The sequence below is a fragment of the Fistularia commersonii genome, chromosome 30 (assembly GCF_037954325.1).
Source record: "Fistularia commersonii isolate RoL2024-O1a breed Wild chromosome 30, RoL_Fcom_v1.0, whole genome shotgun sequence".
In the NCBI taxonomy this organism is placed as follows: Eukaryota; Metazoa; Chordata; class Actinopteri; order Syngnathiformes; family Fistulariidae; genus Fistularia; species Fistularia commersonii.
The window spans coordinates 170,439-230,414 of record NC_141313.1 but is presented as its reverse complement, the minus strand read 5'-3'; the positions used below and the strand labels follow the sequence as shown (position 1 = coordinate 230,414).

The 59,976-nt window shown below is 52.8% G+C and overlaps 4 protein-coding genes across 5 annotated transcripts; all 4 read left to right on the top strand.

Annotated features, from left to right (window-relative positions):
* Nucleotides 1-1,181: 1,181 nt before the first annotated feature.
* abrab (actin binding Rho activating protein b) lies at nt 1,182-2,508 on the top strand. Its single transcript, XM_086177579.1, is given in 7 exon segments — nt 1,182-1,295; nt 1,353-1,872; nt 2,016-2,261; nt 2,264-2,353; nt 2,356-2,403; nt 2,406-2,441; nt 2,444-2,508. Coding segments are annotated over 7 exon segments (1,119 nt in total).
* Nucleotides 2,509-6,437: 3,929 nt separating this feature from the next.
* Nucleotides 6,438-7,508, top strand: LOC147215937 (zymogen granule membrane protein 16-like). Its single transcript, XM_086178225.1, has 3 exons — nt 6,438-6,696; nt 6,821-6,944; nt 7,030-7,508. The coding sequence occupies exons 1-3, from the start codon at nt 6,543-6,545 to the stop codon at nt 7,340-7,342; spliced, it is 591 nt and encodes a 196-aa protein (XP_086034351.1). The 5' UTR covers nt 6,438-6,542; the 3' UTR covers nt 7,343-7,508.
* A 2,876-nt stretch (nt 7,509-10,384) lies between these two features.
* On the top strand, nt 10,385-12,363 carry LOC147215936 (zymogen granule membrane protein 16-like). The gene is made up of 4 exons (XM_086178288.1): nt 10,385-10,619; nt 10,706-10,758; nt 10,860-10,986; nt 11,884-12,363. The coding sequence occupies exons 2-4, from the start codon at nt 10,707-10,709 to the stop codon at nt 12,188-12,190; spliced, it is 486 nt and encodes a 161-aa protein (XP_086034414.1). The 5' UTR covers nt 10,385-10,619; nt 10,706; the 3' UTR covers nt 12,191-12,363.
* A 3,798-nt stretch (nt 12,364-16,161) lies between these two features.
* Nucleotides 16,162-58,141, top strand: samd12 (sterile alpha motif domain containing 12). Of its 2 annotated transcripts, none has more exons than XM_086178287.1 (5): nt 16,162-16,448; nt 23,031-23,239; nt 26,869-26,998; nt 30,321-30,461; nt 57,926-58,141. In XM_086178287.1, the coding sequence occupies exons 1-5, from the start codon at nt 16,436-16,438 to the stop codon at nt 57,955-57,957; spliced, it is 525 nt and encodes a 174-aa protein (XP_086034413.1). In that variant the 5' UTR covers nt 16,162-16,435; the 3' UTR covers nt 57,958-58,141. The 2 variants fall into 2 exon arrangements, with proteins under 2 accessions (XP_086034413.1, XP_086034412.1); XM_086178286.1 differs by lacking the exon at nt 57,926-58,141 and adding an exon at nt 30,657-30,990.
* The last annotated feature ends 1,835 nt before the right edge of the window (nt 58,142-59,976 follow it).

The following is a 59,976-nucleotide window of genomic DNA, read 5'->3' as shown; positions in this document are numbered from 1 at the left end:
TTCTCATTGGTACAGAACTTGTAATAATAATAAGTAATAAAACTAGTAATAATATTTGTTGTTTTGTTTAATATTACAGAACAGTAGTGGTTTCCATTCATTCAGTTGGTCACCTTCTCACCCACAGGTGTGGACATGCAGGGTCTCCTCTGAACCTCCTGCATGTGTTTGGACGGCGTGAGGAACCCGCAGAACCCTGAGGAACCCGGTGGAAGAACCTGGAGACTTCAGAACCAAAGGCCTCCTGTGGAATCCAACCAGGGAGCTTCTTGCTAGGACACCAAAGAGCTAACGGTGGCCATCATTTTCAAGACGATGATTATAATGATTTGGCAGAATAATAATATCGACAATATTTCAATAGATTATTATAGATCGTCGAGGTTACGGTTGATCTGTAAGAGCAGGTTTGTCCATCTGGAGCTGCACTGACATGTTTGGAGAGACATCCTCTGCTCACCTCGTGCACGGCGAGTCACATCCGCGAGCCGTGACTGACGGCGACCAGCTGCAGCTCCACGTCCGTCTGCCAGATTCTAGGCGGAGGTCTATTTATAAAGACCCCCCCCCCCCCCACCACCACCACCACCACCTCTGCAGACATTCATACGCAAAATGGTGTGTCTTTGCACAAACTGTCCAGCTGGCTAATCGCAGCGCCGCTGCCGCTGCCGCTGCCGCCGCCGCCACACAGGCCTTTCACATGCTTGCAGGAAGTCTTTATCATGCATGCGCGGCATGGATTCCCTGCAACAGTCGGACCGAGAGCTTCCTTGTATGTCAGAGACGCCCTACAGCTTTCCGGCTCACAACAATGTTCACCCGGTGATCGGACTGAATCTCCACCCGAGGTTTACCGGCAAACATTTCAGGCGGCTTTTCCAGTTGATGAAGAGGTTCCGGCTCAAAGTAGATTCCGCATGCACTTCATGCCTCTTGCTTTGCCCTCGAGTGCCCCAGGTTTGCCCCAGGAAGGTTTGCCCCACTGCCCCGTCGGGGGAAGATGATCGGCACGTTGCCCTCGTGGTGGGTTGAATATTTTCCATCGGAGTGTTCACTTTGCCCTCCTCGTTTTAGAGCTGCAGCTGCAACAGTCAGGGACAGTGTTTGGGAGGGCGGGGGGGGGAAGGGCAGCGGGCGCACATGTTAGCACCTTTGTTAGCACATTAACACACCAGACAATGTTGGACCGGCGGGCCCATCGCAACAGGAACATCAGGGAACCCGTCGGCGTCGGCCGGTTGTGCAGCCTGGCCGGCAGCTGGCAGCGGTGGGTCAAGGAGAACGAGAGGCCAGTGAGGCCGGCGGATGGGCGCCATCCCGGACGGGAGGTCCCGCGGTAGAGCCGATGAACGCCCGGATCCCCGGGAAGTCACGGCAAAGCTCCCGGGAAGCCAGAGGAAGATGCCCGACACCGACGAGGCGCCTCTGAAAAGGCTGTCTGTTACCAGCTCACAAGGAGGAGCTCCGGCTGCTTCCGGGTCCCAGGAGGCCCGGGGTTCGGCCGGCTCATCCCGTCTCCTATCAGGACAGAGCGGGCGGTGAAAACAGTCACCGGCAGAACGCACGAGAAAAGTGCCGGCATCGGGATCCACACAGAGGGGCCAAAGAATCGCAGCCTTCCGCCGGCCGAGGCGATCGACGAGCCGCAGAGGAGGAAGTGCTTGCCGGCGCGCCGCAGGAAGTGCGCCGTTATGGTGTCGTCCCTGAGCAAGACCTTGAGGCCAGTGGAGAACACGGAGAGGCTTGGAGAAGAAGGAGGTCCTGCGGAGGAACGTACGAGTGCAGAGGAAGAAGGCGGAGGCCCTGGAGTGGAGGAGAGGAAGGACGCTCACATGTCACAGACAGACCCTCAGTGGACCCGGAGTCAGCGTAGAAAATCAGAGGACCTCCGGCCGTAGCTTGAGTGCAGTCCACTCTTTCCCTGTGTCCTATATCGGGGGTTAAATCACCGCCAATTTCAACCCTATGTTGAAGGGAAATTGAGATACGTATGAATCTGTACATGGACACAGTGGATTCACTGCCGGCACAATCTGTGCGATCCACTCTGGTTTTCGCTGATGACTCCGAGGTTGAGCGAGGAGGCCGAGAACGAGCAGAAGATGGAAGCTCTCCAAGAGTCACAGCGCCTACGGAGCCGGGCCTCGGACCACAGAACCAGAGGCTGAACCCTTTCGGCGAGTATTTCGACCACGACTGCTCCGTGTCCCTGCGCCTCCGGAGGGGCCGGGACGGCCACAGACGCCCCAAGGAGGGCACCGGACCGCAGGGCACGCCAAACGGGCGGAGCGCCTCATCCACCGGGAGTTAGCCGACATGTGCTACGTCATCAGGACCGCGGCCGACCCGGACCCGACGGAAAGACCCGCGTGACATTCGGGGAATCGTTCGACCGATGAGTCCGGACGAGGTGGTGGGGATCCTGATGAGGGCCGGGAAGCGTTCGAAGGGGAGATGCTGTGGCAGGGCCAGGATGACGGAGTGACCATCACCCTGCTGGTGTGACACAGGCGCCCCGAAAAACCCGGAAGTCCCTTTCCGACGGAATGATCCCAGTCCTTATCGAGCGGATGAAAGAGAAGGATCTGCCTTATGAAGGGATCTAAGTTAATTCTGTGAAGTCCTTCAGGACAACGTATGTGTGTTTAAGAAGATCCAATGTTGGAAACTTGAGGTGGCTGAGGTCAGTTGGGAGGAGAGGCTCAAGAACAGGGAAAATGAGGGCTAGGATGCTAACATGGAGCTAACACTATAACATAGACACACGCGAGTCGTATGTGTGTGCGTCCGTGTTAGCGTGGCTCCGTGCTAGCCACGAGCCGAACTTATCAAATGTTATTGAACCTTTTATATATTTGATTGGATGTTAAACGAGCACCACAAACACTTCATGTGACTTTCAGCCAATCGCTAACTGTGTCGTGCTCGATGTCATATGCGGGGGCGGCAGCCGGACCCTGAGCCGAGCTGGTACCGGCGGAAACAACGTTCTCTCTGCGTCGTCTAAACGCCGAAACTGAAAGTTCACCACGACAGTGACGCCTGGTGGAATTATAGATATATTATACAGCAACAAACAGGTCTTTCTCAAAGCCTGCAGTGAAGGGGCAGCTTGGTGATGAGCACAGAGCACAGGGAATTCCAGGAAAAGTGGGAAATCCAATATTTCTATGAGGAGCGCTGGGGAACCCCGACGTGTCTTATTGGTGCAGAGAAAGTTGGGGTGCACAAGGAATACAATTTGAAACGTGGTTACACAAGGAGACACGCCGAGGACGATGCAAAATACCAGGGAGACGAGAGACGACCGAAGTCGCCGATACATTTGAATTTGAATTATAATAGATTTCTCTGCTCACCAACTATATGTGGCTTCTTAAGTCTTTCTTATTTGCTGTTAGTATTATTTTACTTATTTATTACCGATTGATTGATTGATTGTTTTTCTTAATGCTTGATTTGTTTATTTTCTCATCTTATTCTGTGTAGAAAAATAAAAATGAAGATATTTGAGAGCAGTGGAATGTTATATCAGAGCTCTCCTTGCGTGGGCCGGCCTCCCCCGGACCTTCGCTCCAGCGGTCCACGGGCAAAGGGAGGTTGAGACCCCGTCCTGGAGAAACTGACAAAAGCCAAACGGTTCGTGGATGAGGAAGAGCAGAAGGAGCAGACGGGATCTGAAGGAGGCCCTTCAGATTCCTGGGGTTCCTCGCGGCCGGGGCTGCGACGGCTCCCCAGAGGTCTGAGCCCCAAGCCTGACGTCACAACCAGAGCAAACTTTGCTCTCGTTCTCACGGCCTTGGAAACCACGACCAAAGTTTCCTCATCTCGGGAAGGACGCCCGGGCCTCATGAATCACGTCAAGGCAAGGAAAGCTGACTCTCCGGGCCAGGAAACATCTACAACATGTATCCTAAAAGCGGGTTACTGGCACCAGGCCGGCTTACTGTTAGCCTCAGGCTCAATCTCAGATTCCACGAACGTGATGGATCTGGAGTCACCGACTCAGAAGAATGTCACGCATTAATATAATTCTCAGCATACAAGTGAGTGCCACTTCCTGTTTTGGAGCGCTGCAAAAGGTGTGTGTGTGTGTGTGTGTGTGTGTGTGTGTGTGTGTGTGTGTGTGTGTGTGTGTGTGTCAGGCGAGGGCAGTACAGTGCCCTTGCACACTACCGTCGCATATTCTGGATGATTTCTGGGACTTGTGTGCAGAGGCTTCCCCCCCTCCCCTCTAAATTTCAGCCTCTTGCCATCGTCGCCCCCCCAGGAGGTACACCTGGTCCACAGGTGGTGGACCGGGTCGCATGAGAACATTTACCCCGTCATCACACCTGCCAGCTCTTCAGAGTCTGAGGTCCTGTTTGGGTTGACTTTTCTTGATGGTCTCCAAAGGACACCTTCATCATCAGCACCTGCAGCTTCAAAGTGCCTCCAACCTTTCTTCCAACCTTTCCCTCACACCAGTTCCATGCCAGGAGCTAAGAAGGCTACCGGGACCACCTCAGTGCCAGCGTCCTGCTCCACGACACAAGGAGGAACGCGCAATCCAACCGCAAGGCTTCTCATTGTGAGGAAGTCTGCGGAGGTTGTCGGTCGTCCACGTCACGGGAAACTAGACTTGGACTTTCCAGTCCAGCGGCCACAACAAGAAGACCTCAACCAGAGTTGTGAGGGAACCCGTTCTACCGAGCACCCCAGGCTCGGGAACACGGACTCCGGGGACAGAACCCGGTCCGGGCATCTCTGACATTTTACATTTGAGAACTGAAACCTGATGGATGAGAATCATCGAAAGGAACGTTTCGGACTGCTTTGTTTTGTTTTCTGCCGACAACCTCTCTGAGCTCCGAAGCCCGAGACCATCAGACGTCCTTCTGGACCGGAACACTCAGTCTGCACTTCATCCACAACATCCCCTCCTCTTTTTTGACTTCATTTATGTCTGTATTTTGTTTTTTTTCTGCTGCTCTCATCTGTTTTATGCTATTATCATCTATCTTTATTATCTTTTTTCATTCAACTGTGTACATTATCTACTTGAAATGTTTGTGCTTCGCGTCTCTGGCCGGGAATCCCTGCAAAATCTCGTCACGCTCGGCTTGGATCAGGTTACTCCCTCGAGTGGCCGGCGTCGACCGCCAGCCGGGGCCGAAGCCTGCGTGCCGAAGCCTGCGTGACGAAGCCTGCGTGCCGAAGCCTGCGTGCCGGCTCCCCGCGGGGAAATTCCTTCGAACGTGGATCCCGCTCACGAGGAGAGCGAGCTGCAAATGATGGGCGGCAGGATCGACGGCCCCGGCCAATTGAAGCCCGGGCGCCGGCGGCACGCCGAAGCAGAAAGTCTGGTCGGGCTACAACCACGCCAGCGCCGCGACAACCGCTGGCAAGCCTGACCTCATTTAAAGTATGCGTGCTCATCCACGCCGATGTAGCCGCAGCGAGCAGGGCGAAGTTCTCTCTGCTTCTTTTGTTTCTTTTCTTTACGCCATCCAACAATGACAGAAAAGGTTTTGATCAATATTCATGCTATGAGCATCAAAAACAAGGTTTTGTACCGCACTCCTGCCTTAGGCTTCCTCTCTGCCCGTTAGACAAGAACCCTGCTTGAGGCAGGGAGAATGGAGAGGGTCAGGAGGGAGTCCATCAGAGGGACAACACTTTTTGAGATGCTTGGGAGATGTTCATGAATACACTGAACAAGACGTGAGCGTCCCTCGTGCCGAGATCCAAGGCTAAACACATCCGGAAGCCCGATTCCGGTCATAAACGCACCGACGGGCGCGACATCAAACGACTATCGAGATGATAACCTGACGAGGAATATGCAGTCACTGATTGCAAAGCCAAACTGAAATGGTTTGGACATGGACGCAGGAGGGACGGAGACCATCTGAGTCCAAGGACGCCGTGTCTGGAGCGGCCGGGCGGGGGGTCCGGAGAGGAGGTTTAGGAACATATAGAGACACCACATTAAGCGTCGGGGGAAATCGGACCGCCCTTGCAAATGTGCCAGGCCAACATGTGGAGGCAGCAAAGGAGGATCTGGAGGTGGATGGTACCTCAGGAGACGGATGGACGGAGGCACCTGAGTGCTGATGAAGCCTAGAGCAGCCCAGAGGAGAAGAGGATCAGCCTTTCTACCGAAGCAGAACGAGCTGGCATCCAGCTGGGGAGGAGTGTGTGTGCAAGGAGCAACCCTGGATGGAAGTTATCATCATTCTAAAGGCGTGTTTTTGGTTTGATCGTTCATATTTTGTCACAAGTCTGAATCAGATAAAGTCGCAGACAGGCAGAGTCTCAGAGCGGACGTCTGTTTACATGACACACCCGACAGCCGGCCTCTGTCAGGTGCGCCAAGAGGAGGTGCAACTTTCAATCTGGTTCTGGGTGTGCGGGTGGTAAGTGACAACCAGAAACTAGAGCGTCGCCGACGAACGCTCACGCCTCGCAGAGCACCGAAGGACGCCCTGACCTCCGGGCCCGTTTGAAACCCATCCTCCTCCTCGAGGAGCAGACCTGGAGGATCTTCATCGGACTTGATGCTGCACCCGCTGAGCGGGGAGGGAACACCGGACGAGACCCCAGCTCTGGAAGGACGCGTCGGCACCGACCACGCAGAGGCCTCCCTTTCGGCCAGGATGCACATTTTGGCCGTGTCTTTCGCCGCCCTGGTGATGGTGGCTTCGGCCGAAGGTGAGCGGCTCCTCCGACGCTTCCGTCTCATCGGCCCGACGAGCTGCAACGACGAGCCGCAAATTCAGGTCAGTTAGAAAAAGCGACACAAAAAAACAACTCGCCCGATCTTTGTTTATTCCAGGGATAGAATACGAGAACCGGTCATCGTCCCGACTCATCGGGAGGGCAAGAGGGAAGCGCTACACCCTCTCCGGGGAGGGCAAGATCACGGCCGTGCGGGTGTGGGGGAGCCGCTACATCCACGGGTGAATATCTTATGGCTTTACTTCAACCTTCTGCCAAGTTCACATCCGTCTAGCGTCCCCTCAACTCCCTTCTGATCTTCAACAGGTTGCAGTTTCGATACGGCGACGCCTGGTCGGCGGTGGCGGGCCGACGAAGATTCGAGATGCAGGAGATGGTGATGCGCGACGGCGAGTGCATCGTTCAGATTTCGGGGAAGACCATGCGCTACCTGGAGTCCCTGGTGGTCGTCACCAACCGCGGGCGAGTCCTGCAGGTCGGGCGTCCGCGGGGGAAGTCCTTCAACATTTACTCCGCTCACAAAGACGGCGAGCTGCGGATGGCCAGGTTCAGAGCATCGGGACCCATCACCTCCTTGAAAGCTTGGTGGGCCACCGAGAAACCCGAGCCCAGCCGCTGAGGACCTTCAAGGACCTCTTTGTAACCAAATGAACTCAATCTAAACATGGAGCCATGCGGAAGGTGCGCCTCGCAGCTCGGCCTATAATTTACGATGTGGGACAATAACCTCGTGTGACCTTCGTCTTCTCTCCACCTGCATACCTCAGCCTCTCGTGCAGAGTTCTGCCCATCCCGTGAGGAGCTGCCTCATGCTAATGGCATTCAGTGTTGTCAAAGCGCTTTGACAATAAAATGTGTAATTAAACAAGTGTGTCTTGAGTGTCTGCTGCAAACGGGTCGGGCGAGTCATTCGCACCCAACTCATAACATTCGCTTGTTTGAACGACTTGGCCACGGTTTGCATCGCATACTTTTAATCCTCAATCTCAGCGCCGCCCATTGGGACATTTCTCTGTACCGGATTGACAATTTTAGATTTGAATATCAGCGACGACAACAACGTACGGCATCGCAGAGGACGGCATCCCGCAATGTGGAGACTTCTCAGATGTATATCGGGGCGGGGCTCGGTCATGGGGTTTGGTTCCGCATCGAGATGCGGAACCAAACGAGATGTTCTTCTACGTTCTCCAGACACCGATCGTATCATACGTACAGAAGCCCGCCTTGGCTATAGCTTTTAAACCTGCTGCTGGATTTCGGTGATCTTGAGATACGTTGTGTAGAATCACATCCTAGTCAACATATTTCAGCAGCAAACACTGGTCTTAAACCAATTCCAATATTATTTACGATTTGTGCTAAAACGTTTCAACTTGATCAGATAAACACAAGTGGTCCCCCACGGTTATATCTTTTGATCTCCTGGCTGGACTTTTGTGATTTTGATATATATTTGGTAGAATCACATCCTATTCAACATATTTCAGCACCAGACACCAACTTCAAAAAATTACAAAGTTATTTACAAGTTGGGCCAAAATGCTTTAACTTGGCACCATCGATGGCATGATAGATGGCCCACTTGAACATCAATTGCGGACTGTAAGTACTTTCTTATGTATAAACAATAAAATAAAATAAAATAAAATAAAATAAAATAAAATAAAATAAAATAAAATAAAATAAAATAAAATAAAATAAAGGGGGCCGCAGTGGTTGGCGCTTTTGCCTCCCGTGCTCTGGTTGGATTCCCACCAGGGGACTTCCTGTGTGGAGTCCCCAGTGTCGGGCCATCAGGGCCTGCAAGGCCTTCTCTGCTGGCCTAAAAAAATATCTGAATCACAGATGTTAATTATATTTTGTCCATAAATACTTATTAAATAATCCTTAATAGTCTGTTCACTTCCTTTCATAGCTTTTCTCCTGGTTGTGCCGCCTCCAGACATGCATTTTCATTTTAAAGCATTTAATCAATCACATTTCAGCCATCATATGTTCCCGAGCAGGGTCAAAGTCAAAGAAATCTACCTGGGCGGGCCTGCACAATCAGTTCTGCAAGCCCATTACGCAAAAAAACAAGGGTTGATGACGCTGTTGCTTCGACCAATCGGATTTTGAGTCGCCGACATCCAAAGCCTTCTAGCAGGCTACAGCGACGTCAGCGTATTCACACCCTCTGATTGGATGGTCAGAGAGTGGACTAGTATACTAGCGAGTGTAAATATAGTTGTGTTTGTTTATCGGTTTTGTCAACCCACAACGGCTGCAGGAGGAGAAGAAACGGATTTAGGAGCTAATATATTGTCATATATATTGTAAAGCCATTTTCTAGATGGAGTTTTGAAGAAAAGCTGGACACAGTAAAGAAAAGGTTGGGCAACTCCTAAGCTAGCGAACCTGTCACGACCAGGAAAAGGATTTGTCTGACACTCTCAAGCCACGAACTCCGACCGGTAGCCCTGGCTCACAGGCTCCGAGGTGCACTGCAAATTTTATTGCTGGGAGCGCTTGGAGACGAAGTGCACGGATAATCTGTGCCACTGAATAATTCAACTCTTTTTGAGGAAAGAAAGGAGGATGGATTTCTGTTGAGTAAAAGGCTACTATTTTCCTAAATAATACTGCAAGTTTATAAGGTTATTATTGGTGCTTTTTATGCGTCGCAGCTGTTTGCCAGACGGGCATTTATTGTGGCCACACGACTTATCTGTCCCCGATGCAACTCTCTTTATACTGCATTTCTGCATAACAAGATGTTTTTTTTGTAGCCATAAAGTAATCATTGGGGGGTGGATTGATTCGGAGCACCACTGAAGGCCTTGGTGTGAAATGCAAGGCCGGCCACTCGGAGCCTCCAAGTTCTCCAATATCTGCGTGGGGTTCCTCAGGGTTCCTCGGAGTTCTCTGGATTCCTCCCACAGTCCAAACACGTACAGCAGGTTCACTGGAAAATTTGGAAATGAGAGAGTGAAAGGTCTTTTTTGTGTCTGTATGTAACCCTGGGATGGACCGGCGATTGAGAGAAGCCAGCATCTAGTGCAGCGTAAACCATAGATAATGAATGGATGAATGGAGATTAATAAAATAAAAAAAAATAAATGAAGAAATAAGAAAATAAACAAACAGGTAAATAAAATAAAATAAAATAAAATAAGATAAAATAAAATAAAATAAAATAAAATAAAATAAAATAAAGGTTATTTTGCGTATTTTCCTTTTGTTTTTCCTTTTTATTTTTCCAAGTCGGTGGAGGGGTCGCCCCGGTCAGAAGGTTGGTGGTTCGAGGCCCTGCTGTCTGTGTGCCAGGGGCCCTTTAGCAAAGCATCCGGGTGTTCTGGACAGTACCTGGCGTTGCAGCTCAGCGGCGGGCGAACGTCACACTGTTCGTGGAAATCTCTCTGTTTTTATGGTCTGTCGCCAAATCTGGGCCACCGTTTTGTTTTTCCTCACGTGTAATGAATAAATGAATTAATGAATCACCCGTTCGCCTCTTCAGCTTCCGTGGGCATTCCTTAAATACCAAGCATCATTTCCCCCAAAGAATATCAACTTCTTAGAATTTGCAGTCTGTCTGTTTTTTTTTTTTTGCTTTTGTTTGTTTCCTATAACAGAAGGACAAAATTCCGCACGCAATTTCCTTGTTGTTGCCTCTTACGATCAGGTTCTGCCTCCCTTTGCTGGAAATCAAGAGGTAACAATGGCAAGGAATGCGCCGCTCGGTATAAATAAAGGCCAGGGTGCTCTCGCTCCTGCACCAGCAGCATCCTACTCGTCTTCTGAGAGTGCGACCGGCCGCCCTTCTAGATCCTCCGTCAGACATCTTCTGTCATCCTCAGGCTCCGTCCTTCACAGGAGGCGTCAAGCGGTCGTCGATCCAGAAAGCAGTCGGTCAGGTGAGAGATCGGACTTTGGCTTCTTCTCTCAGGACCAACGGCAGCTGAACCTTCACCCTGGTCACCCTCTGCCGTCTCTCCCGCAGGATGCATTCCTTCTTCATCTTTGCTCTGCTCACAATCCAAGCGGCGGCTTATGGTGAGATTTAAGCTTCTTTTGGATATAATAACGATTTATACGCTGACGACTCCTCGGAATGAAAGACGTCGGAGCTCATTTTGCCTTCCCCGCCCTTCCAGCCGCCGGCCAGCAGTTCTCCTACTCCTCGCCGGTGGGGTCAGGGAGCGGCGTGGCCTACCTTCTGAGTGGAGAAGGTCCCATCACGGCCATCCGCATCTGGGAGCGCCAGAGCAACTACATCTACGGGTGAGTATCCAGCCAACGCCGTTTAGGTGGTTCTTCTCGTAGGTAAGATAAGAATAAGAATAAGAACAACTTTATTTATCCCGAAGGAAATCGTTGTGCCAGAGGTACAAACGAAAACATAACAATAATAAATAATAGTAGAAAATTGTATAAACTGTAAAAGAAAAAAAATAAATAGATAAGGGGAGACTAAGAAACACAAATAAACTATAAAGTGTCTTAAGTAACAAGAGAAGGCTACAAAATGTCTTAAGGTCTTAAGTACCAGGTGAAAGATAAGGAGGGCGTTCACAAGAGTATGAAAAAATATTGTACATGAAGCTGTTATGGAATGAAATATTGAGATTAGATTTTGAGATTCCCTGCTGCTGAAGGGAGAGGAATTAAAAAGTCTGATAGCCTCAGGTAGGAAGGACCTCCCGTGGAGCTCCTTGGAGGAATCAGTCTACGGCTGAAAGAGCTCTGACTGGACGTCAGCGTGGCCTGCAGGGGGTGATGGACCTTGTCCATGACGCTGAGGAGCTTCCTCAGCATCCTCCTCCCTGACACCTGCACTACAGACTCCAGCTCCAGCTCTCCTGCTGAGCTTGTTGAGTCTGTCAGGTCTGGCTCCTGACCAGTGCCATCGCAGAAACTGGTCCGCGTTGAACTCGGGATGACGCTTCCCCGTCATCCAAAAGTCCTCCTCGGCCCCTGAGCCCCGGAGCATCACGAACAGCTGACAGAGCGGGTCAGGTCACCTGACTCCGGAGTCCTGCGCCCGTCCGTCCTCGACGCCTTCGCCACGATACGAAGTATCCCGAAGCCCTTTTGCACGAGTTTGTTTCCACGCGACGCAAAGCACGGTGACATCCGTACGCCTTCCGTCCTCATCCGTGGTTTTCTCCCCTTCTTCAGATTCCAGTTCCGCTACGGTTCCGTCTGGTCCCCCGTGGCCGGTTACATGTCCGGTCAGTCCTTGGAGATGGAGCTGTTCGAAGGCGAGACCATCAACCAGATCAGCGGGAAGTACGCCCACTACCTCCAGACGGTGGTGTTCAGCACCAACATGGGCCGCACGCTGGCGGCGGGGCAGCCCAGCGGATACTCCTACGCCATGTACCCCAGCAACAAGAATGCTGAGCTGCGCTCCATCAGCGGCCGCGTCCACGGCGCCATCACCTCCATCGCGGCCCACTGGGCCGTGGTGGACTCGACAGATTGAGTTTAGTTGCGTTCTCGCCCATTTTACACCTCACCTCCTTTGCACCCCGGCGAACGCAAAGACCTTTGTACATTTTGCTTTTCATACGGATGAAATGTTGACCGCTGCTCCTCCAGTCCCGACTTTTTGAGGCTGTACTTTTTTGTACCAGAAATGTATATGAAATAAATGCTTTGTATGTCAAGCCTTTTGACTCTCGGTGCTGCCGCACGGAATCCTGCTGCGACGGGTCAGGCAGCCGCAGGCGACCGACAGACGGATGAAAAAACACGATCATTCATTCATTCATTCATTCAGGACATTCCGCCTGTCCTGTGCTTATGGTCGCAGGGATGCTGACCTCTGCGGCACTTTAACACCCTTCAAAAACATTATCATACATGTTCACATGGGTCTGGGCGGGTCTCAAAATACCACGGGTGGGAAACAATTATCACTGCAAACAGTAGTTGGCGGTGTGCATCTGTCAGCTGCAGTCAGCCCGAAACACACCTTCAAGAAGAAGAAGAAGAAGAAGAAGAAGAAGAAGAAGAAGAAGAAGAAGAAGAAGAAGAACCACAACAGGCCGTCCCTCCGAGCCGCATGCTCGCGTCAGTCATCTGGGGCCAAATTGAACGTCCGGTAGAGGTGCGTTTTACTTGCAGGCCAAGATCCATGCAGGATTGCAAAACAGATTTAGCGTTTGATACCCGCAAGCGCTGCCGACACCTGCGGAAGCACTTTTGAAAGAACACCCCACAGGCCAGACAAGGACGCCGGCCGGCGGTGACATTGCTGTCTCATATCACGATTATTTTATTCAAAATTATTAATCCAACGTTTTTTGTTTTGCATGTGACACCGCTGACGCAGAAACTTACCTGCATGGCCGGCTTGAGTGAAAGCAGCGATGCATCTGAAACTGAACCGGTTCTCCGGTAGGTCACGGCTGTTTGATGTCGAGCCACACGGCATTTCATAGATGCCGACCGTCATATCAAAAGAAAATACCTTTACAAATAGTTCAATTCAAAAATCCAAATAGATGTATGAGAGAAAAATCTCCCGCTGCCGTTTCACAAGAAAAGATAGTGATCAGATGCAGTGAATCAAACGGGACGTGGCAGAACTAAAGTGATCGCGCCGAGTTCTGTCCTGACGGGTTTGATGGATCACACATGGATGATAAAAGCTCCCTCCAGGCTTCCAAGTCTTTGTACCTTAAACATGTTTGCATTACAGGTCATGAAACGGCACAGGTTCCAGCGCCGGGGCGTCCAAACCTGCCGTGCAGCTCCCGCTGCCAAAATGTGACATCATCGGCTGAGCGACCGTGCGACGCCGCAGCATCCCGGGGCATCCGTCCGACCATCTTCTTCCACGTCACCCTGGACTGGTCGCCAGCCGCCGGCAGGCCCGCGTGAACGGACAAACAATCGTTCACTCACTCACTCACTCATTCGCGGCAATTTTACCGTTTTTTTTCCAATGAACCTGCATGTTTGTGGGGTGCGGGAGGAAACCCATGCAGACAAGGGGAGAACATGGAGACTCCACATGGGAAGGTCCTTCGCGCTGTCAGGCCGAAGCGCTAACCACTGCGCTAGCGAGCCGCCCCGCTCCGGATTGACAGATAGGTTGAGCCCCCCTTCATGGCCGACGGGCCCCCCTGAGCCCCCCCCCCCGAGCAGCCTGGGACCATTATTAGAGTAACACATTTTATTTTGGGTGTCTTAACAACACAGAGGTGGAGGAGCCGCTGCTTTGCAGCAGGAGCTGTGAATCCTCATCCCGTACCTGAAACCGGGAGACAGGAGGATCCCCGGGAGCGCCGGGCCCTTCCAAAGAAAAGCCGGATGCCTTCCGTCCACAAATCACACCTCGGTGATAAACAGAAGACTTTCCAACAAGACAGGAATCCAAGAAGGCCTTCAACCTGGTTGAGAGAAAAGTCATCAGACTGCAGAACTTAAAGAGTGCAGTTGGAGCTCGGAGGGCAGCAAACACCACTGAGCTGCAGTCAGGAAGATGTTTGTTAGACATTATGGATGCTATGATACTGCACGTCCTTCTGAACAGGGTCCAATCTTCATCTGAAGTTCAAGTTAAGTCAACTTCTGCTGCTGAAATGACTTACATATGCATGAAATAATCTATTCACATCAGCATACAGTCTGTAGAGGCGAGGGGGCGGAATATGTCTGACATACATATATATATATATATTTTTTTTTTTTTTTTTTTTTCAAAAGCAGAAATTAGACAAAGGTCAGACGAATCTGATATGTACTGTTAACAAATGTGTTTTTTATATATATACATATATATATATATATATATATATATATATATATATATATATATATATATATATATATATATATATATATATCGTATCTTGTGCTGACCCGGCCCGTCTGCCAAATTTTAGTCCGTGTAGTCGAGTCAGTGCAGCCCAAAAAGTTTGACCTGCCTGTTTTTCACTGTTGAGGGAGCAAGAGATTCAAGTTAAAGGAGGTGGAAACAGAGGGCGCTCCAGGATTGGACATCTTCTGGAACTCGGTGGACGCCTCCGTGAGGTGCAGGAACTCGCCCGACATCTCCCGTCCCAAGCTGGTCGGCAGCCGAAGGGCCGGACCCACGACTTCTGCTGGACTTTGAGCCAGGAGGCCAGGTTGCTTCTGGTGAGGAGCAGGACCAGCAGGATTCCTCCAAACCACCGGCGGGCGGCTCCAGGTCGCAGCCTCGCCTCCCCACCAACATCTTGACTTCATTGTCAACCAAAAGTTACAGAGGACAGTTAATGGAACCAGGTGGGGCCCTGAAGACAATTCTCCTGGACCGTTAGGGGGAAGGAGGTTAAAGGTTAAAGGTTATTAACCAGCGACTTGTCTGGAAGAAAAGGAGCGTTGGATCCAGTTGCGCTGTGATGTCATCTATCTATTAATCTGTCCGTCAATCAATCAATCAGTTAATCAAAGTGTGTTTGGACTTTGAAATAATAATAGTATTAATAATAAAAAAATATTAGAAATATTAGAATTATTAATAATAATAAATTATTGATAATAATTGTTAAAAATGTTAAATTATTAATTATTATTAATAATATTGTTTCAAAGTCCAAGTCAGCTTTACATGATGACATGAAAATAACAAAATAATACAACCTAGCAGTAAATGCACTGTTCCAATAAACAGAACAATGAATGGAAGATAAAGTGCACGCAGACACAGAATGATGTTTAAGGGCCAGAGAGCAGCTGGTCTGCATCATCACCATTATATTATAGTGTGTGTCGAACCCGGGGTCCTTGGCGAGCGACGATGGCCGGCGGGAGCTTCTCGCAGGTCTGTTTTAGAAACTCCATTGTTGAATAAGATGAACTTTATTGATCCCCATATAAGGTGAACTTTATTTATCCCCAAAGGGGGAAATTCCTTTGTCACAGCAGCAGAAACGTTGTGTCACAAAGAAGAAAAAGGATATGAATATAAGTAAGTATTATAGAAAGGCAGATGGCAGGAGATGGTGAGACGAAAAACCGAAAAACACACAACTAGACCTCGTCAGGGAAACACCAGGGTGACGGGAAAAGGCCTGTTTGATGACCAATGGCCATCGTTGGCCACGGCCCGGCGACAGGGGGGCCACAGGGGGGCCACAGGGGGGCCACAGCGGGGCCACAGCGGGGCCACAGCGGGGCCACAGGGGGGCCACAGGGGCCACAGCAGGGCCACAGGGGCCACAGCAGGGCCACAGCAGGGCCACACGGCCGGTGATACGACTCGCTGGTTCTGCTCGATTCCAGGTTAAAACAAACAAAAAACAACTTGCAGAAAACACGAAGGACATCAACTCGCTCCGATATGAACACAGTGACAGAGCTGGAGGAGGTGCTGAGGAACAAGCCAATGTTGTGTTGGATGCACCGTGAGACACACACACACACACACACACACACACACACGCACGGCTTTGCCCTCGGCGGTCGCTGTTGATGTAAAACCGTCTCTGAAGCGAGTTCTTCTTGACTCCGCTGCTTTTTCCGCGACAGTTCGTCTCGGCGCGCGACAGGACCGGGCGGCCCGCGAGGCAGCCGCCGTCCGTCCGTCCGTCCGTCCGCGCGGCGGACGCGCGCTCTGCGTCCGCGAGGACCTCATCTCCCAGGATGCTCTGCGGCGGCCGTGCGCGTCACGCCGCGGCAGGTGAGAGGAGAGGACGCGAGCTCCGCCGGTGATGCTTCCGTGTTGAGGAGCCGCGCGATGGCCGTGGACGGTAAGAGAGCCCGCGTGTCTCCTTCTTTCCCTCGGTCGCGTCGCGAGCCCGGAAGCGAGTCCGCCACAGGTCCGTGTCACGCGCGCGTGCACGGTCGGGGCTTTCGGACAGCGCGTGTGAATGCGGTGCGGTGCGGTGCGGGGCGCCGTGCGTGCGTGCGTGCGTGCGTGCGTGTGTGTGCACGCACGCCCGCTCCCCCAGGCGGCGATGCACCGGTCAAGGGGCGCGCGTGGGGGTGCGAGGGGTCGCGATGCCGGCCGCCTGCTGATCCGGGATCCCAAGAGACCTACGTGCGTGTGGTGCGTGCGTGGCGTGCCGCGAGCGGGCGTGTTCCGGGTGCCTCCTTCCCGCACGGGCTCCTCAGTCATGTCTGGAATGAGGCCGTGCGGCCCGGGTCCGAGTCCCCGTCCCGGTGCATGGAGGAGGCACTCATCAGGCTCCTGGTCAAACTGACATGCGGACGGTTCAGGACCCGGAGCGGTTCGAGAGCCGGAGCGGTTCGGGACCCGGAGCGGGTTGGCCTGAGGCCTCCTGCCGCACGCCAGCCGCACGGCGTGGTCTGCAGGGGTGTCCGGGTCAACCGGCGGGCTGACGGCCTGAGCAGGAGCTGTGGGCGCCGGCTGTCGGAAACAGAATCTGCCGTGCATGTTTGTTTGTGTGTGTTTGTGTGTGTTTGTGTGTGTGTGTGTGTGTGTGTGTGTTTGTGTGTGTTTGTTTGTGTGTGTGTTAGTTTGTGTTTAGCTGCCGGTCGCCAGCAGAGGAGATGCTCTCTGCCTCCAGAGCTCCTTTAGAAGCCGGTGTTGGAAGAAGGTCAAGCGAAAGGTGACTCTGGAGGTGAGGATGTGGAAGGCCGTGCGCGGCGTCCTCCTGGCTCGCCGGCTCCTCTCGGGCACCGAAGGAACCGACTCGATTGCGTGCGCGTCCTTTGCCGAACGACGGGTCGGACAAACCGGTTAAGGCTTGAAATCACAGAGCGAAAGTCGGTCAGCCGCGACTCGCTAAGAAATACCTCCGGGGCGAATCATCACGTGGCGTTTGTTCAGGAGCGGCGGCGTGGCGACGCTTTGAGGAATCCACCGTGACGAAGTGAACGCCGCTCGAGGTGAAACCCCGACCTCCTTAGAACCTGTTTGTTCAGACTTTTCCAGATCCAGATATCTTCTCTGTCGATTGAGGAGCGTTTCGGAGTGACAGGAGGCCGTCCGTTGCCAAGCCGACGGCGCCCTCTGTCTGCCGGACGGTTCAGCGGCCGAATCCTTTTTGAGGTGAACGGTTAGCTTTGCGCTGCTCACGCGCGTTCTCGCGACGCCTGATTGTTTCTCGGCTTCGACTTCCCGTTTCCTGCGTAGAAACCTGGAGGGTCGTCTCCGTTCTCCACCTGAGCTGCCGCTCTCCAGCGTCGCATGTACGCCTCGGCCGAGGGCGAAAAACAAAACCGAGGCGAGGTTTGCGCTGCGCGGGCGTCGGCGGTCCTCGTCCCGCTGCCTCGGCTGCCTCCCGCTCGCAGGACGCGTTGGCCGGCTACACCAATCCCGGCAGAGTTCCTTGTTTGGTGGCCACAGAAGCCTGGGGGTCAAAGGACAGCAGGAAGTCTCAGGAGACTTTAACTTTCATCCAGTTGGTGTTTTCTTCTCGTATCCGGTCAGAACACAAGACGTTCTAGCGGCAGCTTTGGCGCGTGTGGAAGTGAAGGTGCCACATTAAGGTTGTTTCAGTCGTACATTAGTGATCTGATTTATTTCCGGGCTGCTCGCGAGGCCACGTTGCCTTCGGTGGCACCGTTCTGACGTCCCGTCCCGTCGGGGGTATTTACCCCCGCGGCCCGGCCGCCCGACAGGACAGTCGCCTCAGATTCAGCTCCGGTCTGTCGCCCGGGCAGGACATCATCTTCCTTCGAGCTGGATGGCGTCCCTCGGCGAAGGAGCGTCGCCTCGCTTGGCAGAAATGGGATTAAGATGATGGAAGATGGTGTCACAGGAGTTGCGTAACCGCATCCCGCGGGCCGAACAGGCGGCCATCTTTGACGCCGCCTCTCCAGAAGCGGCGCCGCAGAGGGAGAGCGTCTCGCGGCGAGACCTCCTCTGTTAGCATCCGCGCTATCAGGCCTTGACCTGCTCGGCCCCCCGGTGGCCACGCATGTTCACGTCACTCCGCCGTCCATCATCTGAGGTGAAGACCCGCTTCATGCTGAAGGTAACCACCTCAGTCCCTGGAGGAGCCTGGAGGACAGGCCCTCTGCGGCCGCAGGAGATGGATGTCAGATGACACCAGAACATACCCAGCAGTTCTGGGGCGACTCAGCGCTTCTGCGGCGAATCTGAAACCTTCGCACGCATTCCTGTCCCGCATCAAATATTGACAGAAGGTAATGCAGATCTAAATTAAGACTATTGTCATCGTCTGACTCTGAAGTATGTTTTTGCAGCTCGCTGTGTTGAGCCAGCGTTAATGGTGGTTATATTTAGCTGTGTGTGTGTGTGTGTGTGTGTGTGTGTGTGTGTGTGTGTGTGTGTGTGTGTGTGGTTGCTGCAGTAAAGTGGGTCATTTCCCTGTATTCTTACTGACCCATTTGTGAGTCGGTGAGGAGGCAGAGAAGATGGAACTGAGGAGGAGAAACTTGTTTTATTTCAATCTGAAAAGTATTATTTTCTGAATGTGTTTTCAGAGTGAAAGTACACGGATGCCGAAAGGCTCTGCGTTTGAGATTAACGTTACTCATTGGTTCGTTTATTCATAGATTCATTTTCCATAAAGCTTCTCCCGGTCGGCGGGGGGGCGGAGCTAACCCGGCTGACGCTGGTGTGAGAGGCGGGGCTTAACCGGAAAAGTCAGCCGTCAATCACAGATATCCGACATTCACACCCACGGACGGTTTGGACTCGTCGAAGCTGTTTTGGACGGTGGAAGAAGAGATAGAAGATAGAAGATAGAAGATAGAGCCCAGATCGGGGAGGGAAAAGGACTGGTACAGAATTGATATTAAAAGATGGGATCGATCAATGTGGGAGCTCAAACAGAACTTCATTCTTGGATCGACTTGAACTCTTGAGAAGCTCCTGAGCTGAGTGACACAGATTGGCTTTGCAACCTGCTGACATACTGACACACATACATGAGCTGGGCGCGAAGCTTCACGTGAGAAAACCGGTTTGAGCTTGAAATGCAAGCAAAGCCTGAGCCTTCAAAACCACGCCGGGTTTTTTTCAAAGCAAATGCCAGACAATGTTCGGACAAATGTCAGAGGAATCTGATATGTACGGTTAACAAATGTTTTTTAGTTTTTTTTTTACATGTATCAAGTCAAATTTTCAAAGTCAGCGCGACCGCTGAGAGCCTGACCGAGCCGTGGAGGGAACCTGGGCGGCGCTGACCCCGCAGTGACCGCACAGGAAGCCGTGAACGTCCACGCTATTGAGGAGGAGCCGTCACACGCGTGGATGCTAACGCTACGCCGCTAGCCTTCCTCAGGTTGATTTGCCGGGTCGTGCGGAGGCTCCTCGTCATTGGACGCTCGGTGTCCCGGGACGACGTGCTAATGCAGCTACCCCGGGAGGTGAACTAGTTAGCTTTCAGCTAGCTGGTAGCATGAAGCCGATCCACGTCGGATCATCCGGTCGCTTCAGCATCTCTCCGTCTTCTCCCGCCTGGGTTCTCGCCATCTTCTCGGTCTTCCTCCCGCTGTCACTGGCTGAAGACCGAAGTGTCTGTCGGTGAGAGCGAGAGGGCGAATGGCGGCACATCTCACCATGTGCCCCTGTGATTGACAGCTGCCCGATCCGGGTTAAGCCCCGCCCCTCGCCGCTGTCAGCTGGGACAGGCTCCGCCCCCGACCCCTCCACATCCTCCACGCAGCCTTTACAGCGTCGATCAGGAATAGATCTCTAGATGGAAACTTTATCCTGCCAGTGAATCATCTGTCCACACGGGGTGGTGGCCACGTTTTTGTTTTTCATTTCCTGTCCAGGAACCACTCCTCGCCAGTGCCTCACGCCCGCCAGAGTCTGGAATCAGAGATCTAGCAGTCTCTGCTGCCTGTGTGTGTGTGCGTGTGTGTGTGCGTGTGTGTGTGTGTGTGTGTGTGTGTGTGTGTGTGTGTGTGTGTTTTGCCATCTCATATTTTTAACCTCCAATCGATGAGGTGTCGGGTCTGCAAACCCCGGGCTAAGATGGCGCTCAGCTCCTCTGCATGCAGACGCCATTCATCTCCTGGATGGAGGCTCATTGAGAGGAAAGGCTGATCTGCTGCCACGTCTCTGGTGCTGCACGGCGCATGTCAGGAGGAGGAGGGAGGGGGAGGACGACGACAGCGCTGCTATTTATAGGCTCCGTTACAGCTCTGGCCCGTTTTCTATGTCAGCCGTTAAGGGGGGGGGGCTGGGGGGCTCCCCGATCCTCTTCATCATCTGGTCAAATGCATCATTTAGTCTGAACACGGTTTCTCCAGATGCTCTTAGCAGGGCGACGTAACGCCTCCCCAGTGCGTTCCTGAGCGGGTCCTGGCGTCCGCCGGGCGAGGATCTCTGCCCCGATGTCGGCCCGCTGTCGTTTCCGGGGACTCGGTCATTTTGCAGTGGCTCGGCGACCTGAAGCAGAGTTGGGACCGGTTTTCAAGGCCGCGGATGGATCGGGTCCCTCGGGTTCTGCTGAGTTCATGGGAGCCTCCTCAGATCGCGGGATTAATAATTAGGTTTGATTAAATGATAAATGCATTATTAACTAACTTTTGAAAATGTTTGTTCCTTCAGAACTCAGAGTCAGGTTTATTTTAGGAAGTGACGGCAACGACAAAACAGGGACAGAGTGAGAAGGTCGGACAATCCTGCAGGTTCTCCATGTTCTCCTCCCCGGTCTCCATCTTCAGTCCAACCACGGCCGGCACGTTCATCTGAGACTCTAAATTATCCGTTGGCGTGGATACTTGGATGATTGACAGCCGACCGTCCGGATTAAGACCCGCCCCCGACCCCTATGTCGGCTGTGATTGGCTGCGTCTCAAACCTGTTGGGTCTCCTGGTTTCGCGCCCTGGTTAGATGATGCTCCTCCGACAGGGAGCTGCATCGGGTGGTCACTTCAGGTTCTTGCAGGTTTAGGTGGAGGAGGCGGGGCTTGAGGTTTGGTGGGTGCGGCTGTGATTCTGACTCCGCCTCTTCCTGTGTCACCCATACCTGGCTTGCAGGTGGGATGCAAGTGTGAGAAGGTGTCAGGTCGGTGTTCTTCCGGAGCGCTTTCTTGGCCGGCGTTCGTGGTCCAGGAGAGGTCACCTGACCCCGGCGCTGCCAGGAGCTCGCTGCCGCTCACCTGCTCCACAGGAGCGCCGTCGGTGGCCGGAGGGCTCTCTCTTGAATCCAGCGCGATCTCCTTCATCATCGCGGCTTTCAGAGAGCAATCGTTGTCGAGGCGGCTCAGCTCGCCCTTTGGTCCGAGGTCGGTCTCGTCCACAGCGGAGCCGAGATCCGGTGGTTGTTCACCTTGAAGAAGAGGCTGGAGATGCTGGGCGGAGCGAACGGTGCGTCCCGGGCCCTCCGCTCAGAGAGGAGGCTTCCTGGAAGTCCGCTAGCGAGGCGCTGATCTCTGGCCGCTCTGGCTTGCGGGTGATCTTCTGGTGTACGGCGGCGTCGAACGCCGAGCCGGAGTCTATGGACAATAGCTGACATTGGAGTGCTCGGTGTCAGGGTGAGGCGGAGCCCTTCCAACGATACGCCAACCGGTAGGGACGTCTTGGTGTGCTGCGGACCGAGGCTCGTACAGCTCGTACAGCTCTTACGGCTCGTACGGCTCGTACAGCTCATACAGCTCGTAACGCTCGTACAGCTCATACAGCTCGTACGGCTCGTAACGCTCGTACGGCCGGTGGTTTCCAGGCACGCGGCAACGACGGCCCGACGCATCCAAGGATCGGTTAAGCTCCTTCGGCGGAGGGTGCGGCCGTCACAGGTCCGTGGGCCGGGCGTCCGAGAGCGTCTCTGCCGAGCCTCGGGTCCCGGCGATTGACCCGACCGCTTTCAAATGTTACTTATCTTTCTTTCTTTTGTTATTTCCAAATTTCTGTCTCTATCGGAGGGCGACGCCATCTTCGGGTGACGGAAGGATTCTAGCCTCTTTTGGGCCCGGGGTTATTTTCATGTGTTGGGAAGGAGTGGGCGGAAACAGCCCGGTCATGAGCGGCCCGTGGCGGCGCTGCCACGCCAGCTGTCGCTCTCTGTGTTCGCTTCGCCGCCTGACGAGAGCGGGACGCTTCTGGCCAGAAACCAAAAAGCAGTCACTAAATATAGTCCGCCGTCAGACGCCCGGAGGAACAACGAGCGAGGACTCCTTGGAAACGGAGACAGGAGATGGGGAAAGATGGAGATTCATTCAGTCGCATTGGGGTTCTCTGCGTTTTTAAAAATCAGCCATGTCACTGATGTAAAGGCTGACACCGAGGTGACGCAGGCGGAGGACGGAGAGGCATCTCCAGCCGGAAACACCGCCTGTCCCATGCTGAGATGGCGCCCCCTGGTGGACGCGTTGCGTTGCTGCGTTCAGTCAGACTCCCTCGAACCTTCACACGGCTGTTTCTTGTGTTTCCCTCCTTCGGACAGCCGTTCACTGCAACCTGAGCCAGAATGGCATCGACCACCCGACGTGCCCCGAGGACGCGTCGGCGCAGCTGGAGGAGGACGAGGAGGCCGTCGACGTCGGGGCGGCGCCGCCGGACGACGACAGCCCCACCTACCGGGACGTCAGCCCTCTCGCCTACCGCCGCCGGTCGCCGCCGCAGCGCTCCGTCTCCGAGTCGGAGCTGACACGGGTGCGTGCCGCTCTCCTCCGTCCATCAACTGGTCCTTCATAAAGGGCCGGCATCGTGGCATCGGTGTTTTTGATACACAGGATGTAACCGTGGAAACCTTGTCCCGAGGGGACGGGAGCGCGGGCGGATCAATTTCACCGCTCGGATCAATACTAATTAATCAGTTCTTACTTTTTCCCTGCTGTCAGACATCTTTAAACACGGTGTCAGTCAGCTGGGCCCCGTCAGAGGTGCTGCCCGGAGGGAAGGAATACCAAACACACTGGAATATCAGAGTGTGTGTGTGTGTGTGTGTGTGTGTGTGTGTGTGTGTGTGTGTGTGTGTGTGTGTGTGTGTGTGTGTGTGTGTGTGTGTGTGTGTGTGTGTGTGTGTGTGTGAGAGAGAGAGAGAGAGAGGCCCTGTTGCGGTGTCACCTTCTACATCTTGATATCACACCTCCTAATCTTGATTAGATCCAGCCGTCAATCACAGACACCCAACATCTCATTTATGAGACTTGGAGGTTTTTAATTAACTGGTGTTCAATTATCATTGAATTCATTATAAATCATGCAGAAATTAAAGGTGATGCTTTTTTTATTTCCTTAATTCAAACTCTTATCACAGATGAGTCCCCACCTTGTCCTGCCGGGGTTCTCCAGGTTCTCCAGGTTCTCCAGGTTCTCTGGTTCCTTTTCTCTTTTCCCTTTTCAGATTTGTCAGTTAACACGCACAAAGCGGGTCAGGCTTTTTCTGACTTGTGTGTGTGTGTCTGTGTGTGTGTGTGTGTGTGTGTGTGTGTGTGTGTGTGTGTGTGATCTGCCCCCCCCCCCGCCGCAGTGCTCAGGCCTGAACACTAGAGGGCAGTGTTTAGCTGTGTGTTTTGCCAGACTCCTGCAGAAGTAGCACCGTGACGTGCACCGGGTTTCTTTTGGACTTGACGTGGTCTTGCCTTACAAACACCACGAGTGTAACCACGTGATAATAACTGGTAATGACACTGGGTATTGGTAATGTCCACTAGTATTAAGTGGTAAGGTAGTTAAATGTATAGGTGTTTAGGGGTTTACCATTCAGGGGTCATTTAAGTATTCTGCACCCGCGTAGTAAAATTATAATCCTTGCTAGTATGTCCTGAAGTACATGCTGTATTACCTTGTAGTAACACCAAGTACATGCAGTATTACCTTGCAGCAACACCAAGTACATGCAGTATTACCTTGCAGCAACTCCAAGTACATGCAGTAATACCTTGCAATAACACCAAGTACATGCAGTATTACCTTGCAGTAACACCAAGTACATGCAGTATTACCTTGCAGTAACACCAAGTACATGCAGTAATACTCGCAGCTTATTCGTTTTGTTTAAATATCAGTGTCGGTGCCATTATGGGATGGAAATGATGTTCTGAGTTGAGTGTCAGACTCTGACACGTCAGCTTCTCGTGCCACCGTTATCAAGCTATTGATTATTTGTTTTTCTCGCCTTTGTGTGTGTGTGTGTGTGTGTGTGTGTGTGTGTGTGTGTGTGTGTGTTTGTGTGTGTGTGTGTGTGTGTGTGTGTGGTTAAACACACAGATATGAGCCACAGATATCCAAGGCTCATCTTTGATTCCTGTTGGGGCACAAAACAAAAATATCTGATGTATGTAGTGGGATCCTCTGCGGCTGCTTCCAAATTCCACATGGTCAGTGTTCAGATGATGTGGTTGAGCTTCAGTGAGCTAACCCTAACCCTAACCCTAACCCTAACCCTAGCCTGCGTGGCGCCGCAGACGGGGAGCGAAGGCGTCCTGGTGTCTTCACTGCTTCTCAGCATCAGTACAATTACACCCTCCATCCTGCAGTTAATCATTTCTTTCCACCTGCGGTCCCGGCTCACCTGGGGGTCACGTGCACCTCCTCGCCGGCCTTCAACTGCTCTACAGTTTGTAGGGATGAAGTTGCCCTGTCGCTACGGCAACCCAGAGAACCTCGGGAGAATGCGGGTCATCACTTAATAAAGAAAAGGCAAAGACGGCAACCATTATGGAGAACTGGGTGCTGTGTGTGCGTGAGTGTGTGTGTGTGTGTGTGTGTGTTCCCACATGTTCTCTGCTTAGAAGTAGTGCCCCCCCCCCCCCCCCCCGCACTGTCACTCACATCTCTAATTGGGCCCTGAGTCTTGAACACAGCTCCCGGAGCAGGATTCTACTTTCTTTTAGCTGTTGGGGGGCAGGTGGTGGTGGTGGTGGGGGTTGACGGCATGCCAGTGTTACCCTGCCCCCCCCACCTGCCCCCCCCACCTGCTCCAGTGCCCCTGTCAGCCCCCCCCACCCTTTCATGGCCCCGGGCTCTTGGTGGGGGTTAATTACCATTGAGTTGAGCTGTGTTTAATGGTTAATGTGCCCCCCCCCCCCCCCCCCCTGCACATTCAGCATCCACTCCGGCTGCCAAGCAATCACATTAAGAGCGGCGGCCGGCCCTACCTGCCTACTCGCTCCGCCGCCTGTCAGCCTGCAGGGGATGCACGCCATATGCCAAAACCAGCTCGCACCCCCCCCACGCCGCCGCCGCCGCGTCTCCTCCTCTTCCTCTCAGTAGGATTCCAGATATGCAGTGAGTGGGAAGTAACTGCGGAGAGTGAGTTGCGCCGTGCAATAAGAAAGCGGGAAGGTGAGAAAGAGGGAGTGATAGATCTGACGGGCGACGGAGGTCAGGCTGAATAGCGGGGGGGGGGGGGATGTTCATCGCTATGCTGCACCGCACGGCAGCCGGCGAGCAGGCGAGCAGGCGGGAGCGGTGGCGAAAATGTGAACGGCCTCCGCCTGCAACTGTACTTTCCCTTTGGTGGAACAACCAACCACGCGGCCGTCTCTATTTTATCACGAGGTTATTACGCTTCTCTATCCCGGCAGAACCCGCTGAAGATTCCACCGTCTCCACGTCGCTCGGCAACCGAGCCGGGCCGCCAGTCATGATCCGTGGCGGCTCGGTCCGGCGCCGTCCCTTACAACTCGCCATCTCATTAGGAGCCGGTCTGAACAGGTGTTGTTACACGGCCGTGGCTCGGGTCTGGGGTCGGCCGACCCGCCGGCTGTCACCTGGACGCACAGCCGCCGTCTCAAGGACGAGCGCTCTCTTGAAACGCAGGTGAAGGTTTACCTCTCCAAGAACCGGACGATGTTGAGCCGGCGGGTCCTCAGCCCCACGCCTCATGCTCACAGGAGAAAGGCCTCGCAAAGGAGTCGTAGCTTCCATGCTTTATTCCAGTGACAGATCCGGTATTTGAAGTGTTGGGAATGGAGGGAAGGGACAGGATTATGTGCCGGTTACAGGTTCAAGCTTGGGTGCAGGATTTTTATATTCAATAGATATCTGCTCTGGGTTCTCCAGTGTCAGGCAGGTTTCATCGGAGACCCCGAACGGATCGGAGGTGTGAGTGACTGAATGGGGATTGGTTGTGTGTCCGTGCGCTCCAGAATGAACCAGAATGAACGCTTCTCAGCCGACGACAGCTGGGTCGGGCCGCGGCCTCCCCCGGGAGGGTAACCTCACCGTACGTTCATCAAGCCCGAGCGGAGGAGCTTCCAGGTGGCGCGTCCAAAGATGAAAATGTGCAGAAGGCGGAGTTCTAACGCCCTGTGTTCTGTCGCCGTGCGCTGCAGCCCGGGTACGTGAAGCTGTCCAAGCCGGTGGCGCTGTGGACCCAGCAGGACGTCTGCAAATGGCTGAAGAAGCACTGTCCCAGCCAGCACCAGATCTACAGCGACTCCTTCAAGCAGCACGATATCACAGGTACCTGCCTCAGTCTCCCTCCGTCCTCCTCCGTCCTCCTCCGTCCTCCTCCGTCTCCCTCCGTCCGTCTTCATCGACAAATTGCCGCGAGCCTCTTGCTCGCCCCGGCCGCGAACCCGCCCGTCCGCCGGCGCCGCTGACCCGCCGCGTACCATCTGCTGCCCCGCGCCGGCCGGGCCTTCTGCCCCCCGCTGATGTCAATCACTTTGATAATGAGGCTCCTCAAGGTCACCCCGGTTTCCCCGGCAACAGATGACAGCAACCAACGCTCCATGGATTAGTAGGTTGCTTAGTTGCTGCCTCACCAGGCCGACTCTTCCTGCTTCCCGCTCAATAACAAGGTCACCAACACCTTTGCATTAAATCCCTGAAGCATCAGAGAGCGGCACCGTCGGGTCGCGACGACGCTCAAGTAGTTCTGTTCGCTGTCAGCCAATCAGAGCGGGCCGGGCTGATAGGGGGGCGGGGGGTTGCGTCCCAATCAGACCCTGAGGTGTTCATCTCTGCAGGGTTCTGGACCAGCAAGTATCAGCAACGGATGGATGACTGTGGTGTTCGTTGCTTCGAGTGACATTCATGGTAGCGGGAATTCTCCGCAGCGTCCTGATTTTCACGCAAACTCCGAACGCGCCGCCAGTCCCGTCTTCTCTTCCTCTATGCAGGAGTGTGTGAGTGCAGCCGGCGCCGCTGCCGCCACCACGTCCTTCCTACATAAACCGGCGAATCGATAAGCGGCGCCTTCCCTGGGATAGTGATTCACGGCGCTGTGAGTGGGGATGCGTATCGCCGCGTATCTGGATCAGCATTTCAGTGCCGGGCGTCTTCGGTGTGCCGCCGCCGCCTCCGCAGGAAATCAATCCCCGCCGCCAGCCGCCCCGCCGGCACAGCCAGGAAACCCCGCCGCCGGCCCTCGCTGCCCTCACGCCGCCCCCGAAGGACGGCGGCCTCCAATTTTGATTTTAGCACCCCGTTGTTAACGTGTTTTGTAATTATTGTCGCTCGTTAGAGAGGAGGTCGGTGACCTACATGAACACTTGTCGTCGCCTCGGGTGTAATTAGTGCAGAGTGGCGGCGCTGGTCAATCGGAAGAAAGATGGCGGCAGACAGTTCAAACAATAAGGAACGACTAGCTGTTCAGCAGGAGATGAAGCCGGGGAGATGAAGAGGGCGATGGCGGCGAACGGACGAGGACAATCCCGTCAGACTCCGGCGGCTTGGACCGGGCCGGCTGAGCCTGCGAGGTCACAAAATCTGCGTCCTTTCGTGTGCGATCTCACCGGTCGGAGCCGCGACGGATCCAGACGGCCGACTTTGTTCCAGGTTATTGTAGATGGCGGCGGAAATGATTAAAGGGATTATAAATGATGGCGCCGGAGCCCTTTGGCCTCATCATGGCGATGCGGCTATTAATTGTTCCGGCGACGCGAGCCGACTGACAACATGCGAACGTGAGTCCCGTGCAGTTACGCTCGTCTGACGGTACCAGCCGGAGCCTCCGCTCATGGCGACGCACCCTGGCGCCGTCCGCTCGAGTGTTGGCGAGTCCGGTTCGTGGCCTCGGACACGCGGGGGGCGTCGTCACGTGTAAAGACAGCGGCGTTCTCCGACCGATCCAGGCGTGAGCGGAGCCCGATGAGCCCGTCTGGTTCCACGGCTCGCTCACCAGCAGAGGCGTGTTCTAATGATCCGCAGACGGAAATAGATCAGTGCTGATGGAAGCGGCGTGAGGCCGCCGCCGCCGCCGCCGCCACCGTGACAAGTGCAGGATTGAGGCGGCTAATTATCTGTGTGTGTGTTTTTGTGTGTGTGTGTGGCTCTCAACGCTTCCAGCCAGGCTGGACCAGCTTCATTACGTAGACCAACCTGCCCCGCCTCCTCTGCTTCATGTATGTTTCTGCATCAGGCGTGCGCTCGTGGCCTCGACATGGGAGGACGTCCAAACATTTTCCAGTACATATCTCGTCTACATATATCATGAGTGTGTGTGTGGGTGTGTGTGTGCGTGTGCGTGTGCATGACATATGTTGTAGACAATACACCTTTCATTACAGTTGAAAAATAAATCAGTGTACAGACACGTCTGGTTGTCACGTCGACAATGAGGAGTGAAGAAGCGTTGAAAGCAGCCAAACACACACACACACACACACACACACTTTGGTCTTTCAGTGGATCTTAAAACTAGGAGCATCCTGACTTTCCAGTCAAGATGGTCCATTTGCGTGAGTCCCATATATTTATTATTTACTTGTTCTTTATATTTCGCGTGCTGCTGATATTCGGACCCGAGACCAAAAACACTTCCTGGTCTTTTCACAGTAAATGACCAAGAATGTAAATGAGTGCATATTCATGTAATCAATACATCATGGATTTATTGATGGAAGGATTTATTTCCTGGTCTTAAATGTTTCTGCCTTGTCACCGTCATGGTTCCTTCAAGCCCATCTGGCGTGGAGAAAGACGTGGTCCTCGCACCTTTATTTTATTTCATTTTTGTTCTCCTTCCTCTTCCTTGCTCTCGTCAGCCTTTCCCCGGCGGTGGAAACGTCTTTGTTTCCTTTTTTATTTTCTCCGTTTCCGATGAAGCATCTTCTCGGTGGTGGTCAGCGCTTCCGCCTCACAGCGAGAAGGCGCCCGGTTCAAACCGATGCCTCCCCGTGTCCGGTGCGGTTCCTCCAGGATCTCCGGGTTCCTCCTGCTGTCCAAACACATGCAGGAGCTTCACTGGAGACTCCGGACGTGTGAACGACGGAGCGTGTGAAAAGCAAAGACGGGTACTTGTAAACCACGTGTTCTCGGCGCCGCTGCGATGAAAGTACTTCTAAAGAGGTTGTTCCCGGTCAGCCGCTGCCGCTGCCGCTGCCGCTCCTCCTTCTTCTTCCTGGTGGCGGTGGAGGAAGCCTCCTTTGTCCGAGCGGACAAACTGGAGGTAGAAAAGACACACGTTTCTTTCTTCATTTTTCACACCTCCAGCCGGACGTCTGCCCGTCTCCGGCGCCGTGATGCAAACCTCCGTTGCCATGCCGATCCGAGGCGGCGAGTGACGTCCGCGGGGTATTTATAGCCTTTTCCTGTCCAGGCCGGCATGTATATTTCAGACTCCCGTGCGTTTAAATCTGGCGGTCTGGTTGGCGTCTCCCCATCGGGTCCTCGCTCGCCGTCCTCCCCGGCGCTCCCGAGACGCCGCCGCTTTTAGCGCTCCGTCGTTACGCAACGGCCACTTTTCCCTCCGTTCGGCATCTGAGCGTTTCGGCTCCGACGACGGGACGGTGAAAGTAAAGTCTGAAATGCACGACCTTTGCTCCTCCGGCTCCTGCAGGGCGGGCTCTGCTGAGGCTGACGGACAGGAAGCTGGAGCGCATGGGGATCATGCAGGAGGCGCAGCGGCAGCACATCCTGCAGCAGGTCCTCCAGCTGCGCGTCCGAGAGGAGGTCCGGACCCTCCAGCTGCTCACGCAAGGTAAAGCGCCGCTAAGCACACCTCCCACAAACGGCCGCGCAGTATCGGGAGCGCTCGGGTCCGCCCGACCGGGTCGGAAACGCCGCGGCCTCAGGGGGCCGTGACGGCGACCTGCTGTGATTAGCGGGAGCTCCGCCCCCAGATGTGTTCGACCAATCGACAGCGGCGTGCGGTTTATGCAGCTTCTTTCCCCAGAATGGAGGACGTCTATGAAGGGTTTTCATCCACGGCGCGTCAGGGGTCGCCCATGGTTTTGGGAAGATGGCGGCGTTACGCTGACCCGCCCCTTCCCATGCGGGGAAATCATTTGTCGAGTAATGAAGAGGCGCCCAGAGCATACGGAGAAAATACAGAGGAAAGTGGCGAGGTGTTCGGGGGACGCCGGCTCCTCCGCCTCGCCCAGAGCGCAACGCTAAGCACAGCTCTTAGGACATACCAGTGCAGAATTCTTGTTCACCATGGCAGCGGCGGCGGCGGCGGCGGCGGCGGGGGGAGTGAGAGGAAGGCGAGGAGGAAAGGAAGCATGTCGTCACAGGACAGATGTTAATAAAACATTGAAAATATTGCCATTATTATTCTTTTTGATATCATGAAAATATTATTATTGTTATTAACAATAGTAATAGTATCAGCATATCATTGTTATTTTAAATAATCATAATTATAAACATATTCATAATATGAATTATTATTATTATTATTATTATTATTATTATTGAGATTGAATTTTTGTTATTCCATTATCATAGACATAATCATACCATTATTTTGTAATTGATAGTATTAGTATCATCATTGTTATTATAAACATAATCATAATAGCATTATTATGAATAATATTGTATTTGCATGATCAGGATTGTCTTGAGTATCATTATTGATAATGATTATAACAATAATGGTGATAATGATACTAATTAGTAGAAAGTGAGCAGGGAAGATGAGACAATACTAGATATTTAATAGACAGAGAGATAATACTTGATTGATTATTTCTTAAGAATGTAACCAGGTTGTAAATGGCAGCAATGATTTTTCTCAGAGTCCCGTTTGTTGGTTGGCCTGCTGTGTTGTTAATGTGCGTAGCAGTGATGGTGCGATCACGCCATTCCCCCTTCGGGGTCAGAGTGAAGAGTGAAGAGTCAGGAAGTTCAGACCAGCTGCACTCGACGGAGATCCATCTCGGCTCTTCGCTGATGGCAAAGACGGCCCGGACGCCGCTAAAGCTAAACGTCCGTGTGCTGAGCGCCCCGCCCTATGTTCCTCGTTTCCTTTCCGCATTGCACTTTTAACATATCTTGTACATTTTCGTTCCTGGTTTATTTTCTATATTTCGGGAAGAAAAGGCCCCCCCAAAAATTCATTTGAAGTTTCGGCGTGCCCTTGTGTACGCCCTCAAAAACTTGAATCCTTTTTCCATTTTTTTCAGAATAATATGTATTGAGATGGTTATCGGCTCCAGACAGACGGAGTAGCTTCAGTCGTTAGTTAACATTAGTTTGCCGGTGAAATGGATCCGTCCAGATGGGGTCCAGGGCTGCCATCTCTGGGGGGGCGGCTCAGTCCAACTCCTGGAGCGTCCCGACAGAGCCCGCCACACGGACTCTTCTTCCGTGCCCTCCTTCAGGTCGGAGCCCTCGGGTTCTCAGGGTTCTCCATTTTCCTCCCGAAGTCACCACCAACTACTAGCTACCATACTCGTTCTGGCCGTGAGATCAAACCTAGAGTCATTTTAGATCTCTAGCCTTTGTCTATGTTTACCCTACATTTTCAGTCTATTTGGATAATTGTTTAATGTTGCATACAGGCCACTCTTACTATACTCTATTTTGTTCTGCCATAAGCTTTACCACACAGACTTAGTGCTTCCTTTAAAAGAAGGGGGATGTAATATTCCGTAGGAATATATTGTTGCTTTAATGTTGATGCTTTAATGTTGATCCCATGATGTTGATGCTTTAATGTCGACAATACGTATACTATATAAGCGGTATCATCCAACCGATACTTGGCTTCTTCCTCTTCTTCTTCTCACTCTGGAATCTGCTCTGCCATTAAAGCAAGCACCCGTTCTAACGTCCCGCTGATCGTTCTTGTACACACGGTACATTTCTCGAACCGAGAAACATTACATGGTGTCGGAAGAGGGTGAACTCACCCAAAACCTGTCCGCAGGTTCAATGAAGGCCATAAACGTCCTACGGACAGTTTGTGAATGAAAGTTAGCGAACGCTGGATGATTGACTGCCCCCTGCTGCCGTGTTAAGCCCCGCCCCCTGCTGCCGTGTTAAGCCCCGCCCCCCGCTGCCGTGTTAAGCCCCGCCCCCGCCGCCGTGTTTGGCTCTTGAAGGAAGTCGAGGCATGAAGGGAAACAGTTTTTCTTCAATGAGCGACTCTGACGTCCACCGTGGACGGGGGTCTTCGGGACGGACGGACGGATGCGGTCGCCACGGTGATCGGCGTGCCGATGTGAGCGGGCGATGACGTCGTCGTCGCCACGGTGACACGCCGTTGTAGCGTGATCATTCGCACTAATGGGGTGACAGTTATCAGGTATACGGTTGGCGTGGACGCATGGGGTTACATTCATACCGGCGACCCGACCCCGGCAACAGAAAGCCTCTCTTTCAAGGAAGTCAAAGCCGAGCGGTGTTGGGTCGGCAGCGAGCAGCCGGCCTGGGCGCCACGCCGGGCGCCGCGAGGCTGGAAGAAAAAAAATAACAAAGAAAAGAAAGAGATGGGGGAAAGAGGTCAACAGGCGCGAAGAATGAAAATAAATCCCAGCGGAACGACAGCGGGAGAAGTTAAAGCCATTAAAAAACACCTTTGTCAGGTTCGATAAAATAGCAGACTTCAGTTTCACCCCTGTAAATGGCTTTGCCGAGTTGATTGCACACACACACACACACACACACCTGCCCCAAAGTTGAAAACGCAGGGACAGGAAAACAAAAGCCGCCTCCCCCCGTCTCAGAGAAAATGCTAACTAATGATCTTGTTTCACCGGATGACATTTAAAAGCAAACTCCTGAATTAGCTCCTCGTCAGACGACCGCAAGCCGCCGCCTCTGTCCTCGCACTAGAAAAAACAAAATCCAATTTGACTCCTTTTCTTTATTTCTTTATTCAATTTCACACCCATCACCGTTTGGAGGGTTCCATAACGACAATAAGTACGCTATTACCACATTGTGAAATCGTCACTCTTAAGAGAAACTTGAATTACACGGCCGACGGCGCCCGGTGAAAGTGCCGCCGCTAATCTGTGCGCCGAGACGCCGGCTCCCTCTCCCTGCTCCGTTTGCTCGGAACAGACTCTCATTTGGGGAATGAGACGCCGGCGCCCCGGGGGCGGCTCGCGTTCCTGACCGGTGTTTAGTTTGCCGCTGCTCGTTGTCTACGTTGAAAACACATTTGTAAAAAGCGTCCGTGGGGAATTCACGGAGAACGCGCAGCTGCGGGATCATTTTCCGGATTCGATCCCCGCTTTGTGGACCAGCGGTCCTCCGAGCGCTTCGGTTCAGAGAGGAGCGAAAGAAAAATGGATTAAAATGCGCCGTAGCGGTATCCCGGTTGTGTAATAACGCGGTAATAACAGATAATAAACCCTCTGCACGACACCGTGATATTTTGCTCATTGTTTTTTTTCACATAGTTAGACAGAGTTTTGTTTCAGCCCAAATGTGATCCTTCATTTTGCAGTTGCCAGTGATCCAGATGTAAAGCGTGAGTGTTCTGAGACCATTCGGGCAGCGCTCGCCTCCCTCCTCCGCCGCTCGGGTCGCTCTTCATGGCCGCCTCTGCGGTTTGATGGAGGCAATCTCTTTGCTGAGAAAGAACCCGCCGACCCCGTCGTCTTTATAGCGAGGGTCTGAACTCCACCGGTCTGTAAAAGGAAATATCGCCGACTTGAAGAGGTGTCATGGACAGAGAGACAAAAAAATGATAAAGAAGTACCTCAGGCAGTGGAATCACGTGATTTGTAAAATAACGATGGGCTGAATTTAGGAACATCCAGTGCCGGGAGACCGGAGGGGCCTCAACCTCCACGGGGGAAAGGAACAATTTATGGCTTTGTTGAAGAGCTTTTCAGAACTCCGTGCTGTGAAAGCCAGATCGAGATCTGGAGAGACGATGTTAGGTATTTGAAGAAAGGGATGGATGGATGGATGGATGGATGGATGGATGGATGGATGGATGGATGGATTCATGGATGGATGCATGGATGGAGTGATGTAGTGATGGATGGATGGCTCACTGCTTCTGTCCACTTTGTCCCAAGAGGACATCTAATCCTTGACCCGGATAGCTTTTACAAATGGGGCTCTACTGTCCACAATGGGAATCCCACCAATCACCTGGGAGTTTCTGTGGAACTGTAAAAAGACCCTGCTTGTCGGGGCTAAGATGTTTCAGGGAGTTGAGGTCCAGGCTTCCTGGTCCCTCTGCTCCTCTGATGTTGGAAGCACCGAGAAACAGCGCCATTCGTTAAAGCGTTGGGCCATCTGCTAAAGGTTGGTACGGTGAGGAAGCGGCTCAAGCGGTTTCCTTCCAGTGAGCCGCTCTGGATCTGGAAGGTCAATAAAACTTGCCGCTACATGTTGGTAGGATCTGTACGCAGGTCAGCCTGTGGGCCACGTGACCGATCATCTGCCAGATCTTCTCGTCACGTTGGCTGTCGCTGGGCGCCTCCCGGCTTGTCGACCTCGTCGCCCAGTCATGAGAAGGAATGATAGGAGACATCGCACCGCCATGACAAACACAGGACTTTGCGGGTTGTCCATCGGTACGCCGCGCACAAAGTTGTCATCTGACCTTCTGGGATCGGTCGTTAAGACGGGTGTTCCTTCCACCGTAAAGGCTTGAAAACTAATGGCGACGAAGGGCGTCGAGGTCTCCTTGAGAAGCTCCGATCAGCGCTCAGACGAGAGGCCTCTAATTACAGGCGGCGTACCCCTTTTCTTTTTTATCCTCCCTTAAAAAAGGAGCGTGGAGGTGCACGGAGTCAAGGTGAGGCGGAGCGCCGCTTTCATCCGCCTGCCTCCGGGGAGGCCGATGCAGCGGGAAGCTCTTCACTCCCAAGGACGCCTGGAGTCGCATACAAGAGGATAGGTGGATTGGTGAGGCAGCTCAGCAAACCACCATTTGGAAAGTCCTTGAACGCCACGTGCAGCTCCTGCACTGCCTGAGACGGACCCCGAGACCCCCAGACCCCCACACCCCCAGACCCCCAGACCTCCAGACCCCCACACCTCCAGACCCTCAGACCCCCAGACCTCCAGACCCCCAGACCCCCAGACCTCCAGACCCCCACACCTCCAGACCCCCACACCTCCAGACCCCCAGACCCCCACACCTCCAGACCCTCAGACCCCCAGACCTCCAGACCCCCAGACCTCCAGACCCCCAGACCCTCAGGCTCCCCAGACCCTCAGGCCCCCCAGACCCCCAGACCCTCAGGCCCTCAGACCCCCAGACCTCCAGACCCCCAGACCTCCAGACCCCCAGACCCTTAGGCTCCCCAGACCCTCAGGCCCCCCAGACCCCCAGACCCTCAGGCCCTCAGACCCCCAGACCTCCAGACCCTCAGACCCCCAGACCTCCAGACCCCCAGACCTCCAGACTTCCAGAACCCCAGACCCCTCAGACCCCCGGACCTCCAGACCCCCGGACCTCCAGACCCCCAGACCCCCAGGCTCCCAGACCCTCAGCCCACCACCGGCTCGATTAACAACCACAACGCTGTGTTTTAAGAACACTGCCGGCGGCTCAGGTTTCGCCGCCACGAGCCGCGCTCGTTGGTTCACCGTCCAATGAGAAGCCATTAAAGGGCCGCCGCGCCGCTTCCACTCAGTCTGCCGCCGAGGTCTCGGCCTCCCTGCGCCGCTCCTTGGCGCTTCTTGGCGCTCGCCGCAACTTCCCGGCACTCACCCCGATCAATAGCCATGGGATACTCAGTGAAGCCTGAGCCCGACCATTACGACGTAATCGGGCGCCGCCGCCGCCGCCTGCACTTGGAGGGAGGGGAGGAAATGGCGCTGGAGAAGAGGAGCTCTTTTCTGTTTCCTCCTCTGGCAGGGAGCGTCCTGGCCAGAGGACACGCAGTACTCCGTTTGGTGGGAGGCCAGTCAGCTAATGCAGTGTCAGGGCCAACACTGCCGGTGTGTGTGTGTGTGTGTGTGTATGTGTGTGTGTGTGTGTGTGTGTGTGTGTAATCCCTGTATATATGCATGACTTTGAAACCCACTGTATTAATAGCAGATCATTGTTCTACTGAAATGCTAATTGCACCTGCGTGCGCACACACACACATACACACACACACACACACACACACACACACACACACACACACACACACACACTGCCTCCCCTATATATCTGTAAACTTGAAGTCCTTTTCTTGAGTAGCATGGAGGAAGTACTGAGTACATGGGGAGAGCCTGTCAACAAGGCAGTACTGCATTTAGAGTTACTACTCTGCAGTTAATACTTGCTAGAGAGGAAGTACTTACCACAGAGGTAGTCCTAAAGTATGGCAGTACCTTAGTTAGAGTTAGTACTTATTGCAATGTCAGTCCTTAAGACAGAGGAAGTACAGAGGGCAGTACTTCATACGGAACAAAGTACTTCCCCTGGTTTCCATTTTCATTATTACTATTAGTAAGTTGTAAACTATGCAGTGAATTTATTACAGGACCAAGCAACAGTACTCAAAGTGTGGCTGTAACGAAATCTCATTGTTATTGTTATTTTATTCGAATGTTTAACTGCTGCTCACCATTTACTACAATTTACACTTTCATTTATTACTTAATTAACATGTACTAATAGCCAGTTGCTTTCCTTCTGTATCTACACATACACACACACATATACACACGCACACACACACACACACACACACACACACACACACACACACACACACACACACACACATATATTTTTTGCCGTTTTACCAGTGATGCCCAGCAGGGGGCAGTGTGGTGTGAGTCTGATGGCACGTTGTCCTTCGTTGTGACGTCTAATTTGCTTGAAATACTTGTGTATACTGCAAATACTTATGTATAAAGATACTGCATACTTGAAAAATACATAGAGCATTTAGTAATCTATGTGAGATACTGACTAATGAAAAAACAACTTCTTCTCCTTTCGGCTTTTCCCTTCAGGTGTCGCCACAGCAAATCCACCTTCTCCATCTAACCCTATTCTCTGGATCCTCCTCTCTCACACCAACTACCTTCATATCTTCTCTCACGACGTCCATAAATCTTCTCTTTGGTCTTCCTCCAGAACTCTTGCCTGGCAGCTTCAATTCCAGCATCCGTCTACCAATATATTCTCTATCCCTCCTCTGTCCATGACCCAACCATCTCAGTCTGGCTTCTCTGACCTTCTCTCCAAAACATCTAACATGTGCTGTTCCTCTGATAGACTCATTCCTGATCCTCTCCATCCTGGTCACTCCCAAAGAGAACCTCAACATCTTCATCTCTGCAACCTCTAGTTCTGCCTGCTGTCTTTTGGTCTTGGAACAGTTTCTAGTCCATACATCATCACTGGTCTCACCACTGTCTTCTGTCTCTGGGTGCCCCTGACACTTTTCTCCACCCATTCCAACCTGCTTGGACCGTCTCTTCACCTCTTTTCCACACTCTCCTACGCTCTGGACTGTTGACCCTAAGTACCTGAAATCCTCCAGCTCTTGATCTCCACTCCCTGTAGCCTCACCGTTCCACCCGAGTTCCTCTCATTCACACACATATATTCTGTCTTGCTACGACTAACTTTCATTCCTCTCCTTTCCAGAGCATACCTCCACCTCTCTAGATGTTCCTCCACCTGTTCTCTGGACTCACTACAGATCACAATGTCATCTGCAAACATCATGGTCCATGGAAATTCCTGTCTCACCTCATTGGTCAGCCTGTCCATCGCTGATCCCTGATGGAGTCCCACCTCCACCGTGAACTTCTCCACCCCTACAGTACCCTGTACCACAGCAGGCATTTTCCACATTCATCAGAAAGTTGATTCGCTGTGGCGACCCCTGAAGGGAAAAGCCAAAAGAAGAAGAAGAAGATCAGCTTTTCGAAGTGCTCTTTCCATCTTCTCATCACTCTTCTACTCTTCTCTGTCAATACATTTCCCTCTCTATCCTTAATCACCCAGACCTGTTGTAGATCCTTTCCATCGTTATCTCTCTGTTTTGCCAACCTGTATAGATCATTCTCTCCCTCCTTACTGTCCAACCGAGCATACAAGTCATCGTACACCCTTTGTTTTGCCTTTGCTACCGCTATCTTTACCATATGTTGTATCACCCTGAACTCCTGTCTGTTCTCTTCAGTCCTCTTAGTATCCCACTTCTTCTTTGCTAACCGCTTTCTCTGTATCTACTCCTGCACTTCCTCATTCCACCACCAAGTCTCCTTAACTACTAGCTGTTGTTGTCTAATCATCTGGAAGCTCACCCTGACCACCCAGACCCTTTCTCAACTCCTCCCTGAAAACCATGCAACACTTTCCCTTTTCAGCTTCCACCATTTTGTCCTCTGCGCTGCCTTTGTCCTCTTCATCTTCCTTGTCACCAGAGTCATCCTACAAACCACCATCCTATGCTGTCTGGCTCCACTCTCACCTACAACTACTTTGCAGTCACTGATCTCTTTCAGGTTACCTCGTCTATACAAGATGTAGTCTACCTGCGTGCTCCTACCTCCGCTCTTATAAGTTACCCTGTGTTCCTGTTTTTTCTGGAAAAAGGTGTTCACTACAGCCATTTCCATCCTTTTTGCAAAATCTACCACCATCTGTCCCTCTGCATTCCTATCCTGGATACCAAATCTGCCCATCACTTCTTCATCCCCTCTATTGCCTTCACCAACATGTCCATTGAAGTCTGCACCAATGACCACTCTCTCATTTCTGGGAATATTCTGCATCACTTCATCCAACTCATTCCAGAACTTCTCCTTCTCTTCAGATTCACATCCCACCTGTGGTTCATAGCCACTAACAACATTGAGCATCACACCTTCAATTTCCAGTTTCAGACTCATCAGTCTATCTGACATTCTTTTCACCTCTAGGACGTTCCTTACAAACTCCTCCTTCAAGATAAATCCTACTCCATTTCTCTTCTTGTCAGCACCATAATAGTACAACTTAAAGCTGCTCCTAAGCTTCTAGCCTTACTACCTTTCCACCTGGTCTCCTGGACACACAGTATATCCACCTTCCTTCTCTGCATCATGTCCACCAACTCTCTACCTTTTCCTGTCATAGTCCCGATATTCAGAATCCCTCCTCTCAGTTTCAGACTCTTTCCTTTCCTCCTCTCTCTCTGCTCTTCTGAACACACCTTCCTCCTTTCCTCTTCTTTGACCTACAGAAGCCCAGTTTCCATTGGTTCCCTGTTGGTCATCGCACAGATGGCGGTCGTTGTGAACCCGAGCCTCGACCGATCCGGTATGATCTGGGTATTATGATTGATTCAAAAGTTTTACCCCAGATGCCCCCAGATGCCCCTCCTGACACAAGCGTCTGCCTTTATCCGGGCTTTGGACTCAGGGAGACACTAGCCTGTGCCTGCCGAGGCTGCATTTGACTGATAAAATAACAACTATTTTTAATAAAATTTGCCGAGGGTGTCTGCGAAGGCGAGTAATTGTCCAGGTTGACGCAAGCGAAGCCCTTTTGCCATTCTTCTGTTTGTTAGCCACCGTATTGAAGCTTAGATGGCAAAAACATCAAACTCAAAGCTATTTTGAAATTAATTTTCAAAAGCGAAGACTGGCCTTTTGTCTGATCTGACCTGCTTTCTAGAGTCCTTTATAATGTTATTACTGGCTTTTTACCATGTGATTACACTGGCTGCGCCTTTTTGTTTGCCCTCAGATGTGGCGTAACGTGCTGGATATAAGACTCCCGTATCACCGTGGTTACCGTCGGTGTTTCTGCGACGCGCTCGCTCTCAACTGGGTCCTTGGCAGAGGCGAAATGCTTTCCGTGTTTGAGGCGCCGTGTCGTTTGTACCTCAGGAGGGCTTCCGGTACCCCAAAGTTCTCCTGCCTCAGTACTCTGCACGTTCTCCTGCCAGGGTTCTCTGCAGGCTCTTAAATCTGTGTTAATGAGAGTGAATGGTTGGATGATTGACAGGTTAAGCTCCGCCCCCTGGACAGCCCCCCCATCCGACCGGTCTGAGTTCTGCTTTACATCAGACCTTCTTGTTTATTCCCCAAAGAGTACTTCCTAGGCCTAGTATCAACTGTCCAACCAGGAAGTAGTCAGCACCTCCTCCCCCGCTGTTGTTGTTCACCTCATGTTACTTGTCATCATTTATCCATTGAAAGTACTCAGATTACTTGTACTCAGAGTACTTGTAACTTTGATCGAATCACCGCGCCGTATATTAGAATGACCGTCTTATAGTGTTGAACCAGCTTCTTTGGGCTGTTGGAGAAAGACCTGGCGAGAACCTTGGTAGGAGGACATGGAGAACCAAGGCCGGAGAGCCTGGTGTGAACCTTGCCTGGGAGACCATGGAGATTAGATGCAGGCAGGAGAACATGGAGAGAACATGGAGAGAACATGGAGAGAACCCAGTCCAACACGACAAGGGACCTGAAGACCCGAAGCCTTCTTACTGTGCGCCAGCCTTTCCATACCTCCAAAAGACATTATACGAGAGGAACTTCTTGTACTGGTGCTCCGTCCCGATCTCCGGGTGAAGGAGCAGATCAAACCACCAGGAGTGGCTGTACTGAAGTGTGGCAAAGGATAAAATGAGGCTTAATTCCCCCCCTTGATACCGAGATCCTGAAGACTCTGTGTTTGAGGAGGAGGAGCTGCTCCGGGCGGAGCCGCGGGTTCCGAGGAGAATTAACTGGAAGTGAAAAGTGCTTTTAATCCACGGCTCCAGTGCAGAACCCGCGGCCTCGCTTTTATTCTATTACTTTAATAAATGTTTAAAGGCCGGGATTACCACGGGGATCAAATATAAATTAGACCTTTTTCCCACAAAGACCATTTTCAGCGACCCGCTCCGCTCTGAGATGGGCCACATTGGTCTGTGTCTGTGTCTGTGTGTGTGTGTGTCTGTGTGTGTGTGTGTGTGTGTGTGTGTGTGTGTGTGTGTGTGTGTGTGTGTGTGTGTGTGTGTGAGTGTGTGTGTGTGTGTGTGTGCGCGCAAGCTTTTGCTGACATGATTTAATATCCAAGGTCCTCACGGCATCCATGTACGTCCCGTGCGGCTCTCGGGTCTCCAGATTCCTCCATCTTCTTTGAAAACCCTGAAATCTGTGAATGAGGGGGTGAATGATAGGATGATTGACAGCTGACCCATCCGGGTTAAACCCCGCCTCCTGCCTCTGTGACGGCTCTGATTGGCTCCAAGCCCCCCGCCCCCCCAGCATGGACTGATGTTAACCTCCAAAAGACCTTTCACGTCTCTATGTTGTTTTGTTTTTACTTCTACTATTTTGAATTATATATTGACAAATGAGAGCATAGGAACAGCAAAGTCTGTTTCCATTGTCCGTTTTATTTCACAACTTTATTCATTTCAAAAAATGGATTTGCACTTTGTGGCTGGAATTCAATCTTGTAGTCCTCCTCCATAGCCGTTGTGGTTGGGCTATTAGCACTAGCCTTGACAAATCAAAAGGAACCCCTGTGACCTTCGGTATGTTGAATGTACACACACACACACGCACACACACACACACACACACACACACACACACAATAACACACACACGTTCCTGGGCCCCGCCATGTTTCGCTAATAGTTCCATTTACAGTGATTTGTTCTGCCGCTGGCGATGACTCACTATGGAGGCACTGGACAACACACACACACACACACACACACACACACACACACGTGGCCGCCGTCCCCTTCATTTGAGTTCCTCCCTCTCTCGGTCTCGGCTCCTCCTCGGTGTTTGTTGGATTATCAGGAGCGGCTGCCTGCCGAGAGCCCTGATCATCCGTCTATCTGTTTATTTCCGTCATCCATCTGGATCTCCATCAGAGATCAGTGTCATCTACCAGCCTGCGGTGACAAATCGCCGTCGCCTACGTGATTCTGGGCCTCGGTTGCGTTCTGCGGCGAGAGGTTCGGCGGGAGGTTCGGAAAGACGAGTCCGATGCGGAGTCCATTATGTTTCTCACCGAGATGAAGGGGTGGAGCCACACCTCGCTGCGATTGGACAGGTTAGCTGTCAATCATGATCCCGATGACGCCGGGGTCATGATTGACGGGTGGGATGAGCCAATCATTCATCGAGGCAACCCTTTCTGGGGCAAGAGGTGGGGTTTAACTCAGACGGGTCAGCTGTCAATCATCCGACCGCTCACCTTGTCCTTCAAACCTGTCGGATCAAACATCTCCAGTGCTGCCTGGGAGGAAGAAGAGAACCTTGAGAGAACCGTGGCAGAGAGAACCCAGTCCTTCTCTTTGGAGTGATCCAGAATAGTTTGAGGTTTCTGGAGTTACATGTAGAAGCTTGTCTGCGATGCGTTCAGGGACCCTGGAAGGCTCAGCCAGGTCGGCCTCACCTGACACGGTGTGATGCCCCGCGCCGCCTTGAGCATTCAAACCGATTCCACGCCAGCGTACCGGCTCAGGCGTCCGACACGGCCGGTCCGCCACACTCGGCGTCCCTGCCGGTGCGCCGAGGCGCCTTGAAAGCGAGGCCCGCCGGGCGACGATGATGCTGTTATCGTTATTAAGAGGCGACCCGGCCGTCGACTCCGCTCCTCTCCGTCTGCCTCCCTCACCGACCGGCCTAAACCAGTCGGCGGGTGGATTGACCACCCCGAATTGTGTGAGCGACCGGTTGATCGACAGTTGACCCGTCCGGGTTAAACCCCGCCCGCACTCCCCCTGCTAGCGTGCCATGCTGCCTTAAAATGATTCATCAGTTTAAATATCCGTCGTCCGATCTTCTCCCGGCGAAAGGAAGAGGTGGGTGACGTTTCACCAGGCGCCGCGGCGAGGACGCCATCCTGCAAATGTCAGCCGTGCTTTAAAGTTCATCAGTTCATCACTATGGATCAACTTTTTTACACCATGAGGGATGTAGTGTATGCACGCGCACATGAATTCATGCGCTCGTGTGCTCATGCATGAACCGAGGTTAATCTTCAGCTCGCCGCCACTCGCCGCCCCGCTGCCGAACACATGCCCCTCCCTGTAAATTAGCTCCTTGTCAACCCAGAGCTTGAGGTCCATCAAGAAATGACCTTTTCAAAGTAAAGAAAAGGAAGCGTGCCCTTTGTCAGGGCGCAGGAGCGCCGGCGTGCACAGCCGGCCTCCTGCTGGAAAACAGGAGCAGATGTGTCAGGTCGGCTCCCTCCCAGGCCCTCCCGAAGCTCCGCCCCCTCCACTTTTTCAGCCTCATGTTTTTCCTCTCCTCTGTTTTCCTTTTCCATCGCCGCCCCCAAATTCATCCTCTTGTCACGCCGCCTCGGACGGGAATCCAGTCACGCGGCCGCCGTTTGGACGTCCCGCTGAGACGGCGTGTAACGTTTTGAAAGGAAGTGGCAGATGTCCAGAGGGCCTTTGTGAGAAAACACTCGCAGATAGCATCAAACGTTTAAAGTTACCATGGCGACTATCGCTCAGGAAGCAGCTCTTGCTGAAGAGCGAAACTTCCTTCCTCCTGCGAGGCGTCAGCAGCTTTCTGTTTGCAGCCTCCCTGGTGACGTGTTTGGCGGGTCATGTGGCAGGTCATGTGACCCACACACACACACACACACACACACACACACACACTCTGCTTCATGTGAAATTAGCATTCATCATTGCATATTCTGCCCTGTTTTCCTCCCGGTCGGAACAAAGGAACCCTTTGTTTTGTTTCTTCAGTTTTGGTTGTGCTGGTGGATTCAGGGAGGGACAGGTGAGGAAGAGGAGGAGGAGGAGGAGGAAGAGGAGGAGGAGGAGGAAGAGGAGGAAGATGGTGCAGGCGGCCTGTTTACTCTGCCACCGGCTCCGGGGAAATCTAAACCAGCAATATCCGAACCGGGCCGCGGCGCTCCCGTCCACCGCCGCCCCACACAATTACAACGCCATTGTAGAAGATATTGAGCGACTCTGAACCGGAGAGAGAGAAACCGCATTAAGTCGACTTATTGAAAAGCGGCACATGTTGACTCTCCCGGGTCAGAGACGGACGCCATCTTCACGGGCCGGCCGGAGTCTTCATCGGCTCCTCGCCGTTTTGGAAGCAAAGCGTCCGCAACGCCCCCGATCCATCTCAATGGAAGTTTTGGCCCTCGATTGGCCCCTCCCCTCTCTGACCCTCGCTCATTCAGTATGTGTGTGTGTGTGTGTGTGTGTGTGTGTGTGTGTGTGTGTGTGTGTGTGTGTGTGTGTGTGTGTGAGAGAGAGAGCTTGTATTACTTGCATGAAGAACATTGATGTACAGAACCCATAGGGTTCAATGATGGTTCTGGTTGGTTCTGTCCTTTAGGGTCTCTACCGTCACTAAAGATAGTAACGAGTCTCACACACACTCACACACACACACACACACAAACACAGAAAAATTAGTAGCGAGGGATGCGACAGCAGCAAGGCTTTGAGACAATGTTCCTGTCGTTGTTCCCCGTCTGCCAGAGGGCTCTCCTGTGGATTAGCAGCAGAAAAAGGAGTCTAATGTGGAAGATAGCAAACGTAGAAAGGCTGGCATTTTTGAAATGATTTAAATTTCGAAAATAGAAAAGTTTAGTTCAGTTTTTGATATGTTTTTGTTCATATTCTTGGAATCCACAAAGTGCCCTGAAGATGGCCGTGGAGGGGAAGCTGTACATCGGCGACCACAGCGTGGAGAAGCAGGAGTAAATACTGCAGCAGGGAGGAACGCATCCATACTTTACAAGGCGGCGTTGAATATTACAGCAGATACCGCGCCATCTTCACACGGAGATGCAGCTGCGAGTCGGTTTGGTTCTTGCACTGAGACAGCGATGGGTGAATGGATGGATGTTTGACTTTGGGAGTGGATAGAACATGAAGTAGAGTAAGTAAAAGCACGTGTACCTTCAGAGTAACAGCAGTGCTACAAAAGATGTCCAGATGAAAATTGGAATTCTAATAATATCTAGAAACCGCTTCACCTTTCCTGCACTCAGGATGGGGTTCACCCTACGGAGACGCGCATCCTCTCGGAGAGATAACCAACACGGAGACTTGGAACAGGAACGGGGTCCAACCAGGACCTTCTGACTGTGACGCAGAAGCATCTAAACTGCCTCTGCAAATCATCTGATGGTTCCAAACCCCTTCTTGTAAAACACCAGTAAAGTACTCTATTTCCAGATCAAGTACATGGAGTCCAAGCACAGCTGTCAGCTGTTTGTTCAGTCGGATCCACCGCCCGGCCCCGAAGCCCGGCCCGACGGGCCCGACGGGCCCGAGTCCGATGCTGCGCCCTCTAGTGACCGTGTAAGGAAGAGGGTGGCTCGTGCGGCTGTGAGTGTGTGAGTGTGTGAGTGTGTGTGTGTGTGAGTGTGTGAGTGTGTCGCCGCTCCTCCTCCCCGGCCGGGGCAGGTGTGTGTTCTGCATGCCAAACGGCCCCACCCCCACCCCGCTCATTATGCAAACCCTAATGGTGAACATACATACATACATATATACATACGTTAGCGGAACGGCGTGGGACTGCTAATGCGGGGCGCCGAGCTGGAATGCTACCATCGCTCATCACCATCTGACCTTGGCATGCTGGATGTTTAGATCCTGGAGATGGAGAGAGCCAGGCGGCGCCAGGGGGGTCCGGTCGGAAATAAATCATTGATTATTCAGGCGGGGGGGGATTGTATTTCAAATCTCACCGGTCAGTATGGATATGATGATCGATCGAGTCACTCGCTGATAACGATCACTCGGAACTCGTCTTGGACCCGTCCGTCAAACGCCCCCGGATTTGAATTGGCTGCCTCCCCGCTGCTGATCCATTAAGGCTGGTCTGGTCAGGCTTCCGATCGCTGCTGCTTATCGATCCGCCAGTATTGGACGTGTTTATGGTTATTGATGGCCGATCTGAAAAATTCAGCTCCATAATCCGGAGGAGTACTTGTTAGTATTTAGACTTCCGGGTATGCTGGTTCCTGGTCTCCCTGGCAGCACAAAGTAATATGAAAAATATATATATAATATATATAAAACACACATGCGCTCACACTGGACGTGGAGCTGCTAGAGCACTATTTTGCCGACAAACAGAGAAAATCCCCCGTCTCGCTTTAAATCCGCCGTAAATATTTTAGCAGGCGGGGATGGCGTCCCGGCGGGGTCGGGCCCCCCCTCCCGCCGGGACGCTGACCCACCGTGTTTACTTACTTTATTGGAGCATCAGTAGTACTAGTCATGTGTATTAGTTGTATTCAGCCCCCCATCCATCTCTGCTTTATCAATGACTCCCTTTTCCCTCTTGAATATTTATGTTTTAATCTTTGGAGGCAGTGAAATGGTGTCCGGCGTGGAGCCGCTGGGAAACGGCTCGCGGAGAAGCTGAAGGAGCAGCCGCTCTTCACACACGCTCAATTATTTATGGGGGTATGAATCTTTTGGGGCGCTTCGACGTCGGAGGGCGAAGTGACCTTCAGGCCCCGTTTGAACTCACGCTGCTTCCACACACCCTCCTTTGAGCGGCGAGTTCTGCGTCGACGCCGACCCTCGACCCCCCCGCCCGTCCTCACGTTTTATAGATCCATTCTCTTCGATTTTGAAGAAGAGACCCCCCCCCCCTCCGCCCCCCCACAGATTCACCCCAACATACTGAGTACTGATATGAGCCGCAGTCCTACTCTGGGTGTGTGTGTGTGTGTGTGTGTGTGTGTGTGTGTGTGTGTGTGTGTGTGTGTGTGTGTGTGTGTGTGTGTGAAGGGGTTGGAGTAAATGTATCCATGTTGAGAGTGTTTGTGTTATTTTGTTAAAGCAAGGTCCCGTCCATTATCAGTGTGTGTGTGAATGTAGTGTGTGCTATTTTGCCACATCTAGGTACTTTCCATTATCAGCTTTTCTGTGTGCGTGTGTGTGTGTGTGTGTGTGTGTATTTAGACCCTAGTATCCATGTCTGCATGTGCAGAGTGTGTGTGTTATTTTGTTAGAGCGAGATCTCATCTATTAGTAGTGTGAGTATTTGTGTGTGTGTGTGTGTGGTGTGTGTGTGTTCAGCTCTTGGTATATGTGTGTATATGTTCTGAGTGTTTGCATTATGTTCCAGCAAGGTCCTATCTATTATCAGTGTGTGTGTGTGTGTGTGTGTGTGTGTGTGTGTGTGTGTGCATGCTTGCATCTTGGTTCGGTTTTCAGGTCCTGGTATAGGTGTGTTTATGAACAGTGTGTGTGTTATTTTGTCACAGTGAGGTCCTATCCATTATCAGTGTGAACGTACATATCTGTGTGTGTGTGTGTGTGTGTGTGTGTGTGTGTGTGTGTGTGTATGTGTGTGTGTGTGTGTGTGTGTGTGTGTGTGAGAGAGAAAAATGCTGAAGAGCTGCTGCACTGCCTGGAGCTCTGGACCTTCAGTGAAAGCCAACCACCCCCTGGGGGGCCACGGGAGCACATACACCTCTCACAAACACACACACACACACACACACACACACGCTTGTGCAGTGTTACCCACTGTGTGTGATTTGTGGGGCTACCGGTGACTCCGGAATCCGAGGGTCCAGAGTGTCAGGTTGGATGAGAGGCGAGTGAGAGGGTGAATGGTCGGAGGCGGACCCGTGATTGACAGCTGAGATAAGCCCCGCCTCTTCCTGCGCAAGTAAACGAGTCCCGGCGGGAAAGAGTGTGTGCTGGTGGCTTGTATGAACCAGTGAGGAGAACGTAAAGATTTCTGTTTGCTTATTTGTGTGTGCGTGAAGCTCCCGGAGGAAGGACGCGAGGCGCCGTAACCAGCCGGTGTGCTTTTCTGATTGGCGGCCGGCGGTGGATGGCACGCCGCGAGCGCTGAGTGACAGGCAAAGATGGGATCTTACAATAAAGCAGCTGACAAGAATCTTCTAGACCCGTGGAGCGGCTCGGGGGGGGGGGGGCTTTGATCACGTCACGCTGCTGTTATGCAATGGCTGTTAAGGCTTTAATTTTTGGGATGTTTGAAGAAGCCGGCCGTGCCGAAGCTTCTCTGGGGAGACGGCGGCGGCTCCCGGTGCAAATGTCATCCTTTAAAAAGCAGATACAAACAAACAGACTTGGGCAAGTGTCTGTTTCTGTGTGTGTGTGTGTTTGTGTGTGTGTGTGTGTGTGTGTGTGTGTGTGTGTGTGTGTGTGTGTGTGTGTGTAAGGGCTCTTGTGAACCCTTTTTTTTTTCAACGCATGGCACAGAGATGGAGGCGTGCTAAATTTTATTTTCCCCCGGCGTGGCCCCGGGACTCCTCAGGCGGCTGATTGAGCCGCCGCCGAGGCTAATTTCTGCTCTTGTTTTCCTTTGCGACGGCGGCAGCCATTTGACAACGTAAACATCTCCTTTCTTCGCCGCCACTCCTGTAACTGTGTGTGTGTGTGTGTGTGTGTGTGTGTGTGTGTGTGTGTGTGTGTGTGTGTGTGTGTGTGTGTGTGGGTGGGTGTGTGTGTGTGTATGTGAGGATGGGTCTGTGTGGGTGTGTGTGGATGGGTGTGTGTGGGTGTGTGTGGGTGGATGTGTGTGCAGTTAAGGCGGCTTTGCTCCCTTTTCAGAAGAAAAAAGGGTCAGATCCTCACGGACGGGTGACATTATTCTTTTCCCCGCCGAGGGAACTTTGAGGCCGTTTGGGACAACAGAGGAACCGGGGACCAGGGACCTTCATCTAGAACCATCTGAGCTTCAACTCCAGGACAGGCTCTTTTAATGGTTCCATAGGAACTGATAGGTGATCTAATATCCAAGTGCCCTGAAACCTGGAAGGGCAGGATGGCTTGCAGGGGTCGAACCTCTCGGGAGGCTGATTCGGACGACCAAACGTGGCCGTTTACAAAATTATACAACGAATGGAGCTCTCTTAGCCGTGTGCTGGGGGTCCGGGCTGGGTGCGGACGGGGTCCAGACGGGGTCCAGATGGGGTTCAGATGGGGTCCAGACCGGGTCCAGACTGGGTCCAGATGGGGTCCAGACTGTGTCCGGGCGGGTCCGTCATGGGCCGTCTGACTTCCCGTCCTGTCGACTCCACGGTGGCCCGATGTAGCGCGCAAATAATCGATGTCATTCCGCAATTAGGCAAATTAGCAGCAGCTAATGTCGGACCCGGAGCTAATCGGAAAACATGTCAAGGTCAGACGAGTGTACGAAAAAGTATATATTAGCATACTAATTCTAATAATGAAAGGACTCCTGAGGCGGTGACCTGTCAATGGAAGGGGCGACGTCCAACCGCAACATTGCGTAATCACATATTTCTTTTTTTCCCTCCTCGCTCCTTCCGTAGTTCTCTCTTCCTCCTTTGTTAGTGTTTACGTCAGCCGTCCGAGCCGCCGCCTCCTCGCCTCCTACGGACGCGCTTCTGCATTCAGCTGTCAGTCACCCGAGCGCCGCCTCGGACCGAATCGGGTAAATGAAGAGGCGAAGGTCGGATTCATCCGTCGAGCCGCCGTTATCGGCTCGCTATTGTTTGCTCGTCGGAGTGGGCCGCGGCTTGTTGTTTTTTCGCCGCTTCCCGTTTGGCTGCATTCCAGTGATCCATGAAGACAGGCTGATTTTCTCCTCTGCTGGTAACACGGAAAGATTTTTTTTTTTAGGCCGTTTGTTTCACGGCATTTAGCGGGCAATTTAGTATTTTTGACTCTTCGCGCAAAACAGGTCAAGTGGCTCGGCCGGAGCGCCTCTCCGCTTCCTCTTCAACCGCTCGGAAGAGGCATTCAGGCGCGCACGGTCGTCTGGCCGCCGCCTGATACGGCCGGTGACAGCTGCCGTGACACACACATGCACAGTCATGCTCCCATTAGCATATTAACACAAACGCAGCGATTTGCATGCAAATGGTCAGTTTAATGCGCCTTGTTAAGGAGGAGGTGGGAGGCGGGGCGAGGGCTGCTCCACCACTCATGAAGGACACTCAGATGACTCCTGCTTGTGGATCAAGTCCCAGATCTTTATCTTATTCGCTGGTCCCCCTTTACAAAAGGTAGAGATGGGCTGAACGCTGGTTTCCCCACACAAAATTACATTTTCTAATTTCTCTATTTTAGATATATGGCTCAAAGCGAGCAGGAGGGACGATCGTTTTACTGTGAATTTCGTCTCGCTGCGCCGGTGGCGCTTCAACCTCACAGCGTGAAGGTTGCCGGTTGTATTCCGGCGGGGCCTTGCCGTGTCTCCGTGACTGCGTGGCGTCCGTCCGGGTTCTCCGCTTTCCTCCCACGGAGGAGCGGAACCTTTGTCGGCTCCACGAAGCGCCAGGGTGTTTTGGACCTACAAACATGTCCTCCCTGACCCTCGTGCTACAGTGGACTGAAGGTAAACTCGACCCTTTTTAGAACCGTTTCTCGCCGACTTCCCGCTCGGCCGTATTCTGAACTGGCTTATTTCCAGATTTCCAGCCTCGTCTGAGAGGTTGTTTCTGCAGCCCGTCTCACCTGTAGTCGTGATCCGGGTTCCTTACGTGCACCATTTAGCAAAAACGCCTTCACGGCCTCTGATTGCCGTTGGGCCTCGGCTCCCCCCCTCCCGTCTGCCGCAGACATCCTCTCAGTGCTCTTCCGCCCTTCCTCCGCCCTCCGTCCTCCGCCCGCCACGCCGGCTGTTACTACTTTGTTTGTTTTTCTTGACCCGGCCCGAAGCCGGCGATGCATCCAGCAGCTCCTTCGTCCAGGCGGACCGTTCACCCCCGGCCCCCTCCGCCGACGGGCCGGCGCGAGCGTGGGAGGCGGCGCCGCCGTCCGGTCGGCCGCAATTACTCAGCACCAAGTAGGCGGTGAAAACAGGTGACAGGTTTATTTGCGACGAGGCTTTGAGGATTATTCATCGTCCCCAGCCCGTCGCTCTCACTTCCCAAAAGACGCCGCTCTCTTAGTTTGCAACAAGAACAGTTGCCACGCGTTGCATTCAAGCGCTCTTGGCAGGCGCCCTTGATTTTCCTCCCACGCCGCATCAACTGCGCCGCACGGTTGGACTGCACTTATTTATGTATTTCAAAGAAATAAAGTCTCCATGCAGGTGGTGCAGGTGCAGCTTCTTCCCGCCGCCGCCCAACCAACCTGCCCTTCATCCGTTCACTCCTCCGAGCCTCCGGCTGCCACTCACAGGGCCACGCGGAAGGAAAAACCAGCCGTTGGCCCTCTCCTTTACGGTCTTCGATTGAACCCTCCCCAGAAATGTGTTGGGATCTCCGGCAGCGGGTACGTGATGAAAGGCCTCCGCCAGGCCGCGGCCTCCTGGGCCTCGCCGCAGCTCAGGGATGTTTGATGTTCATCATCTGGACGTCTTCTCCGCCTCCTAGCGCTTTTCAGGCCGCCGGCTGGTAAACACTGGTTTCATGATACGGGGGCCGGAGGGACGGCGCAGAACACACAGCGCGTCAGGTGATGCGGCGGCAGAAGATGAACATCTGCACGCCGCCGCGGCCTGCAGGAGCTCCCGTCTTCAGATATTGCAGGAATAAAGCACGCCTGCGCCTCATACACCTGACCGGAGGCCATGTTTACTCACCGCCTCGCTGTGTTCTGTCAGGAAGCACAACCTGCCAGGCGGAACGAGGAAAATACTGATACCACGTGTGTCTTTGGGCTGGAGAACCAGACGATGATTCTGGTTGCGGGTTCCCCGTTTTGTCCTCCCTGGGGTCTCCAGGCTCTCTGTCTTCCTCTTACGGCCCCCAAACACTCAGCAGGTTCATTAAAAACGGAATATCTGTGGGAGTGAAGGCTTGGATGTCTTTGTATGATTGACAGCCATCCAGTCCAGATGAAGCCCCGCCCCTCGCCCCAGATGGAGGCTGTGATTGGCCGGCCTGCCCCGACCCCATGTCAAAGTTAAGGACTAAATGAATTAGCCATTGAGCTGATTAATAGGCATTCATTTAATGATGATTTATTCATTCGACATACTGTTATTGTTTTATAACGATGGAAAATCCACCGCAGCCGGAAAGTACACCCACAGACACACACACACACACACACACACACACACACACACACACACACACAAACACACACACACACTCACACACACGCACGCACCCACAAACACACACACACACACACACACACACACACACACACTTTCACCTTGAGAACATTTCCCTCACCTAAAGCTTACATGGAAGTTATCATTGGTGATCTGCCGTGCTGTTTTTTGTCTCGTTTCTTAAGAAAAACATCCCCCGCAACCCCCACACACCACCACCCCTCACATGCTCGCACACTCACACTCACACACACACACACACACACAAACACACACACTTTGATCTGATTGGCTCCGTCACACCTCTGCACGATGACATGCATGTATGGCCGTCCTCCTTTAAAAAGAACTTCCAGATCCCCCCCCCACACACAAATACACACATACACACACACTTATGCACACACAAAAAAAACAAACACACACCGACATGCACGGATGCTTCTGCCCACGCAAGTGGTTTGAAGGTTTGAATGTTGCACTGGCAAAGCAATTCAATAAGCGCTGGCTTGCTCACACTGGTGGATCTAATTGTCTAATTCATTTGTAATTAAATTAACATTTGTGTGTGTGTGTGTATGTGTGTGTGTGTGTGCGTGTGTGTGTGTGTGTGTTGGGGGGTTCTCCTGTTGATGAGGAGACCCCTGAGGAGACCCCTGACACCTGGATTCATCAGCTGGGGGGGTGATCAGCCCACAACACACACACACACGCACACACACGCACACACAAACACACACACAGAGTTTGCAGGGAATTCAGAATAAAACAGAACAAGTTAAAAACAGAACAAGTTAAAAATCACACACCCAGACATCCTTCAGTCCGCCGTCGCCACGGTGACGAATGACTTCAGTGTTCGCTAAACACGCCGTCGCCTTCCCTCCTCCACGCCGTCGGGCGGCCCGGGCCGGAACGTGAGTGAGAGAGACAGGATTCCATTACCGCCGTGGCAAAGCGGAGCGTATCCGAAACCCAGGTGGCGTCCGAGGCCGCCATTATTCACCGCCGGCTCACAGGGTCCCTGAAAGACGGCAAAAAACCCAGCGTGGCGGAGGAGGGGGAGGGGGAACGGATTGCAATTCCGCTTTTATCGTGAGCGATGCTCTCGCCGTCCGTATCGCCGCCGACGAGTCATCACATTTCTGCAAGAAATGAATTCCGACGCTGGACAAGAACGTCGATCCCCTTTAACCGCGGCCGCCGGAGCTCCTCCGCTGGCGCAGCAGCCACAGCCTTTTTGTCGGCGCTCCCTCGAGGCTTTTCATATGTTATTATCCGGCGGCGCTGGCCGAACGCCGCCCGATCCGGTCCCGGCGCGGCCCGGGTGTCGGCTGTGGCGGAGGCGGGGCGGGGAGGGTTCGAGGTGCACGCCACGCGTCCAGGGAGACACCGCTAAAGCTTGACCTGACGCGGGAATCCGAGTACAACGCAAGGATTGGAAAGAGTAGGAAAAAAGACCCGCCTCGGCAGAAGGACCCGGTGAAGGTCCAGGACCAACAAAACCCTGAACGTACGATCGCAGGCTAATTCTCTGCCGCCTCCTCTTCCCTCCACAGGGATTTTTGGGTTGAGTGGATATGCTGTGAAATGCACCAGCAATGACCACGCGGCCTATTTTTGCACATTTTATCGAGCGAATCTAATCTATAGCTATTAACGATATTTTTAGAAATATACATGTATTTATTAAATCATTTCATCCTTCATTTTTTTTTTGTGGAACCTTCCATGGAGCTATTGTTTAGGAAAAGGCTTTTTTGGAGATTTTTCTTTGTCTCATTTCATTCCTCGCGGTTGTCCTGCTGATTCCTCACCTGTCTGAATCCGGTTTTAAAAAGCTTTGCCAGACATGTTTGCTGTCACGCGTGTTTGGGTTTAACGCAGTTTCAGGTGGGCTTTCAGTCGCGACTGGGCCGCGTTACTGCTGCGCTAAGACGATTAGCATCGTTTAGATTATCTTCAGACGTGGTCGTCTCTCTAAGTAAACCGTAGCTGGTTAAGCAGGTGAAACAGGTAATCAGGACGGGCGGAGGACGTTACCAAGGAATGGCACGCAAGCAGGTGTGGCGCGGTGGCGGCGCGCTCCAGATAAATAAATTATGACTCCGGCTATTTTTGAGCTGAAGTGTAAATGCGGCGATCCTGGGAGCTGCAAAGAGCCAGCATCCACATGAGGGAATACCATGCACACACACACACACACACACACACACACTCTATCTTTTTCCCATTGCTCCTTTCACTGCACCCCAGAAGGATTTTAAAAGCCTCCTTTATGTACCTGAGTGTTTTGGTTACCAGGATCCATGAGGGACTCCATTCTGTTTTGCTAAAACAATAAACAAAGCTTTTGAACAAAGAAGTGTGCGCGTCCGCGTGCACGTGCGTATGTGTGTGCGTGTGTGTGGCAAGCTTCAGTCACATCACGTGTTAGGTCACCGAGGTTCCTCCAGCTGCAATTAGATATTGGGATCGAAAAGTGCTTTTTTGTTCTTATTCAAATTTCCGGTCCTTCCTGCCTTGGCCGCTCCTGATTGGCTGCTGCTAAATACGGGTTTCTCCCTCCTCAACCGTGATTGGACGAGGTTGACGACCCCTCCTCGGGTGTGGCATCTGTCAGAGTGAGCCGGGAACCTGCAGGATTATTTCTGTCACCTGACGGCTCTGCTAAGTTCTCCGTAAGAAGAACAACGGTACAACTCTCTGCCTCTGGAACACCGAGGTGAAGACGGCGGGCAGCGCTGGAAGCAGCAGAGATGAAGACGTGGAGGTTCCAAGGATGGAGGATCAGGAAAGAGTCCATCAGAGGGACGGCACGCGGTAGAAGCTCTGGAGATGGTTTTGACATGGATGGAGGAGAGACGGAGAAGATCTGGGTAGAAGGACGCTGAGGTCGAACCTGCCTGGCTGGAGGTTTCCAGAGGGGAGAAGGACAGGAAGTTAGATGGTGCGAGAGGAGGGGATGCAGAGGAGAGCTAGATGGAGTCCTCTGATTGGCTGTGGGCGAGATTCCAGAAAATGATTGGCTGTGAGTCAGACGGAGGCGAGGACTTGCTGCGGTTTATGACTTGCTCATCAAGTCACATAGCAGCAACCCATTTGTCAAGTTTGTGTGCTCGTGTGTGTGTGTGTGTGTGTGTGTGTTTGGAGCCCTGAACCAGCTGAGTCCTCACTGGCCCTGGATCATCCGGGTGAGAAGAAACACGCACGACGTGTCGCCCAGCCCACTTTTGGTTGAGCCAAACCAGACGTCACTTGCTGAGTCAGGGAGGTCAAACCCGCCTTCTGCAGAACAGAAACTGGCAAAACGATGATCTTACAGGGCGCTTCCACGTTAGAAGCGCTGCCATCCAAAACTGCTGCAGGATTCCTTTGTCTCTCCCAGTCCAGTGGGAGCGTCTCCATCTTTACCTGGATCCTCGATCCAAATCCAAATGCACTGTGGACAGCGAAGTAAGACCTCCCCGTAAAGGAAAGGCGTTTCCACACTGTACATATGACTCGAAACACTTTGAATCTCCTATCTTGGATCTCTTCACCGGGGACGCGGTTAACGGCAGGGCTGGGGGTGGAATGACGCCTCGTTAGCTGTTTATGTTGTTGAAATCAGGGCAGGGGAGGTGGCAGGCGAGGAGTTTCAGAGAACGATGACCTATTTTGAACGCACGCCGAGAGATGAGCTTCTACAAAGCTGGGCTGAAAACCCCCGACGCGGCATTTAAGATAAAGCGCGCGTGTGTGTATGTGCGCACATGTGTGTGCGTGTCATAGTACCGGACAGCTGACGGGCCGTGCTGTTATTTCGAGTCGAGCTAACCACTAACAAGGGAGCCTGCCGCGCCGGCTAATGGTGTCGCGTTTGTCTCCACATAATCAGGGACTTTTAGACGTCTGCGTGTCTCGGCTCCCTTTTGGAGGTGGAAGAAAGGAACACAGCAGGTCGTGCAGTGTGCACGTGTCTGTGTGTGTGTGTGTGTGTGTGTTTGTGTGTGTTGGCACCCTCTCTGCTCGCTACAAAATGAAACAAATGTGTCACCAGTTCAACGGCTCGCCACCGTGTTGTTTTCGGTGTCAGAGGGAAGTCCTATTAGCAGTATGAGGGGTCGGGGGCTCGGCGGCGTGGGGGGGGGGGTGATGGGGGGTGATGGGGGGTGATGGAGGGCAGGTGAGGGGGGGTGATGGAGGGGGGAGGGAGGGGGATGAGGGGGGGTGAGGACGCGTCATGCGGCGAAGCCTTGATGCAGCTCGTTGCACTGATTTCCTCAAAAGCAGTCGGACGGAATCGGAGCGGCTGAATCTCGGTCGGGCGCTGCAGGCTCGGCTGGCAGGTTGTGATTGCAAGAAGTAGACGGAGGCGTACGTGTGTTTGCATGTTTGTGTGTGTCCATGTCCGTCTGTGTGTGCGCGCGTGTATGTGTGTGTGAGATCAGCTGCTTGCACACTTTCAAGTCCTCACGTGAAAAGAGAGTCCCGTCGGTGAGTCCGGGGCCGAGGACCGGCTTTGAGGCGACGGAAACAATACGGATCCCACAAAAGTACGGTGAACGCAGGTTTGCACGTGAGCACGCCCGTGAAATACGTGGTCGCTTCGGTAGGCGGACGAGGGAGGTTCGGCGAACTCCACGGGCCGAGTCCAACCGCCGCGGCGGGATTCAATGATTTTTTAGCCACATAGCATTGTAGCTTCGTGCTGGCTAGGAGATGGGGAGGGGCTACAGCGCCACCTGCTGGCCGAACACAGCCTAACAACAGACCTGAAAATCACTGAAATGCGTGACGGAGGAGGTACCAGGCCTCATCATCACCAGTGTGTGTCCCTGTGCCTTTGCACACACACACACACACACACACACAAACACACACACAGAGTTTGTGTCTTGTCATCGACTGCCACGTGTCCCTTCATCTGTGACTCTCCCCACTTGTCTTTAAATTGTATTTTGTAAGTCTTGTGTGTGTGTGTGTGTGTGTGTGTGTGTGTGTGTGTGTGTGTGTCTACTCTGTGCATTGAAGCCCAGCGTATTGTTTTCCTGGTGTTGTTTTATAGTGGCGTCTCCAGTCTTTTCCTGACTGACTCCATGTGCTTGTTATCTCAGCCTTGTCTCTCTTTTTTTTCTCTCCCGTTTGATCTCAACTTCTTCATTTCTTTTTTCATCTCATCATTTCATTTCGTCTCTTCGCTTGCACCCGCTCCTTCCTGCGATGGTCACCATGCCCCCCCCCCCTGCCTCCCCCCGCCTTGGATGGATGAAGGGAACCAATCAAGATCCTTGAAAGTGCGATTCTCTTTTTTCTCTTTGGCCCCTCGCTCATTTGTCTGTCTTCCCACAGCATCCCTGGAGTGCACGCCATCCTCGCCCTGACCGGCGGGGACGGAGGACGGCCGGGTCGACGCCCCCCCCCGATCTCCCGCTCTCGAACCTCAGTCATCCCTGTGGACCAATCACAGCTCTCCGTGGGACTCGCGCCTTCTCCGCTCCTGAACAATTTCCACCGGCCTCCTGAAATCTCCACAAACGCTTTCCATCGAGTGCATCCCGTCCGCCCCCCCCCGCTCTATCAGCCCCCCCCCCCCCCCCCCCCACTCTGTCAGCTCCCCCCACTCTGTCAGCCCCCCCCCCCGCTCTGTCAGCCCCCCCCCAGCAGGCCGCCAAGCCTCCCACGCCTTTGCACTGGAATTCTACGCCGGCTGGGAGCGCCGAGCACTCAGCCTGCTTTCCTTGAGATCCTTTAAGCACCAGATGATAGTTCCTGTGTGTGTGTATGTGTGTGTGTGTGTGTGTGTGTATGTGTGTGTGTGTGCGCGCGCGTGCGCACAGTGTTTCCTCGTCTTGAAAACAAAAAAATAAAACAGCTCCCGGTTTCCTTAAAGCGTCGGCAGGGCAGCTCCAGCGCGTCGGCCTGTCTGCCTTGTGGCGCCTCGGCTCCTTCCGTCTGTTTTTCCCACGGGCCGGCGCGGCCACGTGAGCTACACTGAGTTTAACCACAAGGTGGCGCCACATTTTACACGTTTTACAAAACACCTGTAGCCACTCGGCAGCTTGTCCAGGGAGGCGTCGCTCTATTTTGGGCTTCTCAGTAATGGTGGAATCATCTAGCGCGTTAAAGTAAGGGCAGAAGCAGGCGAGGTGGAAGGGAAGGCGACGCCATGAGGACGCCGGCGGCGTCCGAACGAGGTCTTTACCGAAATGATTTGGAAAATAAAGACCAGCCGAAATACAGAGGCGGCGACCGGTCGGCGCTGGCAGGGAGATGAGAGGAGGAGGAGGAGGCGATAGCAGAGAAGAGGAAAGGAAACAAGTCTTCTCATCTCCCACACCTCCTAATCACTTCTTTTTTTTCATTTTTCCAAACCCCTTCATCCAAACTTTTAGATGCTCAGAGTCTAACGCACCTGAGAGCGTGTGTGTCTGTGTCTGTGTGTGTGTGTGTGTGTGTGTGTGTGTGTGAGACCTCTGGACCTCAGCGGCTGATATCACTGTGCCGATTTGATATTTATCAAAGTCTCGTATCCATATCTGTTGCGTAGCATGGTCTGTTGTCATGGTAACCCCCTCCCGCCCTCCCCAGATGCGTGCTGTCAGTCAGAGGAGCTCGGAATAGAATGCTGTGGCCGGGAGGAAAAAAATGGCGGCGGCCCCCGAGAGGCATTAATGGGATTTCATTTGTACACGGTTGCCTCTGTGCTCGGCCAATCAGTGTCCAGATAGCGGCGGCGGCCTAATGCGGCAAAGAAGACAACCTGCAAGCAGATTGGATTGTATTGATCACTTCTCCAGGACACACGCTGGGTCCATCGGGATTACACCAGCCTTGAGGTGTGTGTGTGCGTGCCTGTGTTTGCGTGTGTGTGTGCGTGTGTGCATGTGTGCGTGTGTGTGTGTGTGTGTGTGTGTGTCGGCTCTGGGGCTTGCGGACTGACAGCCACGCAGGAATGGAGTTGCCGGGGCTAAAATACAAGGGTCTATTTCACGGCTGGGCGGCGGCGACGTGTCCGCCAGCGGCCGCTCGCAGCAGCGAGGGATTGGACGGGGGGGCTGCGGTTTCATGAAGGTTACTGACATCTGCGCATCACCGTAGCATTAAAACCCAGAACGTGAATTTTCAGGCGGCGTTCTCGCCACACGGCTCTTTGACCTTCACGTTTAGCAAGCCGGGTTTCAGCCAGTGTAGCCAGTTTTTCCAGGTCATGTAAAAGATCATCACGTCTCCAGGACAAGAGGATCACGTGGCTGGAGAGAAGCAGCGTCCTCACGGCACGGCACGCCGCCCGGTCGCAGGCGGAGCCGGTGGAATATTAATAACAGGTTGCACTAGAACTAGATAGTTATAAGAAACATTCAATGTTCTCGTGCGCTCAACCACTCCCAAACACACTTGCA

Excerpts from the sequence above, each read along its gene's own strand:
- LOC147215937 (XM_086178225.1), top strand. The coding sequence starts at position 6,543 with ATGCTGCACCCGCTGAGCGGGGAGGGAACACCGGACGAGACCCCAGCT. Across the intron at positions 6,697-6,820 it reads GATGGTGGCTTCGGCCGAAG|GGATAGAATACGAGAACCGG; the intron begins GTGAGCGGCTCC and ends TGTTTATTCCAG. Across the intron at positions 6,945-7,029 it reads GGGAGCCGCTACATCCACGG|GTTGCAGTTTCGATACGGCG; the intron begins GTGAATATCTTA and ends GATCTTCAACAG.
- samd12 (XM_086178286.1), top strand. Across the intron at positions 23,240-26,868 it reads CCGAGTCGGAGCTGACACGG|CCCGGGTACGTGAAGCTGTC; the intron begins GTGCGTGCCGCT and ends CGTGCGCTGCAG. Across the intron at positions 30,462-30,656 it reads CCTCCAGCTGCTCACGCAAG|AATGGAGGACGTCTATGAAG; the intron begins GTAAAGCGCCGC and ends TTCTTTCCCCAG.
- LOC147215936 (XM_086178288.1), top strand. The coding sequence starts at position 10,707 with ATGCATTCCTTCTTCATCTTTGCTCTGCTCACAATCCAAGCGGCGGCT. Across the intron at positions 10,759-10,859 it reads AATCCAAGCGGCGGCTTATG|CCGCCGGCCAGCAGTTCTCC; the intron begins GTGAGATTTAAG and ends CCGCCCTTCCAG. Across the intron at positions 10,987-11,883 it reads CAGAGCAACTACATCTACGG|ATTCCAGTTCCGCTACGGTT; the intron begins GTGAGTATCCAG and ends CCCCTTCTTCAG.